A 72089-nucleotide genomic window follows, 5' to 3' on the forward strand; every position below is an offset into this window, starting at 1 on the left:
TTATGTCTCCTTTTTCATCTCTGATTTTATTTATTTGGGTCTTCTCTCTCTTTTTTCTTAGTCTGGCTAAAGTTTTGTCAATTTTGTTTATCTTTTCAAAAAACTGACTTTTTGTTTCATTAATCTTTTGCATTGTTTTCTTCATTTCAGTTTCACTTATTTCTGCTCTGATCTTTATTTTTTTTCATCTATTAATTTTGGTTTTGATTTTCTCTTATTAATTTTGATCTTGCTTTTCTAGTTCTTTAAGATGCATTGTTAGGTTATTTATTGGAAGTTTTTCTTCTTTTTTGATGAAGGCATTTACAGATAAAAACGTCCTTCTTAGTCTTTCTTTTGCTATATCCCATAGGTTTTGGTATGTTGCGTTTCCATTATCATTTGTTACAAGAAATTTTATAATCTCCTTCTTAATTTCTTCATCGACCCACTGGTCGTTCAGGAGCATATTGTTTAATTTTCATGTGTTTGTATAGTTTCCAAAATTCCTCTTATTGATTTCTAGTTTTATTCCATTGTGGTCAGAGAAAGATGCTTGGTATATTTCAATTTTTTTGAATGTTTTAAGACTTGTTTTGTGATCTAATATATGATCTATCCTTGAGAATGATCCATGTACTGAGGAGAAAATTGTGTATTCTACAGCTGTTGTAAATATCTATCAGGTCCATACTACAGATTATGTCTGAGGTTTCTTTGCTGATTTTCCATCTTGAAGATCTGTCCAATGGTGAAAGTGGGGTGTTGAAGTCTCCAGCTATTATTGTATTGGGGTCCATTTCTCTCTTTAGCTCCAATAATATGTGCTTTATATATATGGGTGCTCCAGTATTGGGTACATATATATTTATAATTGTTATATCTTCTTGCTGAATTGATCCTTTTATCTTTATATAATGACCTTCTTTGTCTCTTCTTACAGTTTTTATCTTGAAATCCATTTTGTCTAAGTATAGCTACTCCTGCTCTTTTTTGGTTTACATTTTCAGGGAATATCTTTTCCCATCCCTTTATGTTCAGTCTGTGTGTGTTTTTATAGGTGAAGTGGTGTTTCTTGTAGGCAACAGATCATTAGGTCTTTTTATTTAAAATCCATTCAGCCATTCTATGTCTTTTGATTGAAGAGTTTAGTTGACTTACATTTAATTTTGTTATTGATAAGTAAGAACTTACTCCTGCCATTTTGTTATTTGTTTTCTGATCTTCTCTTCCTCCTTTCCTTCTTTCCAGTTTTCTTTTTAGTGGAGGTGATTTTCTCTGGTTGGATAATTTAATTTCTCGATTTTCATTTTTTGTGTATCTGTTGTATGTTTTTTGATTTGAGGTTATCATGAGGCTTGCAAATAATTGCTATAAGCCATTACTTTAAACTGATGACAACTTAACACTGATTGCATAAACAAATAGACCCTAATAAAAACTCTGTAGTTTAACTTTGTTTCCCCACTTTTTAGATTCTCATTTCTATTTGTATTTTATTGTACTGCCTATGTCTTGAAAGTTGTTGTAGCTATTATTTTTGATTGGTTCATCACTTAGTCTTTTTACTTAAGAGTAGTATATACACCACAATTACAGTGTTACAATATTATGTGTTTTTCTGTGTACTTATTGTTACCAGTGAGTTCTGTACCTTAAGATAATTTCTTATTGCTCAGTAACAACCTTTTCTTTCTCATTGGAGAACTCCTTTAACATTTCTTGTAGGGCAGCTCTGGTGTTGATAAAAATCCCTAAGCTTTTGTTTGTCTGGGAAAGCCTATTTCTCCTTCACATCTGAGGAATAATTTTGGCCAGATATACTATTCTAGGGAAACATTTTTTTCCTTCAGCCCTTTAAATATGTTATGCCACTCTCTCCTGGCCTGTAAGGTTTCCTCTGAAAAGTCTACTGCCAGATGTACTGGAGCTTTATTGTATGTCATTTGACTCTTTTGCTGCTTTTAGAATCCTTTTAAAAAATCCTTGACCTTCAGGAGTTTGATTATTAAATGTCTTGAAGTAGGTTTCTTTGGATTAAATCTGCTTAGTATTCTATAACCTTCTTGTACTTGGATATTGATATCTTTCCCCAGGTTTGGGAAGTTCCCTGTTATCATCTCCTTGGCTAAATTTCTGCCCGTAGGTCTTTCTCTACTTCTGCTTTAAGGCCAATAAATCTTAGATATGTTAATTTGAAGCTATCTTCTAGATCTCGTAGGCATACTTCACGGTTTTTTATTCTGTTTTCTTTTGGGTCCCCTGACTGTGTATTTTCATTTATTTTTTTATTTTTTATTTTTTTTTTGAGACGGAGTCTCGATCTGTCACCCAGGCTGGAGTGCAGTGGCCAGATCTCAGCTCACTGCAAGCTCCGCCTCCCGGGTTTATGCCATTCTCCTGCCTCAGCCTCCCGAGTAGCTGGGACTACAGGCGCCCGCCACCTCGCCCGGCTAGTTTTTTTTTTTCTATTTTTTAGTAGAGACGGGGTTTCACCGGGTTAGCCAGGATGGTCTCGATCTCCTGACCTTGTGATCCGCCCGTCTCGGCCTCCCAAAGTGCTGGGATTACAGGCTTGAGCCACCGCGCCCGGCCGACTGTGTATTTTCAAATAAGTGTCTTCAAGCTCACTAATTCTTGCTTCTGCTTGATCAGTTCCACTATTAAGAGATTCTGATGCATTCTTCTGTATGTCAATTTCATTTTTTTTTCAACTCCAGAATTTCTGCTTGATTTTTAAAAATTATTTCAATATCTTTGTTAAATTTATCTGACAGAATTCTAAATTTCTTCTCTGTGTTATATTGAATTTATTTGAGTTTCCTCAAAACGGTTATTTTGAATTATATGTCTGAAAGGTCATATATCTCTGCTTCTCCGGGATTGGTCCCTAAAGCCTTATGTATTTTATTTGGTGATGTCATGTTTTCCTGGATGGTCTTGATGCTTGTGGATGGTGGGTGTCTGGGCATTGAAGAGTTAGGTATTTATTGTAGTCTTTGCAGTCTGGGCTTGTTTGCACCTGTCCTCCTTGGGAAGGCTTTCCAGGTATTCAGAAGGACTTGGATATTGTGATCAAAGTCATATCTACATTAGGGGGCACTCCAACCCCAATAATACCATGATTCTTGCAGACTTGTAGAGGTACTGCCTTGGTGGTCTTGGATAAGATCTGGAAGCATTCTCTGGATCGCCAAGCAGAGATTCTTCTTTTTTTCCTTACTTTCTCTAAAACAAATGCAGTTTCTCTCTCTGTGTTGAGCCACCTGGAGCTGGGGGTGGGGTGACATGAGCACCTCTGTGGCCACCACCACTGGGACTGCACTGGGTCAGACCTGAAGCCAGCACAGCACTGGGTCTCACCCAAAGCCTGTTGTAACTGCTACCTGGCTACCCCCTATGTTTGCTCAAGGACCTAGGGCTCTACAATCATTAGGTGGTGAACCCAGCTGGGCTTATGTCCTTCCTTTCACTGCAGCAAGTTCCCCAGTCAGGTCCAGAGATGCTGTCCAGGAACCAGGGACTAGAGTAAACAACCTTAGAGATCAACCTTAGATATTCTGCTGCAGGTGACCTGGAGCTCAAACCATGAGACAAAATTCTTCCCACTCTTCCCTCTCCTTACCACAGGGAGAGGAACCTCTCCTATGGTAACTACCACCATAGACCCACAGAGGGGTACTGCCCATCTATCACCAATGTTCATTTAAAGCCCAAGGGCTTTTCAGTCAGCTTGTGGTGAATGCTGCTTGGCCAGGGACTCACCATTCAGGGCATTGACCTCCCTGCTGGCCCAGGGCAAGTCCAGAAATGCTGTCCAAGAGCCAAGGTCTGAAATGAGGGACCCCAAGAGCCCACTTGGTACTCTCCCCTACTGTGACTGAGCTGGTACCAGAGGTGTAAGACAAAGTCCCTTTCAGTTTTCTGTCTGCTTTCTCAAGAAGAAGGAGTGTCTCACCATAGCCACCATAGCTGGGCATGTGCTGGATCTCATCTGAAGCATATCTTCCTGGGAGGGTGGTGAGGGTATAATCAGTGAAGGCTTCTATTTGGCCATATTGCTCTATCCCATTTTCCCTGGCATTCTTGATGTGCTTGGATCACTTGGGTATAGTGTTGTACCCCTTGCTTACTAACAGAACCAGTTTTGTTCAGGTATCCAGCTGTTGGGTGCTGGGTCTTTCCTTGGTCCCAGGAGGTAAATCTCTGTTAGTACAAATCAACCTTGTTAATTATATTCTCCTTGTCAGTGATTATTTTAAGAATAAACACAAGATGGAATTCAGGCAAATGAGACAGAAGTGAAGTCTGTGTGTCAGGGAGGGTGCTTCTGGGAATATTTTCCGTACTTAAAAAGAGACGCAGAAAAAGACGTTCTCTCTAGGCCTTTGGGTGTTGTTATGTGAGAATGAGGTGCTTGGAGCTGCTGCAGCTATCTTGTCGCCATGAAAATTCAAGCCTGAAGACAAAGGTCAACATGCTGAGGATGGCAGAGCCAGAAGGTAGATGGGAAGAACCTGGGTCCTGGATGACAGGACTGAACCACTAAATTAAGTTGAATATGCCTCAGTTCCAAACTTCATATTTTGTGAAACCAGTGCCCTTTTAGTTTAAGCCTTTTTGAGTTGTGTCTTGAATTACATGCAGCTGAAAGGATTCAAGTGGAATCCAGTCACTGTCCTTACCTCCCTTTTCCCAGTTTTCTTACCTTGCCTTTCTTTATGATTTCTTTCTTTCTTTCTTCTTTCTCTTTCTTTTCTTTCTTTCTTTCTTTCTTTCTTTCTTTCTTTCTTTCTTTCTTTCTTTCTTTCTTTCTTTCTTTCTTTCTCTCTCTCTCTCTCTTTCTTTCTTTCTTTCTTTCTTTCTTTCTCTCTCTTTCCCTTCCTTCCTTCCTTCCTTCCTTCCTTCCTTCCTTTCTTTCTTTCTTTCTTTCTTTCTTTCTTTCTTTCTTTCTTTCTTTCTTTCTTTCTTTCTTTCTTTCTTTCTTTCTTTCTTTCTCTCTCTCTCTCTTTCTCTCTCTCCCCTTCCTTCCTTCCTTCCTTCCTTCCTTCCTTCCTTCCTTCCTTCCTTCCTTCTTCCTTTTCATTGTCTCACTCTGTCACCCAGGCTGGAGTGCAGTGACACCATCTCAGCTCACTGCAACCTCTGGCTTCCCTGGGTTCAAGTTGTCTCCTGCCTCAGCCTCCCAAGTAGCTGCATTTACAGAGACCCACCACCAAGCCTGGCTCATTGTTTTTGCATTTTTAGTAGAGATGGTGTTTTTCTATGTTGGACAGGTTGGTCCTGAACTCCCAACCTCAAGTGATCTGCCCACTTCAGCCTCCCAAAGTGCTGGGATTACAGGAGTGAGTCACTGTGCCCAGCCTATGAAGACTTATTTCTTCATAGATATTCATAGATAGTTGGCACTTACAAGCTCAAGCATCCATCTGGATCCCACACTGGTGTTCCCCTCTGAGGATATGTATAGGACAGGAATTCTTCAAACCTTCTTTGAATCCTCCTAGATGGCTTGCAAAGGAACACCTTTCAAGTGGCAAACTGATAAATGCCAGTTCCACACTCTTCCTTTAGAGTGGAGAGAGGCATTCATGACATTTCAGAGGAATGCCAAGGACCCGGGCTCTTTGGCAGAGTGCTTTATGATGGTCCATTTTGACTTGCCTATCTGACTGGTCGTCTGATCAGGGCATAGTGTCTCACACAGCTAGGTTCTTCTCTGGGCTAATACTGCTTGCCTGGGAGAGGGGTATTAGGTTACTGAACATATGGGCAGACCTCAAGAAATGCTATTTCCTAGAGCCTTTTACTTTTTCTTCCTCAAACTGGAAAAACAGGAAAATAAATCCCCCACATATTCCTGAATTTCTTTTCTTCCCTAGTCCTCACATCTCTAAATATATCAAACATGATAATTTTATGAGCAACCAAGTTATACATAATACATTTTATGTTCTTAAATGTATCAAGTGATTTTAGATCTGCAAAGGATGCTATAAAACAAGAACAGACAGTGCCCAATTTGTAAATTAATTTGGAAGTATAACTTTTTTTAAAAAGTGGGTTTCTTGAACTCAGAATGCTTTTTCTCATAGAAACAATGATGGTTGAGCTCCAAGTGTGGACGACAACAGCCCACATAATCCATAATGTTCTGTAACCTTGTCATTTGCTAATCACACTAATAAATGCTTGCTGAGCATATCCTATGTTTGAGACTCATTAATCTAGTCTTTACATGTGTTGTCTCAGTGATTTAATTTTCACAACAGCTGTATGTCAAAGGCAACCAAAGCTCAGACAGGTTATGTAACTTGTCTAAGGACACACAGCATGTATATGGCAAAATTAGACCCTGTGGTCTCTCCTGCCCCAGAGTTGGCTGTTTTCACATTCACCCTGCCCTCCTGATGGGTTTCAATCACGATCTGCATTCACATTTTTATGAAAAAATACATTCCAAATTCCATTTGCAATGCCAAAAGCACACCTCTCAGCCCTGGCAGCTAAAGTCCCCCTTTGACCTTCCAATTTTTGTTTTCTCCTAAATAGCCTAAGGAAAGAGGGAGAGTAAGAGAGTGAGAGTAAGAGCAGAGAGCAAGTGAGCAAGCAAGAGAGAGAGAGTGTGCGTGCGACAGAGAGAATGAATCAGTGTGATATGTTGGCCTGGCGTGAACCCCATACTGCTGTTTTCCAGACAGCCTGTGTCCATCTCTTTCAAATTCACTGGCTCCCCAACTCCCATTGGGTAGCTGAGCTGGAAATGCACATACTACTCATTACGTTTCTTCTGCTTTTTCCACCTGTTTATGGTCCAGCCACTGACACAGGCTTGATAAAAGGGCTTGGTGATTGTTCAAATTCCAACTTGGAGCAGAACTTAACTTTGTAAATTTTCAATAAAATGTGGCTTTAAAACAAACACGTTAAACTTTCTGATTTTGCCCCCCATTTCTCCCCAGTTGGCATCTCATCAGGAAAGGGCCATCATAACCTTCTTTATGCCTCATCTCACCTACTTCACTCAGCCTTCATCTCCTGTTTCTAGACTAGCCATCCTTTTGCCATCGGATTATTTTGCCCTTGGTTATTATTAATATTACATGGAGGATTCATGATTTAGTTTATGAAATATTTTGGAACTGGATTTCTGCTCCTTTTCCTTCTGTTTTCTGTATTTTCCCAAATTTACTGATCTCTGATGCTTCTACCTAAGGGGAAAAAGAAGTCAGGGAGAAGGCAAAACACAATGCCTTGACCAAGGGAAGTTGTTGCAACTGATTAGTTTCCATTCTCCATGGACATCTCCCACCTTCTCCTCTCATTTTCACAGATAATTGGGAATTGGCCTTATAAAGTAGAAATGACATGAACAACAAAATAGAAAAACATTTTCAACATAATCGGCACTGAAAATGTGTACAATCTAATGAATACTTGGCTAAGACATTATCTAGGATTTTTAGGAAGGAATGATTTAAAATCATCACCAATATGAATGAAAAGTGTTCCCTTTGGGAGCTGAGCATCCATGGTCTCTGAAGACCTTCACTGCCATTAGTTGATTAATTAATTCATTAACACCTCGTAGAGCACAGGATATTGACTCCATATGGCACTGAGCAGGCAGTTTGATTTCTTTAGAAAATTTCTCTTATACGAAAGCACAGAAATAGTAAATAATTAAGCTCTAAGCTGCCTCGTTGTGATCTTTTATTGATCAAGGCAGAGATTTGAGAGGAGGAAGGCTTCAGGCACTCGCTCTAACCTGACTCTATTTGCCCCATGATGACATGTTACTGTGAGACGCTTGTTCTTATTATAAAGCCTTTAAGGAAGAAAATAAGCCCACAATATGTTTATGACCTGCGTTATTTCTGTCCGAGGTTAATAGCCTCACTCTTGAAGACAGCATTTTTTGGTGGACTCCCACGAGGCCGAGGGAAATGATATGACGAGTGTGCTGCCTGCTGCCTTCTGAGTCCTGGCTTCATTAAGCTAGGTCTTAATGCCTTTTCCCCCCTAATAAAGCTATTAGAACAATGACTTATGATTGTGTGGCAAAGTGAGACCTCCAGGGAATGAAGGAGGGGGTGTGAGCAGAAGGGCTTGAGCATGGATCAATGACAGAGGAGGTGGTCTCAGCTTTTCTGCCTAATGGGATTTTGCTGTTTCCCTCTCAGGGCGCCACATTGCTCCCGGCTCCCATGCCTACTCACCACCCAGCCAACTGCCTCCCCTGAATCTCCACGTGGATCCAGGTAGGAAGGAGAGTCATTGAGATGGAACCAACAGCTGTCCCAGTTCCCAAATCTCTCCCCTCTCTCCTTCTGCTCCATCCAGTTCTCTTCACTTCTATGTGTTCTTTTAGTCACTGTCCTCTTTCTCTTTTCAGCAAAACTTCTTGAAGGAATTGTCTACACCCACTATCTCTACATGCCCACCTCTCAGGCATCTCCCAATCTGGGATTTCATGCTTCCCTTGTAGCTGCCCCTTGGTGACAAAGCTCATCTCACTCCTCTCGGGGGCAAATCTAATGGACATTCATGTGATTTATCTTCTGCCAGGAGGCTTTGGAAATTGTCCACAACTCCCTTCTTGATATCTCCTCCTTTGGCTTTTCTGGCAACTCTTGATGGTGTTTTTCCACTTACTCCTGGGGGACAGTTGTGAGGATGCAATGCTTATATTCCCCTTTGAGAAACGACTTCCCATCTAGTTGAGGCTCCTTGAGGATTTCCTTCATCTTTGGGCCAAGGTCTTGCTCTTCTCAAGCAGCCCCGTCCAATGACCAAATAAGGCAGTGGTAGAAGGACGCAGTCATTTCTCTCCAATGTGGATTCTTCTAACAGGAGTGTCTGCTCCGGAGCTCCCCGTTGGGTGATGGAGACATTGTCATGCCTGCATCATGGTCTGACCACTCCCCCTGCCCAATCCTCCTGTCTTTTTCCTTTTATAGGTGTTGCTCCCCAGTAAACCTTTTGCTCTCCTAACTGTCTGAGTGTCTGTTTCCTGGGGGACCCAAATGACACATTCCTTGTACTCCTTTGTTGCTGTTGCTTTTTGCAAGTGTCTTAAATGATGGTGTTTCAAAGGCTTTGGTCTAGGTGCCCTTTTCTTTTCACCTTACCTTTTGTTCTTGGGTCATCACCTTATTTTCCTACATGTCATTCTCTCTGCCACACTGGCGACTTCCAAATCTCACTCTGAGATTGTGTCTGTCCCCAGTCTTTGATCTGTGTGTTTCTACTTTGCTGAGTTCTCCACTTGGATGTCTTGCAAGCACCTTAACCTCCACATATGCAAAACAGAAGTAATCATCCCAAGCCTTTGTTCCTTGACTAAAAAAATGATCCTCCCATATTTTCTGCTAAAGGAGTGACACCTAACTATGAATTAAATCTCTGTGCCTGAAACCTTGGTCCTGTTCTTGATTCCTCTGTTTCCCTGTCACCCACAGTCAACCCCTAGGTCCAGATCCCTCCATATCTTTCATGTGACTGCTGTCTCCATCCTTGCTGGAGCTGCCTTTGTTCTGACCTGGATCACGGCAGCTGCCTTCTGACTAGTCTTTCTGTTCCTAATCCCACCCCACTCAGTCCATTCTTGAACCCATTGTTAGAGAGATATTAAAATACAAATCTGGTAACCTTTCCCTGATCTTTCAAACAGTTCATGTGACGTGATTCATTCAGAAAGCCAGACAAGAATCTGAAAGTGGGGTTAACAGTCGTCCCTGGATGGCAAGGCTAAAGGGGCACACTGTAACACATGCCCACTTGGGTTCCAGCACCTGTCTGTGAGCTCCCCTTTTCCTCAGGGGTTTGAGAAGTAGAGAGACTGAACAGGTGAGTCACACACCTGTTGCACATCCTGCGAGGGGAATCAGGGAACTCTCCTGTTCACCTGGACCACCAGTGTCAGCATCACCTGTGAACTCATCAGAAATGCAAATTCTTAGACCCCAGCCCAGACCTATTGAATGAGGAGCACTGGGGCCTGGCAATCCATTTAACAAGCTCTCCATGATGCATGCTGAAGTGTATCAGTAGCTTAAGAAGTTATCCGTATCTCTAACTCCATCTTTTGTACTCCAGCACTCTCCTGTCCTTCTGCTCAGAACACAATGAGTAACTTGCCTACTCACTAAGGGGCTTCCTTTGCTGGCCCCTGATTTGTCTTAAAAAATCAGTGCATGTGTCATCTCCTCCAGGAAGCCTTCCCTGACACTTCCTTAGCTGAGCTAGGCACTCCTCCTGTCATAGTTTCCTATGCTTCACTCTATCACAGCCCTTATCTCACTGTGTTATAATTGCCTTTTTACCAGGCTGCATCTCCTGCCGGACTGCAAGCTTGTTCAGAAGAGAGATTGTCTTTCATCTCTGACTCTCTGGGGCCTGGCTCACTTCCAGACCCAGAGAAGGGGCACAGTAATGATGTCCTGATGGAATAATATTAAGTACCCACCTTTGCTGGAGTTGCTGGGCTACAGTGGCACTATCAGCTGCCTGCAGCAGGTGTATTTAGCCTCCTCCCACAGCTTCCAGATGCCTCTGGACATCTACCCTAAAGTAACGGGGCTAGAGTTTGATCTCACCCTGCCTGTTTCATTTTAGCCCTAGGGAGCTAGATGCTGGCATGTGCTAATTGGATGATGGCATTGAATCCAACTGGATTCGTAAATGTGTGCATAGGCAGTGAACAGAACACAGTTCAAACAGAATCATCTTGGAAATGCTTTGATTCTCTCAGATAAGCATTCTGACCCTGCACTCCTGGGAACCTGGCATCAGTCTGCCATGCTGTTGTTAGGAAGACCCTGCCTTGGATATCAGCTCTGTGGGGGAGGCAGCAGTGGCTGCTGCTGCTGCTGCTGTATCTTCCCAGACTCTTTAACCCTGAAAGGCCTTAATTTGTCCATCTTCACAGTGGGCATCATCCAGATTAGTCACGTGCTATGCCAAGTGCTCCAGGCATAAGTCTTTCTGAATGAATCTGATTTGAAAGCAAAGAGCATTAGGCATGCTGCTTGAAATGCAGCAAAACCAGAGGGAGAAAGCTGAGAGGAAACGCTGGTCTTTTTAGGCAGTCTGGGAGCCCGAGGAAGGGCTATTCAGGTTGCAGGTGCTGGTAAAAAAAAAAAAAAAAAAAAAAAAAAGAGTGGAGAAAGGTTAATTCCTAGTCTGAGGAGAGTGACGCTTCTCCTTTTCCGTCTCCTGTCTCGGCAGCTCCTGCCACTTCCAGTTAGGCCAGCATGCCTCAGCAAGAAGAGGTCTAGACGACAGACTGGAAAGGTTTGAGCTCGCTGGAGCAGGTTTGCATTCCTGGTGTGCTCACCTCAATCCCTTGTGAGGCCAGGTTCCTACACTGCACTTGTCAAAGGGACAGCTTTCTCCCATCAGTCACCCCTTAGACCAGGTGCATCACTTTAAGGCAGTGAGTGGTCCTTAATCTATTTTGGAGGATCAGGAACTCTTTTAAGAATCTGAGAAAATGATGGTAATTTTCCCTGGAAAAAGGAACAGCTCTTCAGAGGTACACATTTTTTGGTCTCCTTTCTGGTGGTCTGTGGAATCCTGAGGTTTATCCATTGACCCATTGGAACATATAGACTTCTGATAAGGAATCCCTGCTGTAGTTGCCTCTAGTCTTTTCTGCACCATAGGCTCCTTCTCCATCAGCCTTCCTCCTTAAGCCCCAGGTAGAATCACTCCCTTCTCAGAGCTTACACAGCATGTGGCCCTTGCTTCAAAGCAAAGTACAAAAGGTCACTTTTGTGCCTCAGTCTCCAGAATTAGGCTGGCCTGGGTTGCTGCCTGGGGTTCCTGTCCTGGCTTTCCCACTTACTCACTGTGTGACCTTGTGGACTGATTGATTAACCATGCTGAGCCTCAGTTTCCTTGCTGATTAAGTGAGCATGGTCACAGGATCTACGTTATTGTGAGAATTCAATGAGACTTTGCATGTTAGGGCCATCCACGGGGACTGGCACTGAAGGAGAACACAGGGGCTGGGCACTTTATTGCCTGGCACAGGGTGTGTGCATAGCAGGAATTCAATTAATGTTGGTGAAAGAAGAGGAGGAATAAGTAGGCTAAGAAGGACATACGTTTGTACCTATGACAGTGCTGCATGTGACCAGGCAGGCAGCAGGAAAAGGGGAGTAGTCTTGACCTCAGCCTCCCCATTCTGCTTAGGAGCCTGAATTTTCCCCAAAGTCGGAAAGCTGGTCACCCAACCTAGGATCTGATGAGTATGGATTACGTGAGATAAGTGGATTAAGTGGAAAGGTGTAGCAGGTGGAGAAGCCCTGGCTTTGGAGCCAGAAATGGGTTCATAACTAGCCTCTGACTTTGAGCAAACTTTATCTCTCAAGGCCTCAGTTTCCTTAAATAAAACGGGATATTGACACCTGTCTTGTAAGACTTTTGTGCAGACCAGATTAACTATAAAAAATATTTCATACATAGAAGATGCTGAAGAAGTGAAAGCTATAGCCATAACTGTCAACTGTGGAAGGCTGAACAAATGTGAATTCTGAAAATCACATTCAGTGTGTCATTGTTCATTTTGAGGTTAGGATTAAGCCTAGCCCTAGACATAGAGGTCTGGGAACATGCCTGATTTAAGGCTGTAAGTTGAAACCGCTTAAATTCAAATCCTGACTGTACCACTAACTAGCTGGGTGACCTTGGAGGAAGTGAATTAACCTCTCTGGGCTCCACCTTCTTTATCTGTGAAATGAAGATAATAATACCACCTACTGCAGAGAGTTGCTTTATTCTGAAGATCAAGTGGGAGAATGTATATAACGCATTTATTGCAGTGTTTGGCACATAGCAAGTGCTCAATAAATGGTAGCTTTATTACTATTATTGTCTGAGGGAGGGCAAATGAGGAGGTCCACACCCCCAAGCCCTACCTTAGGCTGCAGTGCTCCCCAGGTAGCAGGAGTCAGCCTTAGCCTCTTGAGGAATTATTTTGCTTTGCTTTTGTTTTACAGTCAGGGCTGGACAATTCAATGGCAGGCTGCAGGTGACCTAGTCTGGCCTAAGGCAGGGGAAAGCCCAAGGCCCCATAGACTCCAGGGGCCGTGGAGACCCTGTATAGTGCAGGACAGCATGCTGTTTGGAGTTTGCTCTGTTGGAGATTTTCTGTGCACGTTTTCTGGAGAACTTATTCTTCTCTTCCCTGGTCCCTGGAGCCCCTGCCAACTGAGGTTTCCAGGAATAGGCCTGTCCTCTCTTAGGTAAGGAAAGGCCATTTCAGGACACCCGAGGGCAGAGACTATGTGGGTCTAGGGCTCTATGCAGCCCAGCTCCTCCAAGAGAGCCCCCAGGCCCAGCAAGGCTGCTGGGCTTTGTTCATATTCATCCTCACTTGGAGCTGCACCTTTTCTCCAGGCTGTGCGGGAATGTGCATCACCATGGAAACACTGGAGGTGAAATCACTCAAGTGTTGGCAAACGGAGTTTCTCTCTGGAGCTTGGAAAAATGGAGAGCAGGAGAGCAGGCTCACGGTGTCACAGAAAGGAAAGATGCCCTTAAAACAACCCAAATGCTCTCAATTCCACTTGGGGCCTTTCCCTTTAAATAAAAGCTGAGCAATAAATGAAAGAGAAATGTTTTCAGTCTCTAGATCGGCTACCCCAGAGAGTCCACTTGGAATGGACATGTCGATCCTTTCTGGCTTCCTAATCTGCTACATCTTGTAGACTGGATAATGCATTCTGTCTGGAAAGAAATGGGGTGACATCTCAGAGCTGATATTTTAAATCGATGAAGCTGCAGCTCAGAAGTGCAGACCTTTGTGCCTGTTGGCCATTTCTGGTCCTTGGGCTGATATTTGGGCCCAGAACAGATTTTCTAAATGAGAATCTGACAGGCTCCTGGTGGCTACGGTCAGCAAGGATGTGTTTGCTCACCTGAGGGGTTCCAAGATAAGCTGTGCCCATACGTGTTCACAGGCCGTCCCACCCACAGGCTTTTAAGGGCTCTACGCCAGCTCCCAGAAATGCTTTTGGCAGTGAAGGACCACATAGCTCTGGCTGCCTGGGGCAGGGCGGGAAGGCAGGGTCTAGGCAGAGTGTGAGTGTGCTGATGGCGGTCGGCCACTGAAACAGCTTGAGGGAGACTTTGGTTAGCTGGGGGACCTACCCATGCCCGTAGCTTGGTGAGGGCCGTCGGTGTGGACCACCTGATAATTCTAGTTCAGTCTCAGAGTTACACGATTCTTTCTTGTTTTATTTTCCTCCATTGGCTAATTCTTCCTCTCCTTCCATCAAGGGCAGTTTTGAATGCATTGTGTAAAGGCTTGGCTTCATTCATTTACTCATTCATTCAACAAATATTCATTAAGGGCTGTCACGTGTCAGTGACCTTATGCTAAGGTCTGAGTTACAGTCTTCTTGGAAATAGTTGTGGACCAGGAAGTTAGAATAGATATATCATGGATAAAGATTTTTTTTTTTTTTTTTAAAGCAAAAGACCAGTGCTTTCAGCAAATACCTCTATTTTAACAGTTGTAACTTTTCTGTTTTTATCAGGGACTTTTGATTACTGTGTCAAAGGATGTTAAGACAAATAGGCAGAGAGACAAACAGACAGAAACACCAATTGGCCTTGAAACTATAGATAGTGCTTTACTTTGCTAGGTGAAAACAGGCAGGTCAATCCAAATGCCATTGAGCTTATTGCATTCTGTGCTATTAAGGTTGCCCTTTAACCTCTCAGTGCTTTAGTTTTTCTCCATATTAAACTTTAGCCAGAACAATTAGAATACTCCACGTGTCAGAGATCCTAACATGGGAAGAGCTAAGGTTTGGAGATGCTGGCATGTGGGCTCAGTGACACCTCCCCTGGTGTCTGACTTAAGGGGTGTCATTTACACAGATTGTGGATCGTGGCTTCTGGAGTTGGTCAGGCAGCTTTGAAGGGTGGGGTTTGGAGTCAGGTGGGAACTAAGCCATCATACATGTTTGGGTTTGCTATAGCAGCAAGCAGTACCTTAACAAACACACTGTGAGCCCTGAGTTTTTCCTACCAGGATCTGCTTGGGATCAGGAACTCACTTTTGGTCCAATCAGTTGTGGCAAAGGATTCCTGTAGAGAAAACCATGGTTATCTCTGCTCAGGAAATGGTGTAAGGCTTCTCTCAGTAGGGGCTTCAGTGGGACAATTTTTCTTGGAAGGCATGGCAGTTGCTTTGAATTACTATCTAATGTTGCTAGGTACAAAAAACCCAAACAAGCTTCTATATAACATAAATCTGCCTTCTAGTAACTTCATGTCTTATTCCCAGCTCTTCTCTTTGTAGCAGTAGTTTATCTCATTCTCTGTTGTCATGTTTCCAGGGGTTCTCTTTTCTAAGCTGCTCCCCAGTTGCAACCTTATTCCTTTATGGAATAAGGTCCCGAAGCATGGGGTTTGGAGTCACAGAGACATTAGCTCAAACTCAACTATATCTCCATGCACTGGTCTTGTGATTGTGAACACGTCGTTTCTCTGAATCTCAAACTCTTCACCTGTAAAATGGAGATGGAGGCACTTTACAGGACTGTTGTATGTAATGACATCTGTGCCTGAAGCACCCAACATTGTGCTCTGTGGAGTAAGCTGCCACTCAGCAGCAGCTGTGATTTCTGTTGGGTTTGATGTTGTGATCTCAGACCTTTCAACCAAACTGGTTAGGGGCTCTGAATATATTGAGGTTGGTTCAAAAGCAGTGGCACTTGGATCTGAGCAGAGTTTTGTAGCTGGTGTCCAACTGATGTCAGGACCACAGTTTCTTGTGCTGTGGGTTCAGTACTCACGCTCCTTCCCACTGGTTAGCAAGCCTGTCAAGTCACTGGTCACTTCATGGCGCTTGTTCTTGATGGGACCTTCAGATCATTAGGGCAGTAGCATTGCACTAACTCACCCAGGTCGACTTAAGACATCACTTTTTGTTCTAGACCTTGACATCTTAGGGCATCTCCCACGGCACTGCCAGCTGGGAGGTGGTTTTGGGAGCCTGACGCTTTTTAAAGGACCTTTGAAAGAATTCTATGGAACAATAATTCCTAACCTCCCTTGGCTCATGGATCTTTTGGAGATTTTGATGAAAATTCTGGCCCTCCTTTCTAGAAAACATCCACATATACATTTACACAGTGTTTCACATACTATTTGGGAAATCTCCAAGGAGAGTGAACCCCTGACTGGCAAGGTTGGATTGGGAACATGCCTGCCACTTATGGGGAGCTGTGAACTCTTTCTGGGGAGGGAGCTCCTGGCAGCCTGCCCTCCCGTGGCCTCAGAAAAGTGAGAAGGATCTGAGCACTTTTCTCACAGAGTTCAGATCAACTGCGTAAAACCTCAGAGGGGCCTTCTCTATGCCTGCCTAGCCACCTCAGTCTGAGCAATCCTACAGGTTCTGAACGTTAATCAGTGTCATTGTGAATCTGCAGATGTTACATGGAAGTTAATTGGTTCTTTGGAGGAAAATGAGTCACCATCCATGAGATTAAGCTTCAGGGCAGCCACACACAGAGGAAAAGGAAAATGAAGCTGCACACAGAAAAGATCAAGTGCACCCGTACTTCTCTTTCTAGACTGCAATCCGAGACAAGTCCACTTCTGCTGATGGGGCTTAAAGAGGTTTTCAGAACTACTGAGACAAAGGACGCTGTCTCCTCCTCCCCCGCCTTGTTTCTTTCCCTCCTCTTCTGCATGTGGAGCCACATCTAGTGGAGGGGGAAGGGGACAGGCCATCCACCTGACTGTCAGAGCTGATCACTGCTGACCTTATCAGAACACAGAATCAATACACTCTCCTCTCAGCAGCCCAGAAAAATCATAAGGAGTTTGAACCAAAGCAATTTGAAGTGCAGAATCGTCTGAATTAGGAGGGAAGCCAGTAAACTGTTGGACCTCTGAATCCTCCCATGCCCTTCTTCAGAGTGAGGTGAGACCAGTAACCTCACTAGAATTCTAGTGCAGGATGGGCACCTCATGTGGGGAGAAATCCAAAGCAGCCACTGTTAATCAGCCCCACTCCTAGCTGGCTGGTACTCTGGGTTCAGAGCAGGAGCTGTGTTGGGAAGGAGGGCTGTGGTGTTGAGGGCAAGAGCCTGGGACAATGGTCTTAGTCATTGCCAGGATCCTTTGGCAGGTTCTTTCCGAGCCTGGCCCTGGAGCAGAGATCACTAGCTGAGGAAAGCCAAATCACCTAGTGACCATTGAACAGGCCCCGGAGATGAAACTCCTTATCTGAGGAATTTGGAAGGGGCTAAAAACCACTATCAAACAGGCCATCCAGAGATGAAACTCATTACCTGGGGAAATTAGAAGCAATTAGACTTCCTCACTATCTAAAGGAGGCATCTGGTTCTAGATTTCTTTCCCACTCCAAAATTTATAAGTAATTAGAATTTCTATACATCTCTGGAATGCCATGCTGAAACTCAATCTGCAACCTTTGCTGACATTAAGGCACCAAAATGTCTACAATATCATTTGTCATGACTTACGTGGCTAATATAATCCAAATTACCCTTAAGCTCAAGCCTTAAGGTCCAAATGCTCCCAAGGAAAAACACACGGTGGCTTGCTCGGTCTTCTCTCGCCGAGGCACCCCGCTGCACCCTTTTGCAGTGTTCTTCCTTCCTAGTCAACTTTCCTTTTTCAAACCTATACTATTGTTGGTAAATTATTTTTACCAAGCCACGAGTTGGATCACTTCCCAATGCCAGGGCTCTGACACTCTGCCTGGCACAGGGCTCTAGCTGTGCCCTTTTAAAAGCCAAGGTGTATCACTGATTTAGAACTAAGTGGCCTTCATCATGTTACCATCTCTCTTTGCTCTTTCATTTCTTCGCTGCTCTCTCTTTTCTCCAGATGTGCTTTTTTCTTTTCTCTTTCTACTTTGCCTCTTTTTTCCAGGAGGGATAAGACTGAGAAGAAGGAATGGAAGAGAAAATCGCTTTGGGTGAAAGGGAAGGGCAGTAAGAAGCGGTCACCTGGTATCCAGCAGATGGGCCAGCCTTCATGCAGAAGGTGGGTCACCTTAGTGATGAGTTTTGGATTGAGGTTGGGGGAGCCCAGCCTATCTAGAGCATCAGAGGCTGTTCTCTGGTGGCAGTGAGACCTGAGCTTTTCTTGGCCATGTCTTCCATCCCTTCTCTGGCCTTTTCAGTCCTTCTAAGAACAAACTAGTGTCTTGAGTGCTGTGCACCCCCCCATGCCCGGTATTCCTGCCACCTCAGAGCTCTTAGCAGTTGGAGCCAATCTGGCCCATGTGCCCAGGGATGGCAGAGCATCAGACATCCTTCTCACACTGTAATTGCCCATTGGTCTTTCTCCCTCATTTGGCAGCAAGCTCCTTGAGGGGAGGGACTAGTCTGGTTCACCCTTGTGTCCTGAGAGCCTGTCCCAGGAACCTAACAGAGTAGGTTCAGAGACTAGACTTCCTGAGAAGTGCGCATTGGGAAGGCAGGACCAGCTTGACCTGCTGATTTCTTCAATGACCCCCACATAGAGGTGTCTTGTCAGCCGCTCTGTGTCCTCATCACTTTGTTGTTGAGCAAGAACATGGGCAGCAGAGCTGGTCACCTCCTCAGCCTCACCGCACACTTACACAGCCATGCCTTTGCAAAATTGGTGCCCTCTACCCAGGCACAATGAATTACTCTTTTTTTCTGATTCTGAATTCCAAAGGACTTTGTATTCACCTTTTTTATAGCACCAATCACATTGTGTTTTATTGGTTGTTTGCACGGGTGTCTCCTCTTAAGCAGACAATTCATCTGTTCCACAAACACTTGTCAAGCACCAGCCTTTGCCAGGTGTTGGGAAACATGAGGAACAGCACAGGCAGGGTTCTGGCCCTGATGGAGCCAAGTGGGAGGATGGATGGCCTAGACAACGCCAGGCACAAAGTAGGCCCACATCATATGCTTATGGAATAGAATTGAGGATGTGGTTATTTGGAGAGGTCAGGCAGGGAAGGGGGTTGATGTTTTATTGTTATCATACATAAAGAGAGTCTAGAACTGGGAGGGAAGAAAAGCAACCAGAAACCAAGAAAATCAAGTTGGCCAAGGTGAGCTGGGGGAGGAGCCCAGCAGGTCAGACCACTGTGAGAATAGCATTAATGAGGAGCCTGCCATCCACAGGGCTCATCCAAGGCTGAGGCTGCACATTCTCTGCCAGCTGTTTAGAACTGCCATCACTGTGGACAGACACAGGTCTCAGATCTGTGGTTGCCAATGCTGGGGGAGGGAGAACAGTTATCAGGAGGGTGTGCAAGGAGCCACAGTGGCAGGGGGGTCCTGGAGCCGACTTTATTAATTGAGGGGAATGTAATGCACCTGATTTCTTCTAATCACACAGGTAAATGGAGGGAAACCATCCCAGAGTAAGCACTAAAGCAGCAAGGAAGAAGTAGCACAGATTGGCGTTCTCCTCTGTATGGATGGAGACAGTGAGGTAGGGAGCAGATGGGAGTGGTGCATGAGCTTCTGTAGTCACCAGCATGTAGAGCCCATGCCTATGGTGCTGGAGAGAGGCTTGCCAGTTCCCTGCACAGGCTGACGTGCCCCAGTGGCAGGTGAGGCCGCCAGTATACCAGCTGTCAGGATTTCCTGACGGAGGAGCTGGGAGCCGGACCCTTTGCTTGATCTCGACCTCTCTTCCCAGAGTCTCCCTTCTCACACAACTGGGTTCCTAGGCCCAGGCATCCTGGGAAATTTTCCATGCCCCAGAACCTCATCAACCTTCAGGCAGGGAGCAGAAACGAACGTGGCAGTACCAACCGCAGATGGCCACAGTTTCTAAATAAGCATTTCATTAGTCTGGAACCCAGGGAAAACATGGTTCAAGTTATAGAGAAAAATAGATGAGTGGGGAGAGCCTGATTTTAAATTCTGCTAGTTGTACTCAGCACATCCATAAAAATAAGCAGAGTTCTCTTTTTAAGGGGGCCACTGTTAATTAGCCACGGCACCCATTCAAGCACTTCATCTAGTAATAACGTGGTTATGCCATGCTGGGGAAGAGCGTATGGTTCCACATATCCTTTTTATGCCTACTCCTGTCATGCTGAAATTGGCTCCTTCACTCCGTAACTGTGCTTTATGTAGGAGCTGAACAGGAATAGCGTTGCTTGTGTTTATACTTGCTGCCCTCCCCTGGAAGGCCAATTCTTCCTTGTTCCTCCTTCCGGAGGTCAGTGCTCAATCCTGATTGGAGTAGACATCCGAGTCCATTTCCATGAGCTGCGTGTTCTGTTTCTCTTTCTCTTTCCCCATTAAGTGATGCCCAGGAGTGCTTTCTGTGTCCTCTGTGTAACCCCTGTTGGCTTGCACTGAGTTCTTCATGCATCTGGGTGAATAGCAGGAGTCTTGCTGCCCACCTTCCCAAGAAGAGGCTTCCATTCTCCTCTCATTCCCCCATGACAGGCTTTTCCTGCCCAAGGAGGGGTTTAGACTGTGATTCAGAAAGTCTCCTGCATGCCACCATGGTAAGACATTTTAGCAGGTGACAGGGAATGCGTGGGGCACCGGAGACCTGGCTTGAGTCCCAACTGCATGCTGATAACCTCACTGAACTCCATTTTTTCTCATCTGGAGGGTGGGACTGAGAAGCTCTGTTCTGGGAAGAATGATGGCTACCACACTCCTGGGTATCTTCCAGCTTTCTTCCTTAGACATTCATCAGCCTGAGCTTACAAGAGGTATGAGGCCAGATGACCTTAAAAGAACCTTAAGAAAGGCTAAAGAGCCTCTTATTTTTAGGCTGAGTCTGGGTGCAAAGGTTCTTGGGTTCCGAGTAGGATCTGTTTGGTTGGTTTATTCTGAGATGCCCTTGGCTTTTAAAGACTCCATGGATTCTCGTTAGTATAACAGCAGGTGATTTTTAAGCACATACCTTATGTAAGCTCTGATTTGGTGGTTCGTACTCTTTGAATTATTTAATCTTTATCACCTGCCTATGAGGTAAGTATTATTATTCTCATTTTATGGATAAGAAAACTGACACTTAGAGAGTCCTGAACAATGGGTCTAAGATCTCACATCTGATAAGTGTGAGAGTTGGGTTTCAATTGGTCTGTTGACTCCCGCGTCCATCTTTACGCTATTTATTGTTAGCTCTCCAGAAATCTAAGAATCCAAGTTGAGCAACTCCCTAGAGCAAGCAACTCTGTCCATCAGAACATTTTCTGCAATGATGGAAAAGTTCTGTTCTGCTCTGTCCAATATGATAACCATTATCCACTTGAAATGTTGCTAGTGTGACAGAACTGAGTTTTAAATTTTATTTGATTTTAATTAATTTAAATTTAGGTAACTCATGTGACTGGTGGTTACCATATTGGATAGTGTAGCCCTAGAGCTTGCGTTTTGCTGATGCAAGTCCTCAAGGAGATTCCAGGAGCTCCTAATCAATGGCTCCTGCTCACACTGCTTCCACTCTACTCCCATATATGGGCACACACTTAATGATTACTCTCCTATGATTCTATAGTAAACTGTGCTTTAACTTTTGGTTTCTGATCTTTACTCTCTGGGCTTCCAGTTTCCCAACTAAGCTCCATATGCTCTTTCTTCTGCTCTGCAGAACTCACTTTGCTTCTTGTCTACTAGGAAGTTTAGATTCTCACAGTCTTATGAGGCACTGGGGACTCTGCCTTGGCTCTGTAGCTGTGATTGACAATCCTTTTAGCCCTCCAGAAGTGGCTGATGCTTGGGTACATAGACTCTTTTCACATTCTTGGCAGTTTGGGTGTCACATTTTTTTCTTTCTCTTTAAAATATCCTTTTTACTGGTCATAAAAGTAACGGATGTCGGTTATAGAAAATGTAAAAAACATGGAAAAAAACCGATAGAGGGAAATAAAAACTGTGAGTCATAGTACTATTTAGACATTATCACTTTAATAATTTGAACTCTTTCCTTCTTTATATATGTATTTCTAATAGAAGGGAAATACCATTTATATTCCATTTATATTCTCAATTTTTATTTACCAATAGATCATGAAGATTTTGCCATCAAATATACTTCAAAAATATGGTTTTAAGTGGGTATAAATTGTTTTCTTGTGTGACTGTATCATAGTTTATTTAACAAATGCCTCAGTAGGACATTTAGGTTATTCCCAATCTTTTAATGTTACAGATAACCCTCACCAGTATCCTGAGAGCTGATACAGAGGATTATTTGTATATATCTGTAATCAGTTCACTAGAGCAGATTCCTAGAATTGCAATTGAGAGGTCAAAGGCCATGCATGGCATAAAGCTCTAGCTCGGTATTGTTGAAATTGCTTCCAGGAAGATTTTTACCAAGTTTTATTCCTATTCGCAGAGAATGAGAATGCCTGACTATGTTTGGATCAAATGATCTGAGCAAGTGCCCACCCCTCATACCCACCACTGTAATTAAAAAAAATTGGAATTAGATTTTTCACTTACTTTTGCTGTGTAAGAACTTATCCCAAAACTTATGAACTTCAGTAACCACTTTATCTTATTCACAATTTTCTGGAACAGTAATTTGGGAAGGTCTCGGATGGACAGTTCTTTCATGAGATCTCTGACGTGGCTACTGTCAGAAGTTGACTAGGGCTGGAACCATGTGAAGTCCTTGATAAGACTAGACAGGCAAGTTGGCTCATTCACACAGCTGTACTTGGTGCTTCCTGTTGCCTAGGAGCTCAGCTGGGGCTGTTGACTGGAGTGCCCACATGTGAACTCTCCAGCATGGTGATCTTATGGTATTGGACTTTTGATATAGTGGCTGGCTTACTCCAAAGTGAGTATTCCAAGGAGTCCAAGTGGAAGCTGTATGGCTTTTTCTGACCTAGCTTTGGGAGTCATACAGTGTCACTTCTACCACACTCTGCTGGTCAAAGCAGTCATAAGTTTGTCCAGATTCAAGAAGAGGGAATATGGACTCCACCTTAAAATAAGAGAAATGTCAAAGATCCAAGGCTATTTACAAAAACTGTCATAGAAGGTATATCACACGTAAGCATTGGCTGAACAGTATTAGTGATATGTTCACCATCAATGGTACTCAAGTGTTTGAAGGACCTTTGTCTAAGAAGAGGTTCAAAGACCATCCAGGATATGCAAGGTGGCTGTCATGGGTCTTGCGTTGTGTTCAGGTATACGTGAATATGGGAAAACATGAGCAGGCTGAGATTTGTTAGTCAATGTGAATGAAGAGTCAAAAGTCCATGGCCTGGGATTGAGTGCCATCACTAATCTAGGATTGGCTGGCTGATGAGTCCCAGGCATCTCTGACATCACGAAGTAGAGTCAGAGATCAGTCAGGCAGGAGGACTCTGTTTTTGATGCCTCCTCTGGGGAGTAACTTGGGAGCTCAGCAGCAAGCCTCAAATTTGTAACCAGCCAAGAAGTGGTTAATCCACTGCCCCTACCATGTCTGCACTACAGGAGTCCCATCCCCAGGACCGGGGTGAAGGAACAAAGAGAGATTCACCTGGTTCTGGCCATTGACTTCTAGTGAATAGACTTTTGTTTTAGGACCTTGAATGTCAATGCCTGATTTGATTAACCTTAGGCAAGATAGTGAAACAGAGAAGAAATCCCAGAAGGCCCTAACAGTTATCTGTGTTCAATGGTATCTCTGTCTAGCCTGGGACATCCATGTTTCCATCTCACCTTAGATATCATCCCTGACTTATTTTTGTTTTTTAAATGTGCCCTACTCTACTTTGTTCCCAGCTGGACAGATGACCTAGCTACCTCTCAGGGTTTGGGGGGCCAGGATCCTGTACCTGAGCTTTAAAACTCTTCATGACTCCTTGGGTCCATACTCACATTTTCTGCATGGTTGTCTCTAGATATAATAAATATCCTAACCCAGATATTGGTTAGGAATGGAACCCACATCCTATCAATCACCTCTTACCTCTGCACAGCACACAGCAGGCGAGTGTGTATCAGAATCTTCTGGGGACCTTTTCAGAATACATATGATCAGGCCCTACTCTGGACATTGGGTTAGATTTCTAGAGAGTGAGAGTTTGGCAGGTCTACTTTGAAACAATTCTTTGACAATTATGCTGCCACTTTCCTCCAAAGAGCCATAGTTTACAAGGTGTTTTCTTTTACATCTGTCACCTCAGTTGATCCTTGCAAAAGGCAACACAGGTGCTATTACCTGTTTCACAGAAAAGGAAACTGAAGCACAGAGAGCTTAAGTGACTAGTTTGTAAATCTCAGAGCTACATTCGAATCAAGAATTTCTGTCTCCTCTAGAAACCATTTGGCAGGTTCCTTTCTGTGAAGACCTCATGGGCACTTCCTTCATTGTGGCATTTTTTAGGCTGTGAGTGGTGTGACTGGCAGATGTTTTGTTGGACTGTGTTATAGCTCAATGGGCCATAGGGTCTGAGACAGGAAAGCTCTGGAGCTTAGACTGAGCCTTCTGCTGTGTACATGGGGACACCTTCCTATCTGATCAGCTTGCAAATTTTGGCTGAATTGGGGTTATGAAGGTGACACGTCTAACTGGCGGGAACATTGAAATCATTAGGATGCACAGCACATTTCCAAATGCAACAGCTAGGCTCCAAATTAAGTTTGTGGTGAAAAACAACTGAACAAACCTTTATTTTACATTTCAAAGTGCTGCTAGGGGAGGAAGGCCAGTCTGCTCCTTGGAAGTGATTCTGGACAAGAACCAGCTCTTAAAGGCCAGGATGCATCCTTTTGAAAGAAAATACAAAGGTATATCTGGAATAAAAGCCTTCATCCCTAGCCAGCAGGAATGGTGAATGCTAACTAGGTATCTGCCCAATCCTGTATCCATTTGGTGATAAAGACATTACAGTGTCTTCATGCTGGAGAAGATAAGTGAAGATGATAACCACAATATTTAATAGTTAAAAGTGACCTCAGAGACCTCCTGATCACCTCTCACTGTTTTCAGTACAAAGGCAGGCTCAGAGTGGAGAAGAGTCTTGTCTGAAGTCACCAAGTGCGTAAGCGGCAATCACAGAACCAGAAACCAGGACTCCTCCTGCTCATCATGCCACCTTGCAGCTTCCTGGAGCTCCAGATGCCTGGGTGAGAGAGAGATACTTATTCTTAATCCATTCATGTTGTCTTCAGTACGTGGACCCAGGGTGCAAAGCAGAGTCAGGTATTTTTTGACTTTTAATGTGGCAAGTTTTCAGTTTTGAACCTCTTTTTAATGCCGTCCCAGCTCTCTTCCTTTGATGGGAGGATGAGCTATGCATTAAAATAGGATATCTACAACTGACCTGTTGAGTTTTGAGTGCTTAGGGAGGTTCCCAAACCACTTCTCCTGCTACGTAGCTCAAACGGCCTCCATTTGTAAGGTCCTCATGTTCTCAGTTAGAATGTAAAGCAATGAGCTATTATTAGCCATACATATATGACTTCCAATTTTGTTTTCTTGATGGTTTGAATAACCAAGCAGATATTTTTATAGGGATAGTGGATAGGTAAGTTTGAAGGCGGAAGGTAGATTGTGAAATATGTGAGCAGTAAACATGGCCTAGAGAAGACATACTAAGCTGGGAATTTCATGGGCCATCAGGGACAATATAAAGGCACCAAGGGCCTAAAGGTGGAGAAGGGAGAGAGAACCAACAAAGAATTGAGAGGGCGGGGAGTAGCACCTCCAAAAACCTCCATTACCTGGCTCAACATTTTCCTGGGATTCATCCTTGCTGCCATCCTTGGCTAAGTCCATGGGATTTCCCACCAGACCTTATGACCATTGGACTTTCTAATCAGTAGTCAGAGAATCTGATTCTCCTTTGGTCTAAGGGTGCATCTGCCATGTCTGTGTACTAAGAACCCAGTATCAAACAGAACTGCACTCCGGAAGGACCCTCTGAGGACATCTAGTCAAGTCCCTTGACAGGGCAGGTGAAGCCCTGAGAGTTTGTGTAGACCTGCTTCAGCCAGCCAGTGGGGCATTGAGCCTAGGACCCCATTCCCCTGACTTCTATCTTTCTGTTTCATAACAGACCCTGAAATGGTGTCACAGACTTCTGCTTGTGATTTGCGGCTGAGACTTGGAGCTCCAGCTTTGGCTTCCAGAATCTCTGAATTGACAGGTATTGGGGCAAGGTAGACACTTCTGACATCTTTCTTGGGTCAAACAATCATATGTGCTCAAAAGATGTCTTCATTCTGAAAAAAGGAGTATTCTCTAGACAGGTGCATTACCTAGTGGACCACAGGAGTGAGTGAGAACAGGGAAGGAAGAAGGCAAAAGTGGTTGTGTTTTGCAAATTAGATGATGATAAGGATAATTGCTGCAGTTCCCTTTCCTAGAGGTAGTACTCAGTGAGTGGGATATCCTGCTCAGAGAGAGCCCAACCTGTCCACTCATTCTCATGCCTGATCATCTGACATCTTTGATAGAGGCCAACAATAATAATTTACATTTACTGAGCACATTTTGCCAAGAAACTCAAAAACATATTATAAATGTCATGTGCTATGACAGGCACTATTATCCTGTGAGAAATATTGCAACAAATCATCCAACAATTAATTTACAAATACCAGAAAACCAGAGGGTACTGGATGAAAACCAACAAGACTGTGCAGGGAGCCAATCACATCAGACCGATTTAATTTCCTCCAGGTCAGAATGACAGGTCTGGAAGATAAGGCAAAAGCAATAGACGTAAAATATCCTGACTTCAGTAAGCCCTTTAGCTCTATTCCATATGATGTCCTCATAAACATGCTAGGAAAATATGGCGTTGGCTCTGCTATTGTTATTTTGTCTTTGATTTATCATAGTTCTCTCTCCCTAAAGAATTTGAGTGGAGTGCTCTGCAGAAAAATATCTGCTGCCTGGGAGAGCACTGTAAAGGCCCCCTGCAGGACTCAGGCCTGGACTTAGTCTTGTTCAGTAATCTGATTACAGAGATAACTCTTGGTGACACAGCACTTTAACATTTACAAAATGCTCAGAGCTGGGTCTCACACCCAAGTCTTTAGTTTCTAAGGTTAGATTATTTTCTGCTCTCCCATACTGCCTTGAAAGGAGCTAGCTATTCACACAGCTATTCCAGAGGAACTGTGCTTTGGTGATGAGGAGGTTTAGAACAGTAATATTTACAGTGGAAGTTGAGGGAAGCTGGTTCCCTGAGGACAGCCCCCAGCCCTGTGCTCTAGGCTTTTTCCATCACGATTCCCTTGGTGGAGTCAAGCAGTTGTGGGTGGGCCTGCTGGTGAGCCTGAAGGCAAATGTGATGCTGGGAGTTTGGTTTAGGTGAGGATGGAGTCAGTATGGTAGAAAAGGCTTTCCATTTTCAAGGACTGGGGTGAAGAAGGGAGATTTCACAACTCCCTGAGAGGCCCAGCTGCTAAGAGGGCCTGAGGGACCCTCAGAAAGCTGTTGCACCTGTTGCCAGATGCATGTGGTCCCTGGAAACACTGCCCGAGCCTGCTGACCAGTGGTACCAGGCAGAAGAGGACTGCCACACTGTCCCGTGCCAGGGAATGTGGGACAGAGCTGCTTCCTCGACCCCTGCAGAGAGGATGCTGGTAATTGTTGGACAGCTTGTTCACTGCCAGCCCACCAGGAGGCACAAATCCACCATCTTTCTGATGACTTCTGGTTTGAGAGACCCTAAATAGCCCAAACGGTGTGAGTGCCCAGGGACCATATAATCATGAGTAGAAAAAGAAAATTCATTATCCACTTAAAGGAATTTAGTAAACAATGAGAATAGGTGGCTTGTACTGAGGTAGAACACAATGATGTGGCAGAAGAGAGCTTTATTAGACTGGAAGTAAGTGCTGTCAAGGAAAACCAGAGAACAACATGAATTTTCTTAAAAAATGAAAAATGATTTCTTCATTTAAAAAATTTCAGCCGGGCATAGTGGCTCACGCCTGTAATCCCAGCCCTTTGGGAGGCCAAGGCGGGCAGATCACCAGAGGTCGGCAGTTTGAGACCAGCCTGACCAACATGGAGAATCCCTGTCTCTACTAAAAATATAAAATTAGCTGGGCGTGGTGGTACATGCCTGTAATCCTGGCTACCCGGGAGGCTGAGGCAGGAGAATTGCTTGAACCCAGGAGGCAGAAGCTGCAGTGAATGGAGATTGCACCATTGCACTCCAGCCTGGGCAACAGGAGCGAAATTCTGTCTCAAAAAAAAAAAAAAAAATTCATAGACAAGCTATAAAAGAGACTGGTCACTGCTGGGAACAAAATTAGCATTCTGGATGATCATATGCGAGACTCTAACTAAGTCAAAATGCAAAATACAAAGATATGGTGCTTATGAGCAAAACGCTAAGAAGTATAACCAAGAAATCTAATATGAAAAAAGCCAGGGGTTCTAGAAGGGTAGAAGGAGAGATAATAGCTAAAGAAATAATAGATGAAACATTTTCTGACTGAAGAAAGACATGCTCTGTAGTAAGGAAGGGCTCAGGCTCAGTGAAGTTTCCAGGATTGTTGCAAACAGATACACCCCAGGCATAGGAGGCATTGCTGAGCTCCAGAGAAAAAGAAAATTTTACAGACTGTGAATAGAAAAAAATGAGACATTTACAAAAGGATTTCACATTTATTTGCAGAACTGGAAACCAGAAGACTGTGGAACAATATTTACCAACACTGAAAGAAAAGGGTTATGATCTAAGAATTCTATACCCAGTCAAGGTAGTGATTATCTCTCAGAGAATTTTTGGACATACAAAGCACCAGTGAATATGCTACTCACATTCCACATGCAAGGTCAAAAATTGGAAAGGACGGTAAAGATGACTGTAGCCCCCCCATTAATCATACTGATTTTTCCCTTTGTGAGTGTGTGTGTTCCCGTGTGATAAGGACAGGGCATCCTAAGAGTAGGGAATGGAGAGAATGTCAGGAAGTCTGTTAAACCGCTAGGTGGGCTCAGAAGGTTTTGATGCTTATTTGCATTTAGAAATATTTACTGAAGAACTGAGTTGATTATAACAAACATAATCTCAGGCTTGTGTGAGGGGGCCACAGACAAACAAATTTGGTTGTAGTGGAATTTCCCAGTGGGAGAAACAAGACATAGTGCTGGAACACCAGACGTTCCTTCCTGCGCACTTCCCCCCTAAGGTTGCCAGGCGTAGCAAATCAAAATACAGGATACCCAGTTAAAAATTGGAAATGGGAGAAAATTTTTGCAATCTACCCATCTGACAAAGGGCTAATATCCAGAATCTACAAAGAACTCAAACAAATTTACAAGAAAAAACCAAACAACCCCATCAAAAAGTGAGCAAACGATGTGAACAGACACTTTTCAAAAGAAGACATTTATGCAGCCACCAGACACATGAAAAAATGCTCATCATCACTGGTCATCAGAGAAATGCAAATCAAAACCACAGTGAGATACCATCTCACACTAGTTAGAATGGTGATCATTAAAAAGGCAGGAAACAACAGATGCTGGAGGATGTGGAGAAATAGGAATGCTTTTACACTGTTGGTGGGACTGTAAACATTGTGGAAGACAGTGTGGCGATTCCTCAAGGATCTAGAACTAGAAATACCATTTGACCCAGTGATCCCATTACTGGGTATGTACCCAAAGGATTGTAAATCATACTACTATAAAGACACATGCACATGTATGTTTGCTGTGGCACTATTCACAATAGTAAAGACTTGGAACCAACCTAAATGTCCATCAATGATAGACCGGATTAAGAAAATGTGGTACATATATACCATGGAATACTATGCAGCCATAAAAACGGATGAGTTCATGTCCTTTGGAGCGACATGGATGAAGCTGGAACCATCATTCTGAGCAAACTATCACAAGGACAGAAAACCAAACACCGCATGTTCTCACTCACAGGTGGGAATTGAACAATGAGACCACTTGGAGACAGGACGGGGAACATAACACATGGGGGCCTGTCTTGAGGAGGGGCAAGGGAAGGGATAGCATTAGGAGAAATACCTAATGTAAATGACGAGCTATTGGGTGCAGCACACCAACATGGCACATGTATACATATGTAACAAACCTGCACGTTGTGCACATGTACCCTAGAACTTAAAGTATAATAATAAAAAAAAATTGGAATTTGAGGTAAACAAAAAAGTGTGTGTGTGTGTGTGTGTGTGTGTGTGTGTGTATTACTAATTAGTGCATAAGCATCCTATATTTTACCTGGCAACTTTATTTTCACCTCAACCTGGAGCCACAGAGAACTAACTACAGTTCTTGGGGCGCTTGGGATGTCAGCTATAGATAGATTCTTAATACTGCAGTTTCAATGGGAAGGGAAAAAAAGAAAGCTTGAAGTGAAAGATGGGGTCAGGGCCAGTGTGGGAACCAGAGGAATGGTTTCTGAGCACCAGCTTGTCTTTCTCCCATTTTAAAACAGATTTGAATTTGTACTTGCCTTTGTGGCATTTAAAATCTAATTATAAAGATTGTGTGTGTGTTTGACGATAAAGAACTAAGTTTCATTGAGCATTTATCACATATCAGCCACTATGCTAAGCACTTTAGCTCATTTATTCTTCATAATAAAGATCCCCATTTTATAGATGGGGAAATTAAAGTGCAGAGAGTTTAAATAACTTGCTTAAGGTCACACAGCCAGCAAGTGGCAGAGCCAGGACTTGAACCCAGGTTTGCCTGACCCTGGGAGCTGCACTTTTGCCCTCTCTGCCATCCTACTCCACAAGCAAGTACAGCAAGCAAAAAATAAAAACCAGGCATGGTGCTTGCTGATCCTGTTTGCAGGTTTCAGGGTGGTCAGGGTGGAAGAGATTGACCAGGGAAGTCTTCTTGGAAAAAGAGATCCAAAACTGGGTTCTCTCCAGTGGATCTGAATTTGGTTTGGGGAAAGGAGTGAGCAGTGAGAATGTCAACCGGGACTAGTGGAAGGAGGGACCAGGTTGGGTGGTCAGTGAGGGTGGGGTTGGATGGGTCGTGAGGCAATGCCCCAACACGTCAGAGGAGACAGGAGGAGTTGAGTTGGCCTAGCAGAGACAGTATTTGTGTCTAGTGTGGTACACATAGGGACCAGGAGAGAGGTTCACCATAGGCTGAAGAGGAGGGCACATGAGTGGTGGGGGTGGGGGTGGAGTGGGCAGGTTGGAGCCATGTTAAGGAGGTATGTAGACAAGGCTTAGAGATGGAACTCGATGCAATGTGGGGAAAGGCAGATGGGAGGATGACCACAGTGTCCCCGGCAGTACCTCCAAGGGGAGGGAACCTGGTATACTGGCTTCGGTGGGGGCAAAAGGAAAGAGTCTTGCTGGCTACAGGGGGAACCTTGTTTCTGGGGTAAGTTGCTATCCCCAGGAAAGGAGGGAACCAATGGTGTCTCTTCCAGTGCAGGACACAGGCAGGTGGCCCTGATTAGAAACAGGTCTGCACACCAGCCTCGGGAGTGTGCTTACAGCAGTGACAGGTAGCAACAAGGGGGTCTGTGTGCCTCACCAGCAGCCTGTGAGCAGATCTTCCAGAGGGGCTTATCCACCCCCAGGGTGGTGCAGAGCCCATGCAGAGACCTAACACAGTGAAGTGCAGGCTTAGGGCTGGCTGCTTTTGACAACAGTGCATTTAACTTTATGCCTCTCAGGCGGTGCCTACCCCCCATGCTGGCTTTACATAAAAGCCACACATCCTTCTAGATCACCCAGGACTATGGGCCAGGTGCTGTCCCCAACACTGATTGTGGGCAAGCCAAGCTATTGCCATGCAGGGCTGCTGAAATAAAATGTGTGACTGTGTTCCAAGACACCTTAATTGTTTATTAATTACTCCATAAATCATAGTGACACCTGTGTTTGTGCTCCTGTTAATTCGCTCTCACATGGTGGGGGATGGAAGTACAACATACTTTCTTGAGAAGTGCATGGGCCAAAGAATAACTGGGTCTTGGCTGTGGGACGGAAGTACCTGAATTGGGAGGGGGACACCAGGGCTTCTCCTTCATTAGTCAGCCCCAACTGCATTCGTGTCCACCCCTGGCCAAGACCACGGCTGGAGCCTTGACAGGGTATGGGTAGGGTGAGGTGCTCTACCTCCTCCATTTGATTTCATCTTCCCAGAAGCTGGTAAAGAGAGGAGTTGTATTCATTTTATAAGGGAGAAAACAAGGCTCAGAGATTTCATGCAAGTCCCAAGGTCACACAACCAATTAAATGCAGACTTTGAACATGAATTTGCTTGACTTCAAATGATGTAACCCTCATGGAAGAGGCAGCCTGGGGAGGAGGGAGCTTTCCTGTTAATCCCTGATACCTCATATGTATCTTTCAGATTTGTCCATGGGAAGGCAATCTGTTTAAATGTTAATATCCCTCATATGTCTTAAGGATCATATCTAAAAGGGAAACAGAATTCATGCAGAGTGCTTTAGCTGGGTGCCAGCGCTGGAGTCCCCCTCTAACTGACCTCCATTCCAGACAGTCAGCTGTCCCCATCCCTGGGAGCCTCTTTCTGCCCACATCTGTTGGCAGCCATCAGCGACCAAGCGCCTAGCCCTGGAGAGCGTGCGATTGCTCCAGATGGCTAATAGAACTTTATCGCCACAATCATTCTTAATGTGGCCATTCCAAAGCCCCTGTTTGGAAGCTCAGCTCCTGCAGTGGTACAGCAGTTCCTGGTTGCTGGGGGTAGGGCCGTTGCTACCTACCCCCCCCTCTCCTGAGCTTGATAGCATACTTCTGCATATGCTATGATGAACTGGCTCTTAGGAAGTCAAAGAATGCCACAAAACTCATCTTTGGGGTAAACATCTGCCCCTGGGCTGAGATCAGCGCTTTGAAGAGAGGAGAGAGTGCTCAAGGCAGTGGCTGGAAGAGGCTCTCTGTTTTGGGTCCTGAGCACGGTGGAAGAAGGGTGCATGCCCGGAGTGGAGGAAGAGGGCAAGTAGGGGGTGACAGGCCCTCCATCCTCTCCCAATCAACCCTGCTTGTCCCTCAGGGCTCAGCTTCGAGACCTTCCTGACAAGCCAATCCTGGTATCCTCTGTCTTTCACAACCTGTTCTTTTCTTCTAAGCACTTTCCTCCATTTGTGATGATAAGCTTACTAGTGGGCCAATTTGTTTAATCTCTCTCTCAGACATTAAACTGTGCAGGGCTATAGTTTGTTTTCATTGGCACAGTGCCTGGCACATAACAAGTACCCAATAAATATTTGTGCACCCAATAAATAAATGAATGAATATTATTATTGAGCTATCGTTACTCTCTCCTGAAGAACGATTTTCTCAGGATCTACTGATAGAGAGTCTCATGATGCGCTTACTAGTAGGTGATTTAAGATTTGAAGGAAGGAGGAAGGACACTAAGATGCTTTCAGAGGTTAACAGAGAAATTAGATTCTGGGCCCTGAAGCCTGAGGCTAAGATGCCCAACTTTGCCTGGCACACAGTGGTTACTGAACATTTTTCTTTTTTTTGAGATGGAGTCTCGCTCTGTTGCTCATGCTGGAGTGCAGTGGTACGATCTTTGTTCATTGTAACCTCCACCTCCCGGGTTCAAGCGATTCTGCTTCAGCCTCCCGAGTAGCTGGTATTACAGGTGCCTGCCATCATGCCCAGCTAATTTTTGTATTTTTAGTAGAGATGGAGTTTCACCATGTTGGCCAGGCTGGTCTTGAACTCCTGACCTCAGGTGACCCATCTGTCTTGGCCTCCCAAAGTGCTGGGATCACAGGTGTGAACCACCACACCCGGCCAGCACCGAACATATTACACAGTAAGTGAATGAATGAGAAAAGGCTAGAAAGAATTTATTTACTCTTTGTAGATGGCAAAGTAAGCAAGTCTGTAGCAAGTAAGCAAGAGAAAACTACCTATGCCTCCCAAAAAAGGAACAGGGTTGTCTGAACCCTACTTGCTATATTCATGAGGTAATTTTACCACAGCAAGAAGTGGGCATTCGACTTTCCAGCCCTCTACCTCCTCTTTATGTTCTCCCTGAAAGGAACTGCCAATGGCTTAGCACCTTCCAGCAGGGAGGCAGTGAGGTGCCAGGCCATCTCTCTGGGCTCTGGAATGTGGTGGGACTGGAGGACATTATTGGTCAGTACCAGGATATGGACAAGGGAAGCGATGGGCCTTGGAAGAGCCACCAGAATAGCAGAACCACCTGTCATCAAGAAAAGGAGCTTACAGGGAGGTCAGGAGGTGGGGGCCTCCACCTCCCCACTCTGTCCCCTGGTCCTTTCCTCCACTGGGGCCAACTGCCTTGAGTAGGCAGGGCCTCAAACTGAAAGGAGCTTACTGGGAGTCCAGGAAACAGTCAGGGTGGCAGAGTTGCCCAGCGGGATGCATGGCCTGCAGGCAAAGCTTGGTCGTGTTTGCTGGCCTAGGTCAGTTGTATTTAGTCACTGTGGTTGTCGTGGGGCTGGGGGAAGCCTCATGAGGGGCATGGAACTTGATTTAGACCCCAAGAGTAGGTTGGACTAGCAGGAGGGCAGGGGAGCTTGGAAGGTGGGGGAAGACTGTGAGGACAGAATGGAGGAGTGGGGCACAGGGGCTCAGGGGAAAGGAGGCAGGGAAGATTCAAGAGGAGGCCCACTTCTGGCCAAGGAAGAGCTGCAGAGCTGGATTGTGAATCTAGGGGTCTGGAACTGTGCAGTTCTCCCTACAGGCTGGCAATGATAGGACCACAAAGATGAAGGTATGAAGGTAGCACTGAGGACTGAGAGGGGTAAGGAAGGGTGAGAGCCTCCAGCCAGAACAAACTATATATGGCCTGCAGAAAGAACTGGGAGATGTGAACTAAGGCCATAGATTTGGATGCCAGAAAAATCCCTATATTGGAGTATTAAACACCTGGTTTATAAGAAAACTTAGGAAAGATGTGTTGTGATCATTGGAACTCACCCTGGGTTACTAAGTTTTGTCAAATTAACTTCATATGTTGGTCAGAGCTTCTATCAAAATCTTCCAGGTAGACAGATCAGGGGAGAGGTCATACCTGTGTAAGCCCGGCTTGAGCACATCACAGACCTTGCAGTCATACATTATCTCCACAATTCAGATGAAAAAATGTCTGTTTCACATATTATATCATTGTGGGAGTCAAGTAGGGGTGGGGGCAATGTTAAAGGTCTCTAGATAGGGTGAACATCTAACATCATGTACATGGGTTCATTTTTGAGAGTAGGATATGTGTCAGCTGAGTCCTTTGGGAAGCAGACATGAGACCAGAGGGCAAAAGGTTTATTGGAGAGTAAGTGAAAGAAAAGTGAAGGAGGAAGTAGAATGAGGTGGGGTGGGGGTGCTGTGAAAGCACAGTGCAGACCTGCCGGAGTCTTTTCAGTCCAATGGGGAGCTCTGGAGCCAATGCCGACTATTAGAAGAAGCCTTTGTTGGGTGGAAATGTCTGGGTCCTTGTACTAACTTACTCATTGGCCAGGATGACTGGCTCAAAAGCTAAAGTGGTCCTGGGGGATGCAACAGGTGTAGGTAACCACATTCCTTGCGGGAGGCCAGCAAGTCCTTCCTTGAGTGAGTATCTGAGTAGCACATCTCGGTGTCTGGCGCCAATCACTGTTGATAATAATGTTGGGATAGAAGAAGTAAATCAGGATTGTCCTCAAAAACTAGGACATCTGGTCACCATATTTCAGAGGACTTTTATAGAATTAAGTCTTGGATTTAGTCTTATTCTCTCTTGGTCCTATTCTGTTAATTTTTTTCTTTAACCAATTGCTTGTCTTGACTAATGCAGCTAACATTCATTGACCACTTATTTATATGCCAGGCATGAACTGAGCATTTTATAAATTCATATAAATTCATTCATTTAATTCTAATGACCTCAAGAGGCAGATACTATTATCATAGTTATTATAAATTACACATAAATACTTACTATAATTATATACTTACATATAATACATATACTTAGAAATAATACACAAGATAGAACATTTATAATATAAGCTTATATGTGATATTATATGCTTATTTGATTATACTGGTATTATAATATCACTCATTTTACAATGAGGAAACAGGCACAGGGAGGTTATGTGGCTTATTCAAGATCATACATCCTATAGGTGGTAGAGCTGGGTTTTAAACCAAGAGGTTTGCTTGCAGGGCCTGAACTCGTGGAATTTTGAGTTAGCAGGATTTCCAGAGGTCATATCACTGAGATCCAGAGAAGTTATATAACTTTCCTATAGTCACATAGAAGGTTAGGACTAGTGCTTATCTCCCTGACTCCTGAGTCCAGAGTTTCTTTAACACAGCATACCTCAGATATGCTTATTTGTAGATAATAGAAAGTTGGAAAGGAAAATTCTGCAACTGAAGATACAATAGTGGTTCAAAGTGATTTTGATAGACTAGAATGGGGGCTGAACCAAAAAGATGAAAGTTAACAGAGACATATGTAAATTTCTACATTTAGGTTCAAAAGCATCAATTGTACAAGTGCCAGCTGGAGAAGACCTTGCCTGAATGCAGTTTGCTGGTAATGAGATCCATCAGAGATGACATGAGGTGAGAATGAGGGGATACAATTTTAGGCTGCATTAATAAGATGTCATTCAGATCACAGGAAATGAGGATCCTCCCTGTGCATCCCTTCTCCTACATCTGGGAAGTCAAGTACTAAGCTTTGTTCTTGACATTATGTTTTAACAGGGATGGAGACTAAGTCAAGAAGCCCCAGAGAAGGGTGCCACGAGAACATGGCCTCTAAACTGTTGCATGGAGAGTGACTAGAGGTGCTGGGGACTCAGTGGGACTGAGGTCAGGTACATTGGCCATTCAGCCCACATTGCTGCTCTCTCAGAGCTGGCAGGGGCTGGGCCACCTGTAGCCCATCCTCAGAAACTCTGCAGAGGCTGGGAGCCTGAGCTCACATGTGTATATGCAAACATGCTAGCCTCAATAAAGGAAGGTTTAAGTTCAAGAAACTGCCAATACTCCAATGTCTTTTCCCCTAAAGTTTCCTGGGACCCTTTTACTCTCCTATCCCATGACCTTTTGTTTTGTCATCATTAAGAGTAGTGGCAGAGCCCCCAAAGGCTCGCCCAAAGCCTCTCTCAGAAACCTCACAAATAGGAGGGGAGGGTATTCTCTGCAGGGGGCTAGAGTTCTCAGGGAAGGGGATGGCCCGAGAGCCTGGGGATTTGGGTTGACCATTTAGGGGAATATCTTCTTAAAACTCTGTCCTATTTTGGCTTTAGGACATGGTCTATCCTGGTTTGGGTGAACAGGCTGGCTTACTGAGCTAGTGAGCATCCAAGGTGTGTAGAAATCTGAGAGAGGGTGCATAGGATGAGGTGAATTAGAGAGTGTTGAATTTGAAGTGTGAGTGGGTTCTCCAACTGGAAGTATTTCTTACGGGTTAGGAGCTCAAGAAAGGTGGGGACTAGGTCTGGGGAGTGTTACTAACACACAGTTGGTAGTTGAAGCTGAGAGTCCAAGGAAACTGGGAAAGTAGGCCCTCCTTACTGAAAGTGAAGTCTGTAGACCAGCAGCATTGACATCACCTAGTTAGACAAGCAGAATCTTAGTCTCACCAGTCACAATCTGAATTTTAAAAACATCCCCAGGGCATTTATGGGCATGTTAAAGTCAGAGTAGTGCTGCTCTAGGCCAGTGGTTTTTGTCTCAACCCTGGGTGCATATCTGAATCGCCAGTCCCTGGGCCCTGCACTGAGATTCTAATTTAATTGGTCTGTGGTGAGACCAAGGCACACATATGTGTGTATGGTGTGTGTGTGTGTGTGTGTGTGTGTAAAAACACCTTCCCAGGTGATTCTAATATGCAGCCAGGATTGATGTAAATCAGTCATCCTTGAACTTGAGTGTGCGTTAGAATCACCTGGAGGGCTTGTTGAACTACAGGTAGCTAGGTCTCACCACCAGGGTTTCTAATTCAGTAGGTCTGTGTGGGGCTCAAAATGTGCATTTCTAACAAGTTCCTGGGTGATGCTAAGGCTACTGGTTGCTAGCCAGGACTTTGAGAACCATTGATATATAGAGTGAGGAGATGCCAGAAGAAGGTCCAGGATAGAATCCCAAAGAAAATAAACATTTATGAAGTCAGCAGAGGAAAAAAGGAAAGAGGAGAGGCTTCAGACACAGGAGGTAAATCAGGAAAGAGAGCTCTCCCTGGTGTCTTTTCCACCAGACTATTAATGCCTTAAGGACTTACTTCATCCTGCTCAACCTTCCTCTTTTGCAAAGAATTAGTGTTCCAGATTCTCAACAACCACTACTTGAACATTTTATATCTGATCATGTCACCTCCCGCCTTCAGGAACTGCCCGCAGCTTTCAGAATAAAGCCCAAACTCCTTAGCTCAGTACACAGGCCCAGCATGACAGGGCTGCTGGCATCCTTGGCTCCTCTCACTTAGTGGACCTTTTGCTCCAGGCATCACAGCCTACTTGCCAATCTTCATTAAGTTTGCTGTCTCATCCCTCCCTGTCTCTGCAGTACTTCTTGAGCCCTCTTCCTCTTCCTCATCTCACTGCTCATACTCAGCAAGATTAGAATTCCCTCAGGGAAGGTGTCTCTTTTTATTTATTTTTTTAATCTCTTTCCACTCCACCCTTCGCCACCTCCAACTTCTAGCTCAGTTCAAACATTGCCTCCATCTCTCAAGCCTGCCATGGATCCTCAGGCTAGGACAGATCCTCCTACCATGTTCCTACTTTCTGTCACAATACTCATCACACCACTTCACAGTTGTTGATTTAATTATCTGCCTCCCTCACTATGTGTGGGAGTCCTTTGAGCAGAGAACTGGGTCTTACTTGATTTTTGCATCCCTAGCTCCTAGTACAATGCCTGGCACAGAGCAGGCGCCAATATTTGTTCATTGAATGAAAAACTAGAGCAACTGGTGAGAAAGTGGATACAAGTGCAGACACATTTGAGAACCAATGTCCCCTTCCTTCAGCCCACAGTGTCTATCAGATGCATGCTTCCTGTAGATGGTTTGCTCCTTCCCCAGAAGGGAAGAGAAAGGACCCCCCCTTCTTGTCACTGTCTCATGGGAGAGCATCTGCTGATCACTTCTGCAATACTTGCAATGGGTTTTTGGTGTCTTTATCTCCCTGGCTAGCTAGCATGACCACCTCTCTCCAGACCGCAATAATGCAGGACACATGCTCTACTCAGATTGGCATTTCTTGATTGCATAATGGACAGCTAGCAAGATGAGGGGCAGAGGGTGGAGGCATCTTTTTTCACTCCTGTGTGTATCCCATGCTCCATGTGGCCCACCCAAATAGACTGTGAATGGGAAATTCGGCCTCCCAAAACCGCCTGGTGGCCTGAGAGTCAATGTCAATAACTCCCTGGGCCCTCAAGGCTCACACACTGTGGTTGCTTGTGCCAGCTACTATCTGGGCAGCTTCCTGATGGGCAATTTAATACACCAAACTGAGGAAACTGCCTAGAGAGAAGAACAAGGAGAGGGGCTTAGAGGAGAAGCCCAAGGATAGTACAATATTGCCACATTGCCAAACGCACTCTGATCTTCACAACTGACATGAACAGCCTTTTTCTGTTGAACAAGAGCTTCCACACCTTCTCTTTCTTATTCCTCATGAGCGGCTCACAGGGAGGGAGGGTAGCTAGAGGTCAAATCCTCTTATCCACGGATGAAGGCCCCAAGGGTCAGAGCATGGGTCCCACAGTGTGTGAAGATGTCTTTGGATTTGAACCCAGCCTGATCTGCCATGATCCTCCTCACCTCCTCAATATGCTGCCTACAAAAAAATGTTCAAACATGTATAAACCCATACAGGGTGCAAGTGCAAATTATTCCTTCTGTGGAAGTGCAAAATAGCCAAGTGGTGACGGGAACTTGGCAGGGATGGAGTGAAATGAGTCACGGACAGCTTTTTGAGGTAGGAGAGCTGTTCTGTGGGGCTGAGAGAGGAGGAGGGATGGCAGGCAGCGGGTGAGGGGAGAGAATTTTAGTGGGAGCAAGACAGGGGAGGAGGGGATGGTACACTGTGTGGCCTGCTTGTGGTGCTGGGCTGTGGACGGGAGCAATGAGACCAGGGGCAGGATCAGCTGGAAAAGCCAAGCAACGTCTGATTAATGTGGGCTCCCAGGCCAGAACTGTGTATATGTGTGTGTGTGTGTTTATGTGGAACATGGGTATGTGTGTGGTATGTGTGTGGAATGTGTGTGGGGTAGTGTGTGATGTGTGTGTTCATGTATATAAGTTCAGGTAGGGTTCTGGGCATATCAGAAAGTTCCCAGTTTTAGGCTCCTAATATTCTTCTTTCTTTTCTTACTTGTGGATAGATACTGCCCTTCATCCATATACACACTGCTCAGTGTTAACCCTACATTCCATTTAGTTTTGGCTACCTGGGATTATGGAATTTATTTAACCAAGTTAAATAGACATGGACTACTTAGGTTAAGTTTTCGCACACACTTAGCTCAGAGTCAGGTATGGCTGCATTTGGGGACTCAGACAACATTTTTGGCATGCTGTCTTTTCTGTCTCTCAGCTCTCCCATTCTTGCTGTTGGATCATAGGCATGCTCTGTTCATGTGATGGTCATGGCACATATACCCCTGTTTCTACCCTCCCAGCTTCAGGCCCAGTGGAAGGAAAACAACTTTTTACCTGTAGTTTCAATGAAAATCCCAAATGGAATCTCATTGGCTAGGTTTAGGTCATGTGTCCATCTCTGAGCCAACACTGTGGCCTGTAGGATAAAAAGCTTTGATTGGCTGCTCAGGTCACATGCTCACCTCTAAGCTTCAGGAGTGAGATCGAGCAGCCCAGAGAGAGGAACAGTTCCCAAAGGACCTTCGGGATGCTGGTGCTGGAGGGGCAAGTAGGTGCTGAGTTGGCAGACACAACACCTGCCTCTTCCTGTCAAAATAGGGCTTTCTAATTGTGTGAACTTGGCCTTCAATCTTGGCCCAGTCTGTGGTTGGCTTTCTCACCTGCCATTTTAAAAATAAACTTCTTGTGAAGGAAAGTTGTTTAAGACTCATACTAGGGGATCTGAAGGTGGGCAGAAATTAGAGGAAGGTAGGCTGGCTCAGAGAGGGAACAGAGCCATTCTTGGTTACCTCCTGTGTGTGTCAGGTCCTGTACTGGGGGATGTTCTGACATTATCTCTTCAGTCTTCACAACCTCTTTGTGAGGTGGGTACCAGTGCACACAGATGAGGTGTTGGTATTCAGAGGAGTGAATTCTAAAATTGGGAAGTGGCAAGGCTGGATAGCAAAAGTGTACACCCTTTGAGCCCACTGCTTCCTGTAAGGTGATCATGCTCCAGCTGAGGACAAATCTTGAGGCTGGATGGAACCTCGGTATTGCGGCAATACTGTGAGTACCAGATTCAGACTTCCTTTCTAGAGCCAGTTCTTGTTCTCACTTGTTGAGTCCCAGGCTCCTAATATACAAAATGAGGATGATGATGTCTGTCCTGCTGAGATCCCAGAGTTACTCTGTCAGTCAAATGAGATCAAGGGTGAATGGGCTTTGGAAATGTCGAAGAGCTGAATATATGTGAAATGTGAAGGAAACCAGGGCTGGTTGTTAAAATAGTGATATCTTTCTGTACTGAGTAGTAAAGAGCCTCTGCCCTTGCCCACCCTGCCATCACTCTGGTTCCTTCCGAGAGCCCTTAGGTCTGGGACTTCTGGGACTGACCTCCATGATCCGGAAACCAAAGGAACAATGCCTTATTCTGGTCACAAGGAGAGGGGGTAGACTAGAGAAATAATGGGACCTCCGGCTGCCCCCTATGTCCTGCCCCTTCCTGTGGGCCCAGATGGCCCTAGTGGCCCTTCTTTCCCCACAGTGATCTCTCTTCTCCCTCTCTGATTCCCAGTATTCATCATGAAGCTGCCTGTACTGGAGGGGCTGGGAATGGGGTTGGGGAAAGGTAATGTCTCCTGATGCTCTTCTCAATACCTTGTGGGGTCCCTCACAACCCCAGCCCCACCAAGGATTTCCTAACCTGTTTTATGTCACAGCTGAAGTGGGAAGGAGGGAGGAACAATGACTGAAAGTCTCTGAGAAGTCCTATGGGAAGGGAAGTTTGTTTAGCCTGTGTTTCTGAATTATGGTAAGTAATGTAGCGTGAGGGTTAGGAGCATGGGTTTGGGATCCAGATTGCCTGGAATAAACTTGTGGCACTTCACAGTGAACTTGGGCAAGTTACTAATGATGCCTGCATTTCAGTTTCTCACCTGCACAATGGGGATGTTTATAGCACCTACCGATTTTTGAGAGGATTGAGTAAAAGCATGTTTGTGGATCACTTATGTTTGGCTTGCAGTTAGCTATTATTATTTTTTAACTTGGATTTTTTTGGCAACACCTATTTTTCTTCTTTTTTCCTTCCAACTTTTATTTTAGGTTCAGGGGTTACATGTGCAAGTTTGTTATATGGGTGAATAGCATGTTGCTAGGGTTTGGTGTAAAACTGATTTTGTTACTTAGATAGTGAGCATAGTACATGATTGGGGTAGTTTTTCAATTTTACTCCTCCTTGCCACCTCTACCCTCAAGTAAGCCTTGGTGTTTATTGTCTCCCTCTTTGTGTCCATGTGTACTTAATGTTTGGCACATACTTATAAGCAAGCACACACAGTATTTGGTTTACTGTTCCTGAGTTAATTTGCTTAGGAAAATGGCCTGCAGCTGCATCTATGTTGTTGCAAAGAACATTATTTCATTCTTTTTTATGGCTGCATAGTATTCCTGTATGTACCACATTTCCTTTATCCAGTTCCCTGTTGATGGGCATCTAGCTTGATTCCATGTCTTTTCTATTTTGAAAAGTGTTGTGATGTGCATATGCATGCATGTGCCTTTATGGTGGAATGACTCATATTCCTTTGGGTATATACCCAGTAATGGGATTGCTGGGTTGAATCATAGTTCTGTTTTAAGTTCTTTGAGAAATCTCCAAATTGCTTTCCACAGTGGCTGAACTAATTTACATTCCTACCAGCAGTGTATAAGCATTCCCTTTTCTCCACAACCCCACCAACATCTATTATTTTTTGACTTTTTGATAATAGCCATTCTGACTGGTGTGAGATGATATCTCATTGTGGTTTTGATTTACATTTCTTGAATCATTATTGCTGTGGAGCATTTTTTTCATATGCTTGCTGGTCACATGTATGTCTTCTTTTGAGAAATGTCTGTTCATGTCCTTTGCCCATTTTTTAAAGGAATTGTTTGTTTTTTTGCTTGTTGATTTAAGTTCCTTGTAGATTCTGGATATTAGACTTTGTCAGATGCATAGTTTACAAATATTTTCTCCCCTTCTTTAGGTTGTCTATTTATTCTATTGATAGTTTCTTTTTCTGTGCAGAGTTCTTTAGTTTAATTACGTCTCATTTGTCAATTTTTCTTTTTGTTGCAATTGCTTTTGGAGTCTTTGTCATGAAATCTTTGCCAAGGCCTATGTTCAGAATGCTATATCCTTTGTATTCTTCTAGGATTTTTATCATTTTAGGTTTTACATTTCACTCTTTAATCCATCTTGAGTTGATTTTTATGTATGGTGAAAGAAAAATGTCCAGTTTCAATCTTTTGCGTATGGTTAGCCAGTTATCCCAGCACCATTTATTGAATAGGAAGTCCTTTCCCCTTTGCTTGTTATTGTCAACTTTGTTGAAAATCAGATGGTTGTAAGTATGTGGCTTTATTTATGGGTTTTAAATCCTGTTTCATTGGTCTATGTGTCTGTTTTTGTACCAGCACCATGCTGTTTTGGTTACTGGAGCCTTGTAGTATAGTTTGAAGTTGGGTAGTGTGATGCCTCTGCCTTTGTTCTTTTTGCTTAGGATTGCTTTGGCTATTTGGGCTCTTTTTTGGTTGCTTATGAATTTTAGAATAGTTTTTCTTATTCTGTGAAAAATAACATTGGTAGTTTGATAGGAAGAACATTGAATCTATAGACTGCTTTGGGCAGTATGGTTATTGTAACAATATTGATTCTTCCTATCCATGAGCATGGAATGTTTTTCCATTTGTTTGTGTCATCTCTGATTTCTTTTAGCAGTGTTTTGTAATTCCTGTTGCAGAGCTCTTTCACCTCCCTGGTTAGCTATATTCCTAGGCATTTTATTCTTTCTCTGGCTATTGTGAATGGAAGTGCATTATTGATTTGACTTTTAGCTTGGATAGTACTGGTGTATAGAAATGCTACTGATTTTTGTACATTGATTTTGTATCCTGAAACTTTACTGAAGTTGTTTATCAGTTCTAGGAGCCTTTGGCAGAGACTATGGGATTTTCTAGTTCTAGAATCATATCGTTTGTGAAGATAGTTCAGCCTCCTGTCTTCCTGTTTGGATGCTTTTTATTTCTTCCTCTTGCCTGATTGTTCTGGATAGGACTTCCAGTAGTATGTTGAATAGAAGTAGTGAGAGTGGGCATCCTTGTCGTGTTCCAGTTCTCAAAGGGAATGCTTCCAGGTTTTGCCTGTTCAGTATTATGTTGGCTGTGGGTTTGTCATAGATGGCTTTTACTATCTTGAGGTATGTTCTTTGAATTCCTAATTTGTTCAGGGTTTTTATGCTGAAGTGATATTGAATTTTATCAAAAGACTTTTCTGTGTCTATTAAGATAATCTTGTGGTTTTGTTTTTAGTTCTGTTTATGTGATGAATCACATTTATTGATTTGTGTATGTTGAACCAACCTTGCATCACAGGAATAAAGCCTACCTGATCATGGTGGATTAGCTTTTCTGATGTGCTGCTGGATTTGATTTGCTAGATTTTGTTGAGGATATTTGTGTCTACGTTCATCAGGGATATTGGCCTGAAGTTTTTTTTTTTTTTTTTCATTGTAACACCTATTTTCATTCTTTGGAATGAATATTATGCAAATACTACTTTTGAAAATGCTAATGTAGAGGAATATTGGACAGATATGGAAGTATATGATGTGTTCACCATGTGTTCTGATTTTAAATTAGAAATCAGAGTAGATTTCCGTGAGTAGACTGTGATTTGGGTTTTGGCTTAGACACTATGATTGTCATCCATTTAAGACATAAACAGCTCTTAAATAATCTTCCTTCTAGGCAATTCTTATCAAGCTACTCCCTTTCATGATTATCCATTACCTTTTTATATTGAGCCAGAAGCTTGTCAGTCTTGCATTCATTCCATTGCTTCATCCGCCTATTCCCAGGCCCATGTCATCAAGATTCTTTAGCACTCCTCACCTGCGTAGATGCTCCGTTCCAGCCCAGTCTGGGACCATTATCTCTTTCATTCCCATTTCCACCTGTGAAGTTCTCCCACTCTTGCCAAAGCCAGGTTCTCACCTTTAAAACCTAACTTGAAGATTCTCTTTAGACACCACCAAAGTGTTCTGGAAAGGACAGATGAGGCTTTGGCCTCAGCCTTGTGCATGCTGCTTGGACTGGGTTCACATGTATCTGTGTGATCTAGGCATTTTCTACGGATTATTTTTTTCTCATTTAAACAATAACCACTTTTCTACCCATCCCCCCCATCACAGCAGAGGCCAGACCTATTTCTTTGGTAGCTAGTGCAGGTCTTTGCATTCAGTAGCTGCTTCTCAGGGAAGGTATGAGGGGCAGCTTCAAAGTTGAGGATGGGGGCCTAGGGTCAGATGAGTTTTCTGAGGCCAAATTATAGCAGGCTTGAGTTATAAAATCTATTAGGCAACCAGAAAAATAATTCCGATCGGATAAGTAGAGCGTGTTTAGAAAGCAGCTCTTTTAACTTCTTGCTCTGGAGTGGTAGAAATTAAAGCCCAGAGAAATTGGCTGAGGACATCACACAGTGGGGACTCTGGAATTGGACCGACTCCCCACCTGATGTCCTTCCATCTCCCACTCAACTTGACTGGCCACAGCTCATCTTCTGCTTAGATCCTCAGCAGGGACCACATCTGCCTTCATGACCCCATCTTTCCTGTCTCTTTAGAGGTGCCACCAGAGGATTAAGATGACTGAGGGCAGTGATTTCTGGTGAGGGCTGGCTTCAAATCCCAGCTTCTTCACCCAGCTGTTCTTTTACATGCAGTGAATGTTTGCAGAAAACATTGAGGCTTAAAGAGGTTGAGTAACTTCCCATGGGCACATATGACTTGACTTAAGATAATAAGTTCTGGAAAGATCTGTTTAGAAGTCCTTCCTTTGTGAAGCCTTCCAGACTTCCTCTCTCCGTGCAGAATTTTTCATGTCCTCCTCAGGGGCTATGCAGCACATTATATTCACCTGTATGAATGTCTGTCACCATGTTCTCTAGTCATCTGTTCATGGGCCTGTTTCCTCCACAGTCATGTCAGGGAGTAGAGAATGGGAGCCTGTTTTTTCACATACAATGAATATTTGCAGAAATAAATGTATTCAGAGTGACTTCTCCTGCCCTGCTCCTCTATTTTTAAATTTTAATTTAATTCATTCATTTTTAAAATAAGCAATCCCTTCCTATGGTTAAAAATTCACAGGAAATATACAGTAGAAAATTTCCCTTCTTTGCCTTTCTCTTTCCAAGAGGCAAACAACGTTACAATTTTTAAATTGTGTATCCTTCTAGAACTATTTTATATATGTGTATGCAAAGATATGTAAGTAATATCTCAGTATTCTTTTTGCATCTTCATTTTTGATGACTCTTCTGTGTTGTTGATGTTGTAGAGCCCAGGTTTGGAGCCAGATTGTCTGGGTGCAAGCTCTGGCTCTGCCACTTACTCTGTATGTGATTTTGAGCAGGAACATTACCTTTTCTCTGCCTCAATTTCCTTATCTGTAAAATGGGTATGTAGCAGTTCCTGTCCCATAGGATATTGTAAGAAAACATGTGTAAAGATTTGAAAATAGTGCTAGCATAGTGATATAGTTTGGATATTTGTCTCTACCCAAATCTTATGTTGAAATGTAATCCCCAGTGTTGGAAGTGGGACCTCGTGGCAAGTGTTGGGATCATGGGGGTGGATCCCTCATGAATGGCTTGGGCCATCCCCTTGGTGATAAGTGAGCTCTGGCTCTGAGTTCACATGAGATCTAATCATTTAAAAGTGTGTGGCACCTGCCCGCCCACTCTCTCTCTGACTTCCTTCTGCCTTCGCCATGTGACATGCCTGCTCCCCTGTTGCCTTCCACCATAATTGTAAGCTTCCTGAAGCCTTCCTAGAAGCCAAGCAGATGCCAGCACTATGCTTTCCACAAGGCATGCAAAACTGTGAGCCAACTAAACCTCTGTTCTTTATAAATACCAAGTTTTCAGCATTTCTTTATAGCAATGCAAGAACAGCCTAATATACATCGGGTAGGGGCTCAGTGATGTCATCTATTATTTTGGGCTGCCATTCATTCTGTGCTTTATGCATGAGACAACTATGCTACCGCCTTTACTCTCATTATCTCCTTGGCCAACATATAATCCTGTGAGACAAGAACTGATATATCTGTTATACAACTCAGACTCAAATAGGTCTGGTATCTGGTAGGGTCGCTTGGGCAGTAAATGTCAGAGATAAGATTTGGGCTGCACCTCAGGGGCCTATAATGTCTCCTGAGACTTCTGGTTAAAATCTCCTAGGGCCATGTTCTATACACAGTAGACACTCAATGAAAGAGACTCACTTAGGTACTTCCTTCCCAATGCCTTTGGTTTGTGTTTTGAGGGCAGCCATTCTTGAGCAGGATCTTTGAGGATCTAGGTATTTCCTGGTTTTATCCTCAATTCAACCCAGGGTCTTATGCTTAGAATCTGTAGCTCCTATGGGAACTGGACAAATCTGCCTCCCAATTATCTTTTCTTTTTCTTCATGTTTATATCAGCAGAAATGAAGGAGAGAAAAATCGGCCTTTAACTAGAATTTTATTACCCATTGACCTCAGCCATCTCCATCTATCTCTCACTAGCTCTGCCCATTAGTTGTCAGGGCAACGTGGTGTAACTCCCTGCCGGCTGCAGTTGGCTGAGTTTAATTCTCCCCTGCTGCTCTCACTAGCTGGGCATGGCTGTCCTGTGTAGTTGCTCCAGAAGCACTGTCAGGCATGGCCTTGGAAAAGTAAATCAAGAGAATGAGATGTGTTTGGGGGAAGCGATGGATAACTGCCTAGCCTCTTATTCTCAGAGAGTAATTGCAGCTTTAGTATGGTTTCTAGGTCATTGCTGGAAATTGTGAAGTTGAACACAATGCAGAACTGTACACATGGGAATGACTGAAATGGAAGTCGTTCAGCTCAGCTGAACTGAAGCTTTGCTCTGTCCTGTCTTGAATCCCTGCACCTCTTCTGGACCTGATTGTCTGGTCCCACTCCCAGCCCCTCTCTGCCCTCTCTCCTTGTGTCTGACTTCCCTGGAACAAGGAAAACCCTCTTCTAATTTATCCCCTCCTCATCTTGGCACATTTCTGTTTCCACACCCAGATTCTCATCACTTCCTTTCAAATTGTCCATCTTGCCTCTTACTACTATCTCTTCTAGCCCCTGAAACACCTTGCTTTCTTCCCTTGCCAGAGTTTTAAATATTTCCCCTTATTTTTCTCTCTGTTAGCAACTTTTTCTGCCTTCAAATATCCACAGGCCTCTTTTACCTTATTCACTTGGCTTCATTGCTGCTATAACTATCTAGCCTCATTGTATAAGTATTTATTGATACCTCCTACAAGTCTAGCTCTGGGAAGATGGTGAAGAAGACACAGTTCCTATCTTTGAGGAGCTCACAATTGAGCAGCAGGACAAAAATGTAACCAATGATGATGTCACACAGTGTGTGTGCTGGGATACACAGGTGAGCAAACACTAACAAAACAGGGCTTGTGTTTTTTAGAGCCAGTTTACCATCACACCCCAGGGGCATCACCGAGAAAGTAACATTATACTTGAGACTTGAAAGATAGGTAAGAAATTTCTAGGTAAAGAAAGGGGGAGAGGAAAGGGTAGGGGACATTTGTTTGCTGGGACTTTTTTAGTTGCAAGTGATAGAAAATCAAATCAAACTAACTCAAAGAAAAGAAGAACTGTATTAACTCATGTCATAAAGAAGAGGGCATGATTTTAGACATGACTGGAATAAGGGGTTTACATAATGTTGTTGAGGATCTGTTTTTCTCTTAAAAGTATCTCTGTTTTCTTCTCTCTCTCTCTCTCCATTTTCACCTTCTTCTCTGTTTTAGCTCTACTCCCGATTTCACAAGGAGAGAGACCCTATGCCCTCTTCCAGCATTTAAATCCATCTTCCAATTGACTCTACACATAGTCATGTGCCTACTCCTGAACACCTACTCTGTCCAGAAGGATGAAAGTAGGGTAACAGAAAAGAGGTTTTGTTCCCAGAAGGGGAAAAATTTACTGAGCAGGAAAAGAACAAGTTTTTCCCCACAAGATTCCAGGCAGCAGGAAGAGAGTGAGGTGTGAAAGGGCCTGATGGATTGAAGGAATGTTGAGGTGCTTGGTGTGTTTGGCATGCAGAGGTTTCCCATGCAATGCCAAACCTCCAGGATGGATGGCCCACATCTGTGGCTCCATTCCCTCTGCACTAGCTCACTGCATTTTAGAGTTCCCCTTGCCACTATACTGAGACTGGTTTCATGAAAGGACACTACTGGACTCTGGTTCTGTTATAATCTGAATGTTTGTGTCACCGTCCCCACTTCTTCAAATTCGTATGTTAAAGCCCCAATATAATGGTATTAGGAAATAGGGTCTTCGGGAGGTAACTGATGAGACTACTGCCCTTAAAAAAAAGAGAACAAGACACCAGAGTTTCCTCTCTCCATCATTAGGATACAGTGAGAAGGTGGCCATCTCCAAGCCAGGAAAAGCGGCATTGCCAAGAATCCAGCCATTCTGGCACCCTGATCTTGGACTTTCCAGCCTCCAGACATGTAAAATAAATGCCTATTGTTTAAGCCACCCAGTCTATGGTATTTTGTTTTAGCAGTCCGAGCTGACTAAAGTCCCAAAGCCAATAGCTTTTTCTACCTTCATTTCCTTAACCTGTATTATTCGATAGTGACCCACACAATGATCAGGCTTTCCTTCTTGAAACTGTTGCCTGTCTCCTTGGCTTTTGCAGTAATACCATCTGTTCATGTCTCCTACTTCCTGGCAATTTCTTCTTTGAGCTCAAATGTGCTTGGACAACTTTGTCCCTGGTCAACTTCTCTCTCCCTATTGTGTTTCCCCCAGAGCATCCCTTATTCCTACAGCTTAAACCACACTAATAATGTATCCAAAATTCTGGACCCCCTGAGTCTCTAGTTGCATACCCCTTGCAGTCTGTTGTGCTTCCTATTAGAGGTTTCATATTTGCTCGGACTCAACCTGACCCAAACAGAAGATATTATCTTTGTTCTCAAACTGGTTTCTATCACAGTTTTTCTGCCCCTATGTGTAATGCTGTACTTCTAGCTTTCCAGCCTTGAAATCTTGGAGCTTTCTTTTAGAGGTCCTCTTCTACCCATTTGTTACCAGTCACCATGATGATCTTTGGTGAGCATTATTGTTTCTGCACTTTCATGCTAGCCCTTGACTCCAGGCCACACTATTTTTCTGGGCATGCACCTAAGAAATCTTTAACTGATCCAATGACACAAAGACTTCAAACTTAATTCCTTTGTGTTCAGACAACATGCTTCTTATGACTTTAATCTTTTAAAATGCATTGAGGCTTGGCCAGGCATGGTGGCTCATGCCTGTAACCCCAACACTTTGGGAGGCTGAAGCGGGATGATTGTGTGAGGTCAGGGGTTTGAGACCAGCCTAGGTAACATAGCAAGACCCTGACTCTACAAAAGTAAAACAAACAAACAAACAAACAAAAAACAAAACAGACTTGGTGGTGTATGTATGCCTGTAGTCCCAGCTACTTGGGATGCTCAGGTGAAAGGATTGCTTGAGCCTAGGAGTTTGAGGCTGCAGTGAGCCATGATTGTGCCATTGTACTCTAGTCCAGGCAACAGAGTGAGTATTGAGGCTTGTCTTATGACTTATAATATGGTCTATCATGTGTACGCTCAAAAAGTATATACTCTGCTATTGGTTGGAGAGTTCTATAAATATCATTTAGGTTAAGTTTGTTGATAATGTTCAAGTCTTCTCTATCCTTACAGATTTTATGTCTACTTCCTCTATCAATTATTCAGAAAGAGTTATTAACATTTTCAACTTATATTCTAGATTTGTCTATTTCTCTTTGAAGTTTTATCACTCTTTCCTTTCTATATTTTGAAGCTATGCTATCAGGTACATAAATATTTAGGCTTATTATTTTTTCTTAATGAATTGGCCTCTTTATCATTATAAAATGTTTATCTCTGTTAATGTTATTTGCTCTAAAATATGTTCTATGATATTGTCATTCTTGTTTTCTCTTGACCGGTAGGTATTATGTATCTTTATATTTAAAGTGGGGTGTTTCTTATAAGCAGTTATAGTTGAATTTTGATACTTTTATCTGATCTGATAATCTTTGCAAAATTTCGTTTGAGGATTCAGCCCGTTAATATTTAACATGACTATTAATATAGCTATGTTTTCTTGTGGGCATAATTTTGGATCATTTTATATTGTTATACCTTCAATTTTACTAATCTTTTGTTACATCTAATCTACCATTAAACCCATCCAGATTTCTTATTATCATTATTTTAAATCTCAGGCTTTGATTGTTTTAATCTCTGGATTTGATTTGGGTTTTAAAATATCTTCCATGATCAATGTTTTCTTTAGCCTTTTAAACATATGGAATACAATTGTAACAACTGTTTTTAATGTCTCTTGAAGCAAATTCTGTTTCAATTGATTGTTTTTCCTCATTATTATTAGTTGTATATTCCTGCTTCTTTGCATGCTTGTTTATTTTTTTATTGGAGTAAATTTTACCTTCTTGGGTGTTTGAGATTTTAATATTTTTGTAACTATTCTTAGCTTCATGTGAGATGCAGTTAAACTACTTAGAAGCAGTTTGATCATTTTTGCTTTAACATTTGTTTTACAAGACCAGGGCAATATTTAATCTAGAACAAATTTTCTCCAGTACTGAAAAAAAACCTGTCTAAATATGCTACCAAACAGTTCATTAATTAGAAAGTTTTCCAGTGTGACAAAAGTTCTCTGAAAAGCAACTTGGAGAAAAGAGACTTTATTCCATTGAATGGTTTGCAACCAGGGAAATGTAGCCTCTGGTGCAAAATGAAGGTGGGTTTCATAGAACAAAGAGAAGGCTCAGGTTTTATAGCAAAAGTTCCTACCCAGGTTCCCAATTAGGTCCACTTATGCATATGTAAGATGGAAACTTGCCTAGTTTTGATTGGTTGATACAGTTGAGTTCTCATTGGCTGAAACAGCTGAACCCTGATTTGTCAATACAGTTGAACCCCGATTAGCCAAAACAGGTGATCTCTGATTGAATGGTTCAGGTGAGCTCTGAAAGTTCCAAAGATAAAAAGGTACCGATTTTCAAAGAACTCAGAATACATGTGTGACCCCTGGTCAGCAAATAGCCACTTGGTTCTATTTTAAATTTAGACCCAGTTAGCCTCTCAGGATCTATCTTGAAGGACTGACTCTTTAAGGTTCAAATTTATTCACAGCAGTCTGGCTGGTAGGAACAGGCACTATTCCTGGCCGTGTGTGACCACTAAACACTGGCCCTTCTAATCTTCTTGGAAGGCTCCTTCCCTGGCTTCAGGTAGTCTTTTCACATGCATTTGCTGATTAGTAGTGTGATGAATGCACATGGAGGACCTTCTACCTATCCTTGGGGTTCCCTTTCTTGCTGCTCTCTCCTCTCTGGTATTGTGAGTACTCTGATACTCTCACTGACTTGGTCTACCTGACTCCAACTCTGTGTCCTTATTTCAAGGAGTCTCATGGGCTCTGCCTGTGTTCTTCTTCCTTGCATGGTGGTCTGCATGCATTCACTGTAAGTTTGGGTACTCATGGGGCTCCCCTTGTTTGTTTACTGTCTCATAGAGATAACTGACTTTTGTTGTCTGATATGCAATGTCTTAAAAACTGTCGTTTAATATATTTTTAGTTTTTAGTTGTTTCATGCTAGAAGGTATATCCAATCCCTACTACTCCATTTTGGCTGGAAGCGTTAAATTATTCATTTTTATTTAAGTAGCTATATTTTTAACAACTTGTTTTATTAGTACCTGCTCTTATTTCATAATATCCTTGTTCTTTTTCATAAATGATATTGAAAAATCTTTTTAAGGACTTTAAATATATTAGATGCTTTATTATATTTATTTCCTTAGGCCTAAGATCTTAAATCTCTTGAGTTTTCCCATTTGTATGTCATGGAGTTGGTACTCCTCATATATGTAGTAACTTTAGGTTGTAAGTTAGTCTTTGTGGGTAATTTGTCTTTCGTATATTCCGAGTTGTGGCAGCCTCTAGGTAGAAAGGTTGTGTAGTTTTCTCAACTGTGACATTTTTTGGGGAGATTGATCTTGTCCAGAGCACTCAAGGACCACTTATGATGAACCTCCACCCATGAGGGCAATTTTTTCCTTGTTCATGGGGAAGGCTTTGTGATACATGATTCTGTCTCCTTTTTACCTGGGTCTAGTCTCTGACTCCATACAGGAGCCATGCCGGTGATGACTCACCTCCAATCTTGTACCCACACATGTCCTATGGGCTGCTATATTGTTCTCTGGTTTAGGAATACTCTTAAAAGTTGGCTTGTGGATATATACTTTCCTAGGTTTTAACCATAGCATTGTGTTTTTAAATATATATTTTCTATCATTTCTATGCATTTAGATAAGGAAGAGAGGTTTTCAGTGCTTGCTCAATCTGCCATTATAAACATAAGCCCTTCATAGTGTTTGTGTCACCGAGGATGATGGTTCACTTCCAGTCCTGGAGTTAGCTGTAGTATTTGAGATCTGAAGGGTCTTTGTTGGCTTTTTACCTGACAGAACAACATTTTGTCTTACACAGATTTCATCCATCTGAAACTCCAAATGGTTCCTCTCCTTGTTTCTTCCCCTTCCCATCTAACTCATCTCTGTGGCTTACAGTGACCACCATTATCTGTCCTTGCTTCATCTATTGAACTTTAGTGACCTATAGGCAATTTAAAATAGTTACCACAGGCTGGGTGTGGTGTCTCACACGTGTAATCCCAGCACTTTGGGAGGCCAAGAAAGAAGGATCACTTGAGCCCACAAGTTTGAGACCAGCCTGGGCAACATAGAGAGACCCCGTCTCTACAAACAATAAAAAAAACTTAGCCAAGCATGGTAGCACCTACCTGTAGTCCCAGCTACTTGGGCGGCTGAGCTGGGAGGATTGCTTGAGCCTGGGAGTCAAGGCTGCAGTGAACTCTGATCATGCCACTGCACTCCAGGCTAAGCAACAGAAAAAAAAGTAGTTACCACTATATGATGGTGTATTTATTAGTCTGTTCTCATGCAGCTAATAAAGACATAACCGGAGACTGGGTAAATTATAAAGGAAAGAAGCTTGATGGACTCACAGTTCCACATGGCTGGGGGGGCCTCACAATCATGGTGGAAGGCAAAGGAGGAGCAAAAGGCACGTCTTACATGGTGGCAAGCAAGAGAACGTGTGTGGGGTAACTGCCCTTTTATAAAACCATCAGATTTCCTGAGACTTATTCACCACCACAGGAACAGCAAGGAGGAAAAACCTGCCCCCATGATTCCATAACCTCCCACTGGGTCCCTCCCATGACATGTGGGGATTATGAGAGCTACAATTCAAGATGAGATTTGGGTGGGGACATAGCCAAACCATATCAAATGGTCTCTCTCTAGACAGCAAAGGTCTTAATGCCTTCTTCAAGCCTAGTGATTACTACATTTCAGGTATACTAACTGTAGCTAAAGCTACTTTTTGGTTTGGAGTGAAAAACTATAAATTAAACAACAGTTATAGTAGGCATACTTGGTATGAAACACCATGCACTATGCAGGAATCAGACAACATCAATGTATGCGCTTTCATCATGTTATGTACTAAACACGTTGACCTTTTTGTGGCCTTTAACCATGTTTTCCAACCTGAGTTAAATTCTTCTTCCTCTGTCTTTCTCCACTCTCCCGACCTTAACATCCACATTCAAAAGTCTTCAGGAACTTTACTCATGCATTTTTGTCTTGTCTTTGGGCTCTTTTATTAGCCAGAAATGAGGTACGTTGGTCCAGTGTCCTTTAAACAGACTTTCCATTCTGTCTAGCTGACTTCTCAGGGGAGTGCTCCCATCTCACACAGAGGGAGCTGGAGCAAAACCTTTTCCTTTAGACCTTTCCTAGGCTTGGTAACCCAGTTTAATGAAACAGGAAAAGTCAAATCTGGCTTCTCCCTAGCCCTGTTCTTCTGTTACAGAGCCTTCCATTCAGGGAAAGTGGGACTGGGGATGGGCAAATTTCCCTGACCTTGGGGCTATCTCCTTATCGTGGGGGCACCAGGCAATGATAGCCTCATTTCTTCTTCCTCTTCTCTGAAATTCATGACCAAAGGAGAGCAGCATTTCTTAGCAGCTGCACTTTCTAAACCAGGTGAGTTCTAGAAGAATGTCTTTATAGAAGAGTTGCCAAATCTTCCAGATCATGTATTTTAAAATATATGTAAGAGATAAGACATCTTAAAAGCAAATTCATACTAGGTTCCAGACAGTGACTCCTAGCTAGCTGAACATTATAGAGTAGACCTCTGGTTTAGTTTAAAACTTGTTATTTATTTCCTTGCCCAAGGATTGTCTGCTCAGCTCCCAAGTAATGCTGAATCTCTCTTTGGTGTTGGAAATCATTCTGTTAGTGTTATTTTGTTTTTTTTCATTCATTGGAAAATGGATTCTTTTCTCTCCAGATTTTGAAAGTAAATGCCTGGGTGGGACAGTGATGTGGGACTATCAGTTGAAAGACTAAGAATTCCAGAGAAGAGCACATGTTGGATTCAATCACATATTGATTTTCAGCTCACTAAATCGTGGCTGCTTTGTAGCAAGGGTAACAAGTATGCTGTGCTTTTCAGAAAGAGATGTGATCAGCTTTTAAACAATAAAGAAGCGCACTGCTGGGTAGAGTGATTCAATTTAAATCCGCATGAAGCCAGTGGTGAGCTTAAAATAAACAAAGAAACATTAAAAGCCACCACTATGCCCAGTGCCTCATGTCAACAATAAAATAGGTATGGGAATTTAAGCCATCCAAAGTGAATCTTAAAGAAATCGAATTTCTTTGAGGATAACAGACTAGATTTAGCTGAAATATCTCAGTGGCTATACATTTAGTCATCCCTTTTCCAGGCATGAGGGGAAGGATTCAGTACCAAAAAAGGGCTCTCTGATGGGCAGCCATGGGCCATGGTGGTCAGAACTTCTCTTCCTCTAGATGATATATTTGGGCACCTATGATGGGTCTATGGGACCAAAGACTCCCACAGTTTTCTGACAGGGGCTCCTCTTCCTCTGACTCTGTGCCTTACCTCGTGTATCCTAGACACTCCTCATCAATCCCCTCCTTTGGTGTGTCCGATGCAGTGTGTCTCAGCTAAAACACTGTCCTTTCTGAGCACAGAAACAGAGCCCACACCCTCATATCTCTGTGTAGCAATTTCCATTGCTGGTGATGCTCTTGGGAGAACCTGACTCCCTGTTCCCAGTCCCATGCTTATGAGGTCAGTTGTGTGTTTTGGGTTCTATTCATTAATAATGGAGAGCTCCAAGCCTCCCATTATTTGAGGGTCTAAGACTGCCTTGGAATCACCATGCTGAAATGCCCCTCTGGTCGCTGGGGCAGATAGGCACATGCTCATCCTCTCCTGAAATTGGGCCTGACCTGTGGAGTAGTTCCTCCTTTCCAAGCCCAGGAAGGTGCTATTTGTGTGTGTGTCTGGGTAAGATTTTGCAGCTCTAATTTACGTCTTTTTTCGTTTTTGCATTTTCCCCTATTCTTTCTTCCTATTCACACAAGCTCTGTGCTCATTGCCTCAAGGAAGGTATATAATAGGGTAAAAGGCAGATGTTGTCAGCAAAACAATTCCCTTCTAGGTCTTTTTTTGTTTTTTTTTTTTTTTAAGAAACCTGTTTTTTAAAGGGAGATGGTAGACAAAAAGCCTCTTGAAAAAACACAAGGGGATAGGCTCCCCCTACTCCACCTTCAACCTCACCCTAGAACTTATTCCCTCAGGCTGGGGAATGGGAGGAGAAAGAGGTTGAAGAGCCCAGAATAACAAAGAGCTGAGCCCAGCTTCCTGTCTATGCCACTGGGAGGCAGTGAGGTCACTCTCAGTGAAGCCAGCTGCATGGTACAGATGGGATCGCCTGCCACTTTTAAGGAAGAAGTTCATATACCAAGACTGGAACAGAAATAGAGAGATGCAAGTCCTGAAGGGGCCACATGGAAAGGGACAGCAGACATCTCACTCTTAACTCATGTATACAAGTGGGAATCCCCCTCTTCAATATCTTGGCACAAGGTAAGAACTTAGAAATGTGTCACAACCTATGGGAGTGGGAAACAGAAGTTTACTCAGTGTTGGAGAGACCACATGCTGTTTCATTTTTCCTCCTGAGCACATAGGAAGACTCTAAGCCTCTTGCATTTAAGGGAGGACAAGCTACTAGTTCTGATCAATGAGCTGTGCATGGAAGTGACACGAATCATTTCTGTGCTAAGGCAGATAAAGGTCTTCTGTGACCTTCCAGCTTCTTACTTCTGTCACCATATTGAGAGGACAGAGGAGAGTCTTTCATATCCTGGGGTCCCTGAGTGACTGTAGAAGGCACAGCTTTCCAGCTGACCTGTGCTAGACATGTAGCATGAATTAGAAATAAGCCAGTGTTGTATCACAGAGATTTCAGGGTTAATTTGTTCCTTGCAGCAAACCCCAACCTATTTGATTAACCTGTTGGAAAAGTTAGAAATAAGTTAAACTGTAGAAAATAGAGTAAGATTTCTTATACCCCCAAATTTGTGGACTGAGGTTTGTGCCTACCATGAGGCTATCTGTTTTCCATTCATCGGCTTCAGTCAAAATGCAGATTTTAAGCTTCTTGAGGTCTGCGGCTATAATGAATAATTGGTCACAAGTCCCTTCACTCCAGCATGGAGTGAGAATCTAGCATAATGTCTGACCTACTGAAGATGTACAACCAAGATGTCAGTTCCTTCCTCCTGGTACCTCTACCTTCCTCTGGTGTGACAAATGGGAAGCAGGTGGGAAGCAAGGCTCCCACCTTGATGTCTCAAGAAAGAGCATCTCTTTCACTTGCTAAGACTACCTGGTGCCAGGTCCCATGGTGACCCCGAGGATACAGAGAGAAACCAGAGTTGGCCTTGACCTGAAGTCTAAGGGCCCCGTTGGGGAGATGCTGTCACCATGGTAGTATAGCACACAAGAAAAGAGGACCAAGAACTGAGAAGGGAATTGCAGAAAGTGTGTCCTGGAAATGAAACTGGAAAGGAAATAATAAAAGGTAATGTTTGCTGAGTGCTCACATTGTGCAGAATGCTTTGCTTACAGTGTCTCACTTAATAGTCACAATGTTTCTATGAGACAAGTGCTACTGACCCCATCATATAGTTCAAAGCCCTTTCCTGCTCATAGTTTGGGAACCTGGGGATTGGGGAGTAGGAATGAGACTGTCTGAGAGTTGTTCTGATCGGGAACACTGGGAGACATGAGAAATTCTATTTGTAAGTGCCATGCTGGAGGGCCCGTCAATCCCAAAGGCCTCTGCATCCCCCAGAAGGTCTCAGCTTAGCTTCTGTGGCCAGTTTCCACTTGTCAACTCAGAGTCAGTGATGAACCCTAAGACAGGGCATGGAAATAGGTGTTCAGTCTCCAAAAGGGGGAGGTCTGAGAAGGGACCAGACAGAAGAGGCACACCTGCAAGTGTACCAGGAATTGTAGAAACAGTGTCTTCTTTCAGCACCTTCTATAATTCAGAGGTGAGAAGCCAGAGGCTAAGAGAGGGACAGACTTGCCAAGGCTCAGACAGGGAATTTGACAGTACTGGGACCAGAACACAAGTCCCCTGGCTTTCCCCGCAAACCAGTATTATTCAATCATGAAGGCCTTGTGGAATTCTTGTGGTGTGACTGTCCCTGACCATTGATATCTCTGACCTCAGGGGCATCCCACTAGGGACAAGCAGATAAGGATGTATGAACAAAAGATGATGGACAAATGGCCATTCCAACTATCCATTTATTCACTAGGCTTTTATTTAGGGCCCTTGTAGGGCTAAGCCCTGTGACAGGGCCTAATGCTACTGCCAGGAACTGACTGGATCCTGTGGCTCTTGCTGGTGAGGTGACTAGTAGTCAGGGTTCTCCAGAGAAACAGAACTAATATACATCTACATCTATATATCTCTATATAGACTTATCCATATCTGTAGATCTCCTATTGGGGTGTGTGTGTATATATACATATATATATTCATATATATATATATGAATGAAAGGAGATTTATTATGAGAAATTGACTCATGCAATTATGTAGGCTGAGAAGTCCCATGGTCTACCAGCTGTAAGCTGGTAGTATAATTCAGTTTGAGTCTGAAAGCCTTAGAACCAGAGGAACCAGTGGCATAAATTCCAATCTCAGTACAGGAGAAGATGAGAGATGTTCCAGCTCAAGCAGCAAAGCAGAAAAGGGGGTGAATCCTCTTTCCTCTGCCTTTTGTTCTATTCAGGCCATCAGTGGATTGGAGGGTGGCCACTCACATTGGGGAGGGCAATCTACTTTACTTAGTCCATTGAGTCAAATGCTCATCTCACTGGAAATACCTTCACAGACACACCTAGAAGTAGTGTTTAATCAGTTATCGGGGCACCCTCTGATCTAGTTAAGTTGACACGTAAAATTAACTATCACAGTGACCATGGGCACATTGAAGGAGGGGCCGTAGAACTTGATGTGTAGCTTCTAATGAAATCTTAGCCTCATGTTAGGGCTCTGGGGCCAAGCCAGGGGTTGGTGAGGCAGATGAGGCTGGGAGCTCTTTGGTACTCAACCCATCTTCACTTCCAGGGCTGAGACTTATAGAGCCACTACCTACCTGTGACTCAGAGAGTACTCAGAGCTCAAGGTCATTCTCCCTCCATGCCCCAGAGAGGGCTGGTATATGCTACTCCAGCCACCACTTCCACTGCCCTCACTGTCTTGGCTAGAGGACTGCACTTCCAGAAGCTGGACTTCTAATATGGGCACAGATGTCCCTATGGGATCAGTGTACTTCTGAGTGGAGACTTCTAATCATAAAGGTTTCTGCCTCACTGCTGGCTCCTCAGGACCATCATTAGGGTCTGTAGTGAATTTTCTGAAGCCCCAGAGCTTGCCATAGAGGATGGCTATGTTTTCGGATCTCTGGAATAGAGAAACCCTATCCCTAATATGCTAGTAACTTCCTGGAGGATCCTGAAGGGGATATGAAGACCCAGAATAGTGGCTATGAGAAGGGATTTCTGGCTTTAGGCAATGCCCAGTCCAGAACTCAGGCTTCTCTCAATTTCTTATAGATCCAATCAAAATCCTGGGACAGATTTTTAAAGAATCCTGAGATTCACCATTGACCCTTGACTGCTGTCCGAAAGTAAAGCCAGTGTGAACTTGGAAGTTTACAGTAGCACTGGTGGTCCTGACTCTACACAGCTTTGGGCTCTTATTTGGATTCAGACACCAATGAGAGCTGTTAGAGAACCCTGACCTGTGAGGAAGCCTGTGGGACCTGATCACCTAAATCATGTCAACAGCCCAGGCCTCTGGGACTTTCGGAGCATCAGGTACTGACAGACTTGATGAGTTGGGACCTGGCTGTGCAGAGAGAACCTGGTGGGAGCCAAACTCGAGGCAGACAGTGAAGGGGACTGTGGTGTTGGTGGGAAGACTAAGAGAGCCCACCAGCCTGAATCTAGAGCCCTGGATGGAAGCTCCTTTGTCTAGAATTAGGAGAGAGAATTGAGTCTCTGGGCTAAGATTTAGAAGTTAGAGAAGGGACTCTGAATGAGACTGACAAGGAGGAGGGTCGCAAATGATAGTGAGTCAGAGCATCTGGGAGCCAAGCAGGGATGAGCAGGGAGTTGAGGGCTGGAGAATGGGAGTTTGTAGCGGGCAGCATCCTGAGACAGGGGTAATGGCTTTGTTGGCTTTTCTGCACTCACTGTGGCCTCACAAGTGGGTCTCTGACGTTACCACAGCATGAAGGATGAAGGGTGGGTCAGACAGGGATGAACCATGGCAGATGCTGGGCTCCATGGTTTGATTTGCAGGGTCTTACCAGCCTGGGGACAGAGTCTTAGTGAGACAGTCTTCTCTGGACCAACAGAATCCTCCTCCTTCCTTGTTTCCTGCATCCCTTATCCAGTGTGAGACAGCCATGTTTGACTATCCTGCCAGGGTGTGATGACATGAAAAGATTGCGTGGGGTGCCTACAAGGCAGCCATTGACTTCTTTTAGAACTTAACAAAAATTTATCTGGGCAGTTCTTGGCTCCTCCTTAGACATTGATGTGCATTTCCAACTGCCCCTCATTTACTTTTGTTTTAGTAGGAGCTGGGAAGGGTGCAGTCCTAGTTTGGAGGCATCCATTTTTTGAGGGCTTCTGGCCTGTGTGAGGAACCTGCCCTCTTGCTGCCTGGCCCCATCAGAGGATCTGGGAAAGGGGTGGGGGAATGTTGACACAGGACCAATTTTTCTTGCTTTCGTAGGTGCTCATTAGAAATTATTTAAGGGATCATAGTATCTCCTCTGCCGGTCATGGTGGCTCATGCTTGTAATTCCAGCACTTTGGGAGGCTGAGGCAGGCAGATCACGAGGTCAGGAGATTGAGACCATCCTGGCCAACGTGGTGAAAACCTATCTCTAGAAAATACAAAAAAAATTCAGCCAGTCATGGTGGCGTGTGCCTGTAGTCCCAGCTACTCAGGAGACTGAGGCAGGGGAATCACTTGAACCTGGGAGGTGGAGGTTGCAGTGAGCCGAGATTGTGCCACTGCACTCCAGCCCGGGCGACAGAGCAAGACTCTGTCTCAAAAAAAAAAAAAAAAAAATTTAAGGTAAGAACCTTAGTCACAGTTCCTGGGCTTGGGTTCTGGCTGCTCCATTGCTTGGCTGAGTGATATTTTGAGGCACTAAGGAACTCCTCTAAGATTTAGGGAATCGTCCATTTAAAATGAAAGGGGAAAGTAGAGGTTCCTTCTTTCAGGCCTCAGAACAACTCTCAAACTCCTTGCCATGTTCTTCTACCTGCTCCTGCATGATCTGGCTTCTGCCCACTTCCAGGCTTTACCTCCTCTAGGCCAATCTCCTTCATGACCTTCCAGCCACTGGAATTTCTGTTTTTCAAACAGCATGACTTTATTCTGGCCCCAGCGTCTTTGTGCTTGCCATTTCTCAGAACACTCCATCTTCTGATCTGTGCATGGCTGGTTCCTTCTTATCATGAGTTGCTGCTAGATACGCCTTCTTAGAGAGGCTCCCGTCCTCCCTTTAAAACAGCTGCCCTTTTCCCATCCTCCAATTATTTTTACTCATTATCATATTTTATTTATTTTTATTGCACTTACTATCATCTGAAGCCATCTTATTTTTGTGTGTATACTAGTTTGTTTTCTGGTTGCCTCACCTCTCTCCACACGGAATGATATTGGGGGATTTGCTTGTTTCGCTCACTGCTGTATCTCCAGTAGGCTCACCTCTCTCTACATGGAATGATATTGGGGTCTTTGCTTGTTTTGTTCGTTGTTGTATCTCCAGTGGTGTCTGGCACATATCAGGTATTCAGTACATATTTGCTGACTGAATAAATGGAGATGGTTATTAACAACTGCCTTGCTTGCTTCACAGGGTGGTTGAGGTAACCTAATAAGGTGGTACATGCTTTGAATGTTCTGTGCTAGCCCAAGCATGAGGAGTGGTAATTCTCTGCCTGTATTCTCTGAACATGCATCAGAACCGTGGGGATATGAGGCCAAGGAGAGGCATGGTGACAGAGGAGCACAGCCAGGGGCCTGGGAAAGTCGAGAAAGGGATGGAGAAGGCCATGGTGCTTGCCTAATGGGTACCATTGTTGGCATATGAAAAAATTGCCAAGACTGCCCACATTCTAGACCCGTCTAGGAATTATCCAGAAATCCTAGGTTTGAGATGTCTGCTTCAGTCATTGGAAAAGCTTCCTGGCTTCTGTGGCATAAGGTCCCAGTGTTCCCAGTTTTCTTGAGGTAGCTGGGTTAGAGGGAAGACCATTGCTTGGGTCTCAGAGACTAATAAGCCAAGGTCTCTGTTAAGCTGCTAGTGTTACTACTAAGACAATGCCATTCAATCCCGGGCAGCCTCTCCTGAGGGAAATATACATTCAACAAACTTTTATTAAGTTCTAAGTCCTCAAATGTAACACAAAGAAGTGGGACAAACAGCCTCTAAGCTTCCTTTCACTTTGATTTCCTAGGGTTCTGAATTGAACGAAGCACAAGACATTATCTGGCACAGTTTCCATCCACAATCTGTCACTGGCGCAGCCCAGAGAGATCTCCGGCTGGAAGCCATAAATTTGGGTGGCTGAACCTGCTGGGAAATAAAAACCATATCAAAACTCATATTTGCATACAATTATCTATTTGCATAGAGCTCTGACATTCATTTTCTTGCAGTGGGAGGAGGCTTGTTTGAGAAGAGGATGGCAGCTTGAGGCCTCTCACCTCCCACCCCTGTCCTTTTGCTGGAGTTGGTGTCCACTCCCAGTGTGTCTGTGCCCTGCTGGAATTCTTTCTTTCCCCTGAACTGATGCCCTTCATCAGATCAGGAGCAAAAGTGAGGAGGGTGTGACAAGCAGTGCACGTGGGGATAAGCAGTGAGGGTGTTTAGAAAGTGTCTCTTCTATCATCTTACTATGGAGGGTGAAGAGGGCCAGCATTTGGGCTGCTTAGAGGTGAAGTCCATCAGAATTGGGCCGGTAAAACTCAGTGCAATAGCAGCCCCCAGGGAGAGGCACTACCTGCCAGAGAGAATGAAGAAGTTCCTCATCTGATACTAAATATTTCCTCCCCTTGGTTATTTGTCATGGAGAGATCTCAGCAGGTCATTATCATGTTACCACTTAGCTATCAATTAACAAGCGTCTACCCCTTTGGGTCATTTCTTATAAATCAATCTCTCCATTCCCCTCATTATTTGGTTGTTTTCTTTTAACAGCCTCTCCTGCACTGTAATTTATGGAGCCTCATCATCTAAGAGCACTACTCTTGCTCTGAATCCAGGGAAAGCCTTTTGTGGAATTTTAAAGGGCCGGTGAAAAAAATTGCACAAGTAAGAACTGTTTTGTTAGATTAAACCTTTTTGCGTTAGCGTTATGTTCTTTTCCTCCACAGCACCATCCTGCAAACATAAGGGGCAAAGAGCTCTGGGGTGGGAGTGGGCAAGTCACTGCACTGGGCATGGTTTGCATTTTCTGACTTGAATCTCATTGTGTTATTTCCTCTTCATATTTATTACCACTTAAGGTTCATTTACATTCCCTCTCTGTTCACAGTGATCAGAGCAACACCTCCCAAATTAGCGTCATTTGCAAGTTTCATTAACATGCTGTTTACTCTCTGTTTTTCAGATCATTAATAAAGATGACCCCCGTGCACCCTGCCTCCCCCAACCCAATACATTTCCATGTCTTCACCCTTTGTTTGCAGACTTTGAGCGAGTTTTAAATTTATGTGGCAGCACTCCTTACTAAGCCAATTTGAATTAATTTTGAGTGTAACACTTTATACCACTATATCAAATGCTTTTCTTATAGCTGCATGCATTCCATCAATAGTATTCTTGCACCTTTCTATTTGGTATTCAGGCTGAAAGCTCTCAATTCTGCCTGGCATTTTAGTTCTTTAAAAGTCACTGTATCCTCTGTACTGACTAGGGACTTTCTCCTAATTTTTCGGTTATTTTGAAATGATTGATGTTATGAAAGAAAGGATTTGGAGAGCTATTTATGGCAATCGATAGCTTTCATCTTTCTCTCCCACCTCTGCTATTATGGTGAATAAGTAATTTTGGTGAAATTCCCTCACATTCCAGGATATATGAGACCTGGACCTCCTATTTTGAAGGCTACAGATTTCACAATACTCCCTTCCCTTGTTTGAAACTGAGTGTCTATTTTTTAACCTGTATACCAGTTTTGAAGCTGCTTTAAATGCCTGGCATATTGTGGGCTCTCAAAAACTTTTTTTTGAGTTAATGAATGAATACAATAAAACCTGTCAGTCATTTGTGCTTTTCCCCCTAATCGGTACCAATTCCTCATTTGGTGAGGTAGTGAACAGTTAAAAAAGAAAAAAAAAATCAAGGCTGCTAGTGGATTATAGGTGTCTTACTGTCACTCATTTATTTATTCCACATATATTTATTGAGACTTTACTTTGACCAGATACTGTTCTAGGCTCTGAGGGTATTGCAATAAATAGACAGAATCTTTTTCTTTTTATACAGTTTTTAGACAGAGATAATGAACAAACATACAGGTATATAATATATCATCAGATTATGATAAGTATTATGAAGGAAAATAAAGAGAGATAAATAGAGACACCAAGAGAGAAATAGCATTTGGAAGCTATTTTTCTGTGACTGACTTATCATTTTTAGCTCTCAATCTTTTATCTGGAAAGGTGTAGAATTTCCAGAAGCTCAATAGTTAGAAATAATGACTAACACAACACATAGAATTTCATTATAGCAGGTGGTTAGGCAGGCCCTATTTGAGACTCATGTTGTGTGTACGTGCAGATGCACCCATGCTGGGCCAGAATCTGGACTTTTTTTTTTCTTTTTTTGAGACAGAATCTCGCTCTGTCACCCAGGCTGGAGTGCAGTGGAGCGATTTCAGCTCACTGCAAGCTCCGCCTCCCGGGTTCACGCCATTCTCCTGCCCAGCCTCCTGAGTAGCTGGGACTACAGTTGCCTGCCACCACGCCCGGCTAATTTTTTATATTTTTAGTAGAGACGGGATTTCACCGTGTTAGCCAAGATGGTCTCGATCTCCTGACCTCGTGACTCACCATGTTAGCCAGGCTGGTCTTGAACTCCTGACCTCAGGTGATCAGCCCGCCTCGGCCTCCCAAAGTGCTGGGATTACACGCGTGAGCCCCCGCGCCCGGCCTTTGAATCTGGACTTTTTTATAAGTACCTGGGACCCTCCCAGTTCGGGCATCCTTAACAAGACTCGAGGGATGTTATCCTTTTGGACTTTATGAAGCAAAACATTGATGGAGAGCACTGAGTTCACCCAGTGGACTGTACCAGGTACAGATTACCAAAGGGTCCACTTGGTATGAAGGTGCATGCATCAGACCAGAGACAGCTTACAGACCCAGTAAAGGAAATCTCAGCAGGAGCCTGCAGGGGCTGCAAGACAGGCTGAGGACATACATCTTCAACATCCTGAGGCAGGGTGCTGAGAGGACCTCAGCTTCTTCCTGAGTTCAGGCCCATAGCTCACCGGCTGGCTGGGGCCACTCTTAACAGGGATCCATATTCTTAAGTGAAGTCACTTTTGCAGTCAATTTCACGATGGCTTTTTATTGTTTTTAGATTCGCCCTTTTTCTCCTTTGTTATTTTATTTTGTCTTCCCAATACCTTTTTGTGGAAAAATGATTGTTCCAAAATGCCAAAACAGCTGTCACTTTTATACTGGAAACCCTAAGATGGCGCTTCTCCACCCGCAGGATAGCATTAAAATGCTTAGCTCAACTCTCACAGCTTCTGGCCTGGTGCCTCCCCATGGCTGCCCCGTCCTGCCTCTCCTGCCCTTGGACTCTGACGGGACCCAATCCCCTGGGCTCCTCCCTCACACTAGATGACCTCCTGCTTCTTCGTGCTCCCCTCAAGGTTCTTTCTGAGTGTAATGTCCTCCCTTCTTCTTCACCTGCAAGCTCCCACTTAGCCTTAGAGGTATCCTGGGTGCCACTTCCCCCAAGCCCCAGGCTTTAGGACCCTGGACATCTCTCTACCATCACCCTTACACATTGACAGTGGGTTTCCAGAATGACAGGGACAATGTCTTATTCATTTTTGTATTGACACTACCTAGGACAGCCCCAGGCACAGGGCAGGCATTCAGGAAAGGTTTGTTAAAGGAAACTGAACTGAAGATGAAAGAAGTGAGGGGGTATCAATCCGACTTTGCTATTCAGGAGACTGAGGCTGGGGAGGATAAGCTGCATGACCCAGGCCATCTAGGGAAACCTAGGGTGGGGCTGATATCAGAGTGCAAAGCAGTGGGTGCCTATTCACCAGATCTGCTTCCATGTCCTAGGTGATTTCAAAGCACCGTGAACTCAAAGAACTCAACTGTCTCTCAGCTCATAGGCATCCTTTTTATTCAAAATATTCTGATTTGCAACTAATGACTTTTGGTGTTTTTTAGTTATCAGTTGGCCTATTTTTGTTGGTGGAGTTTATTTTTTCTGTAAACATTCTTATTCATTTTCAAGTTAAATAAAATCTGACTTTTATCCCCAAAGGAACTTAGATTTCAAACCCGTGACTTGAGCAGGATTTTGGTTGGAGTTTGGGTTTGACTCATCTCTTTGATTAAAGACTTATCTTCTTCTAAATAACATGTCTTAATAGTTACTCTTTCCCTTTCTAGACCTTCTAAATTTAGATAAATGAGACCAATTATTGCTTCCAGAATGTTCAGTTTCTACTCTGGTCCTAGAATTTGATCTCTAAGAGATGTTGATTTTCTTCCTGTGGAATCATTTAAATTCTGCATTTTCCCAGTTGGTGTCCTTATGGAAGGGGAGGAGGACTGTGGGCGGGGCAGGCTGGCTGCTTGCTAACCAGGAGACACAAGGAGGGGATTTCAGCCTCCTGGGAGCCTGGTTGTGACCCACAGAGACCTCACCAGCTGCGGGCAGAGGGATGGCCTGCGGCAAGGTAGCTGGTGCGTGAACAAGCCTATGAGATCATCATGTCTGTGGACACCCAGGTAAGGGAGATAAACCTCTGGAAATGTGCTGTGATGATGTGAAAACTGCACGGGGAGGAGAGATGTTTTTCAATTCCTTTTCTTCTCTGCAACTTCCAGAGATGATCTTGAATCGGTGATGGGCAGATATGGCACATCCATACATCATTTCAATATATATTTATTAAGCACCTGCTGTGGGCCAGGCACTGAGCCACACTGTGCCTAGGGGGTAAACAGGAAGACACAGCCCTGCAGTCTGGAGAAAAGGAGAGTTTGCTGCAGGGGCAGGGAGAATTATTCCTAGCAGAGCCTCAGAGCTTGGGAGAATAACTTGGGAACTGCTTATGATATTGTAAGACCTGGAGATGGGGAGAAGGATTTCTTTCCTCTGATGCCTGCCTGCTTTTCTCTACTGAGTTTCCCAGGCTCATCAACCCTGACTACCTACCTGCTCTCCCACCCAGACCCTCCCCACTAAATGTGAGCCTGTAACTCTGGATCCCTAGGGCCTAAGCAGACAGAAACCATTTTGGGCAAGACACAGTTAATGTACAATCTGAGATTGCTCAGATGTAGGGCTGAACAACCCATGCTTGATCCCTGGATATGAGGCTCACTAGCACTAGGGTAAACAGATTTAGAAGGGGAATGACCATTTACCCAATTAAAAATAGAATCCTTAGATCAACCCAGAAGTCTACAATGTAGGGTGATTGCAGTGTAAGTACACACTCTGTTCAGAGGAGGGTATTTTAGCTAGAATCCTTGGGCTGATCCCACTTTTCCGGGCTTCTGAATATTGACTTGTATGTGAAATGTTATTCTGTGTGTGAGCATATATGCATTTTTTTTTTTTTCTGAGAAGAGAGTCTGTGGTTTTCATTAGAATCCTGGCAGGGTATTGTTTTAGGGTCCAGGAGCCTCAATTCCAGCCCTTGGCTCCTATCTTTACCAGCTGAGGTAGGGGAGTCACATGGGCTCTGCTTTCATCTACAATAGAGTAAAATAACAGCACCTTCCTCACATGGCTGTTATGAAGTTAAAATGAGAAACATGGGTAAACTATGTGAATTGCAAACCATACACTACTACATGAATGCCTGGAATGGCCATGTGGTCCTCTTCCCTCCTTCCCCATTACCTCTCCCTTTCCCCTTACCTCCTCCCAACCTAGTTAACTTCTAATTTTTCTTCAAGACCCATTTCCAGGAACACTTCAAAAAAGCTTCCCCTGGCTGCTAAGCTTGCTCCCTCTGGGTAAGGCACCCCTTCCCCCTTCCCTTTACCATCCTTCTCTTAGCTGACTTCCAATAACATAAATTCTACCCTGTTGCAATCATTTACTTCCTCTTCCATACCTGGCTCTTCTACCCAGACTGCATGATCCTTGAGGACAGGGATGGTGACCTGGTTGTTTGCTCTGCCTGTCACAGTGTAGCTTTAATATAATTTTATTCAGTCGATAAAATGTTAGTTAATTTATTTTTAAATTGTGTTTTAATGAGCTAACTCCTGATTATTTTTATCTATTCATCAAAGGCAGACTTAGTTCCTTTTACTATGTGTAAATGAAAGTGATAAAATGGAATCTTTTAAGAGCATCTTACTACTGTCTATTAGGTTGGCCTTCCAGCAAATTAGTCTGAATTAATGAGGGTTCATCGCCCTCTGTTGAGGGAGGCAGGAAATAAAGCAATTGCATGCTGCGGTGCCAGGCCAGGCACTGTGACTACCACGGTAACTTCCCTCCTCACTCACAGAACAGCACACTCCTTTCTAGCCTACTACCTGTGGCACAGGCTGATCAAGGGGGTTAGGTCTGGGGCTATACAACTCCAGAAAGTCTCAGCAGGGCACGGTGGCTCACACCTGTAATCCCAGCACTTTGGGAGGCCGAGGCGGGCGGATCATGAGGTCAGATCGAGACCATCCTGGCTAACACGGTGAAACCTGTCTCTACTAAAAATAAAAAAAAAAAAAATCAGGGCATGGTGGCAGGTGCCTGTAGTCCCAGCTACTCAGGAGGCTGAGGCAGGAGAATGGCGTGAACCTGGGAGGCGGAGCTTGCAGTGAGCCGAGTGAGCCACTGCATTCCAGCCTGGGTGACAGAGCAAGACTCCATCTCAAAAAAACAAAACAAAACAAAGCAAAACAAAATAAAACAAAAAACAAAAAACAACTCTAGAAAGTCTCCCAGCTGGCCTCACTTAGGCAGCACACTGCTGCGGCAACAGGCTGGCCTGAGCCTCTCTCAGCCCCTTTCATAGGCACTGTAATCTTCTGATCATCTTCTACTCCTTTTCTTTGTTATTTCCTGGCAGTAGCCATTGCAGATGTGTCTTCTGAAGTTCCTCTTCCTGGCCTCTGCTGGATTTTCCTCTATTTTGTCTCCTGCTCCCATTGCAGGAAGCGCCACAATTTCCATCCTGCCTGCTTTCATTTGTGTTACTGGAAGGAAAAAGGAATTATGTACTTCCCACCAGCTCCAACTCAGCTGGCACTAGACATTGTGTAGACTGATGTAATGTTACCAAGGAGGAAATTATTAAAAGGATGAGGCTAATTTTCTAATTCACACCTGGAGAGCAAATCTGATAGTGCTTGCACAGATCTTTAATGAAACAACATTGTTTAAAAAGTTTCCAGAGAAATTCATCACTAATTGATTTTTGAACTGTGGAAAAAGATAATACAGAAAGATGAGATATTAGCTTCCCTCTGGCCTGACTCCCCCACGAGCTTTCCAGTTCCTTAGTCCCCTTTTCCATGGAAAATCGATAGCAGCTTTCTGAATTGGTGTTGCAGACAGTAAGGCCCACATAAAGGTCTGTGTTTGGATGGGATGTGTTTTCTTTCTGCTTCAGTTTTCCATCATTTGGGCACTGCTGTGAGTTCTTAGTGAAAGCCATGGATTTCCGTGGTAGAATTGGAAGATTCATTTTGTGACACAAGAGAAAGGCAGCAAGCAGGAGAAATGCACTTGGGCTCAGGTTGGATGTCTTCAAAACGGGCGGGTCTGTAGTGGGAATGTAGGGGCACAGCCCTCCCTTTAACTTCAGAGAGACTTCTCAGACTCCCCCAACACCAACGTATGCATTCTTTATGTATACTTATATATTCTTTGATTGGGACCACTGGAAGTTTCTTATTCTTATATAAAGTATAAGTAAAAGCATTTCAAATAAATTTCTGTTTTTAAAAAGTTGGCCTGAAACATGTAATCCAATTTAAAACTGAGTGCCAGTTATGCAAAGCCACCTCTATGATAAGCCCCCCAGCCCTTCTTCACCCAGGTTGCCATGTTCCTATCCCTCCTCTTTAGAATTTTTGAAGATGCAGCTCCTGGGTGTTGAACTCCTGGGCTAGTCAGAGAGGTTCTTCTTGTATCATCTCCTTGCAGCTGATGGATTCCACCTGTTTTCTATGAATTTAAAGGAATTTTGAGAATCAATAGAGTTCCAGATCTCAGGAGAAATAGCTTTGGCTTAAAGGGCCTTTGCTCCAAGTCTGGCTTGTAAATATATTGAGGAAGCTGGCCTCAACTTGAGGTGCCCTTCATAGATCCAACTGGTAGACTTTGCCAGGTCCTCTGCTGCATGCTGGTGAGCCAATAAGACCTACTTTTGGACCTACTTTTGTGCTCCCAGAGCTCACAGCTGGTGAGATGGAAGTACCATGACAGGGAGGCTCAAAATGCTACGACCTCCTTAAGAGCAGATGTCTCCTTCAATCTTGGGGACCCCAGGAAGACTTCCAGAGGAGGGGCTGCTGGGCTGAGCCTAGAAGGAGGGATGGCTATGCCCACTTTTTTTTTTTTTTGAGACGGAATCTCTCTGTTGCCCAGGCTGGAGTGCAGTGGCACGATCTCAGCTCACTGCAAGCTCTGCCTCCTGAGTTCACCCCATTCTCCTGTCTCAGCCTCCTGAGTAGCTGGGACTACAGGTGCCCACCACCACGCCTGGCTAATTTTTTGTATTTTTTTTAGTAGAGTCGGGGTTTCACTGTGTTAGCAAGGATGGTCTCGATCTCCTGACCTCATGATCCACCTGCCTTGGCCTCCCAAAGTGCTGGGGTTACAGGAGTGAGCCACTGCGCCTGGCGACTATGCCCACTCTTTAACTCGTAAACTTTTTCCTCCAGGGAGCCTCATACATCCTCTGTGGCCCCCACCCTGCGATTTGATATGGAATAATCTCTTATTATATTG

General features: G+C 43.9%; 2 long non-coding RNA genes across 2 annotated transcripts; both read left to right on the forward strand.

Annotated features, from left to right (window-relative positions):
* The first annotated feature begins 11210 nt into the window (after positions 1-11210).
* LOC110742643 lies at positions 11211-29229 on the forward strand. Its single transcript, XR_002520541.2, has 6 exons — positions 11211-18015; positions 19351-19446; positions 24619-24719; positions 24922-25058; positions 25991-26080; positions 28571-29229. It is a non-coding gene; the product is annotated as an uncharacterized LOC110742643 (long non-coding RNA).
* Positions 29230-35876: 6647 nt separating this feature from the next.
* Positions 35877-36885, forward strand: LOC110742644. Its single transcript, XR_002520542.2, has 2 exons — positions 35877-36470; positions 36615-36885. It is a non-coding gene; the product is annotated as an uncharacterized LOC110742644 (long non-coding RNA).
* Positions 36886-72089: the final 35204 nt, after the last annotated feature.

This window comes from Papio anubis, chromosome 2 (assembly GCF_008728515.1).
Source record: "Papio anubis isolate 15944 chromosome 2, Panubis1.0, whole genome shotgun sequence".
Classification (NCBI taxonomy): domain Eukaryota; kingdom Metazoa; phylum Chordata; class Mammalia; order Primates; family Cercopithecidae; genus Papio; species Papio anubis.